This window comes from Ornithorhynchus anatinus, chromosome X1, assembly GCF_004115215.2.
Source record: "Ornithorhynchus anatinus isolate Pmale09 chromosome X1, mOrnAna1.pri.v4, whole genome shotgun sequence".
NCBI classification, from domain to species: domain Eukaryota; kingdom Metazoa; phylum Chordata; class Mammalia; order Monotremata; family Ornithorhynchidae; genus Ornithorhynchus; species Ornithorhynchus anatinus.
Window position 1 is genome coordinate 105,920,640 of NC_041749.1, and position 70,015 is coordinate 105,990,654.

The following is a 70,015-nucleotide window of genomic DNA, read 5'->3' on the forward strand; positions in this document are numbered from 1 at the left end:
AGCCCGGAGGAACTCGTAGTTGGGAGTTCCCCCCTAGATGTCTCCAGGCTTCATGGGCGAGGGACGAGATTCGATGCCTTCCTTCTTTCCATCCATCCCAGGGCGAGAGAATGCTCTGAATCCAATGTCGCCCACATTCTGTAGCTAAACTCACCTCGACGCTGGTATGCTGGTTAGGACGTAACCATAAGCGATCCCCACTTCAGTCTGTACTTCACTCTGCCTCCCGGATTGTCTTTCATTCATTCTTTCAATCATATTTTTTGAGTGCTTTCTGTGTGCAGAGCATTGTACTAAGCGCTTGGGAAGCACAATTCAGCAACAAAGACAATCCCTGCCCACAACGGGCTCACAATCTAGAAGGGCTCACAGTCTGGGCATGTCACCACCCCTCCTCAAAAATCTCCAGTTGTTGCCTATCAACCTCTGTATCAAACAAAAACTCCTCACTGTTGGCTTCAAAGCTCTCCATCACCCTGCCCCTTCTTACCTCACTTCCCTTCTCTCCTTCTATATCCCAACCCGCACACTCTGCTCCTCTGGTAGTAACCTTCTCACTGTGCCTCGTTCTCGCCTGTCCCACCATCGACCCCTGGCCCACGTCCTACCTCTGGCCTGGAATACCGGTCCTCCTCAAATCTGCCAAACAATTACACTTCCCCCCTTTGAAGCCTTACTGAAGGCTCATGTCCTCCAGGAGGCCTTCCCAGACTAAGCCCCCCCTTTTCCTCTGCTCCCCCTCCCCTCCCCATTGCCCGGACTCTCTCTCTTTGCTCCACCTCCCCCCCCCCAGCCCTTGTGTATATATGTACATATTTATAATTCTATTTATTTATATTAGTGATTGTATATATCTATAATTCTATTTATTTATATTGATGCTATTGATGCTTGTCTACTTGTTTCTAGACTGTGAGCCTGTTGTGGGCAGGGAATGTCTCTATTTGTTGCTGAATGGTACTTTCCAAGCACTTAGTACAGTGCTCTGCACACAGTAAGCATTCAATAAATTAGATTGAATGAATGAATGACATGTGAGGAAAATGGATGATAATAAATATAATTGACTTTACTAAGTGCTTACAATGGGCCAAGCACTGTGGTAGATAAAATATAATCAGGTTAGATACAGTCCTTGTGCTACACAGGACTCACAAGCCTAAGAGCAGTAGAGCAGGTTTTTATCTCCATTTTATGGCGAAGCAGCTGAGGCACAGAGAAGCTAAGCGACTTACCCAAGGTTACCCAACAGACAAGTGTCAGGACTAGAATCTGGGTCTTCTGACTTCCGGTCCTGATCTTTTTCCTCTAGACTATTCTGAGAATAGGATACCCCAAACAGCTGCTGTATGTTGAGCAGAAATTAAGAAACCGAAAGCTAGGAGGAGAGAGGAAACATTTTAAGGATGGAGTAAAGCAAAGACTTAAACAATGCTGCATCTAAGCTGATAACTGAGAGACACTACAGCAGACAGTTCAGCATGGTATACTGCAATTAAAGGAAGGCATAGCTCTTTCTGAGCAGATCATGAGACAAGGAGGCGAAAGTGAAAACAGCCCCAGGCGCTGCAAACATAAACCAGGCAGCAAAACAGAGGACGCTCTTTGTGTGTGTAAGGTGTGGGTCCCACATGCATCCAGAAGTGAAGGAAATGGGGTCTTTGAATCTGAAGGATTATATGTAAATATGCAAGTTAGGGAAGAATAAAGAGTGTGAGCTGGGATGTAGAAGAAGAAGAAGGCAGATAGGAAAGAGCTGGTAAAGATACTTAAACCAAGGATTTGGAGTTCTTGTTTTATACAAGATGAAACCTGTAGCCCTGGGAAGTTTGGGAGGAGGGTACTGATGTGTTCCAAACGGCACTTTAAGAACATTCATTTGCATTCAGTGACCACTGTGCAAAGCACTGTCCTAAGCACCCTGTAGACTATACGCTATACCATGCTGCGTCACTGGTGACATGCTGGATGGGGATGAAGGTGGGTGGGTTGCACCCCAAATCTAATAGTCAAGATGACTCTTATACCCAGCCCCTGCTCCTGCCACCAGGTTCCCCACTCACTTGGGAGCCCCTGGCTCCAGGCCTGCCCCTTGCCCTTCACAGGTCCTGAGGGCATTTGACGGGGCCCTCCCCTCGTCGAGGACATCCCTTCCGTAGTGCTCCAGATCGGCGGCAAGCGGGCATTGCTCCAGCCAGGGGCTGATACCCCGGTGCGATACCCGTGCCAGGCTCTGAGCTCCACCCTCCCTGCCGCAGCCTCCTGGCTAAACAGCAGGAGCCAGCTGGCCTGGTGGGGTGAGGTGTGTCCTCGGCTCAAGGTCTCTCAACGGGAGCGTGGCCAGAGAGCCATGGAGTAGGAGGTGATGGACGGAGAAGACGGGCTACCACCTGCTGCATTGCTGCCCCATGGTGGGGGGAAAAGAGGGGAGGGAGTTCCATCTTAGACCCTCGCCACCCCTCACAGAGCCCCCCCCCCCAGAAGTGGGGAGCAGGGAACCCTTCCCATGTGTAGGGACCAAGGTGGGCACATGCTGGCTGGGTTCCTGCCCCGATTATGTCTCTTCTGTGGGCCAGGAGAGGGGGGAAAGGTCATAGGCTGGGGAGGTGGGGGGGAGTGGGGGAAGGGCCAGGATCCCAGGTAAACGATGATACCTCCTCCTGGCTCTCTGGAAAACTGCAGCACCCTGAAGACCTGTTTCCCTCTCAAGCCCCCGCCCCTGCCCCTTCCATCGTAGCAGAGCTGCCAAGACGCATCCCACATGTTCATTTGCCTTACATCTGCTGGCTTCCCCTCCAAAGCTCTGATGCCAAACTCTTGCCCATTGGCCTCAGGGGCACTGGAGGAAACCCTGGCACCACCAGGTCTAAAGTGGGGGGCAAGAGGGAGGATAACATCTTTAATCCCTGCTCCGCCACTTGTCCACTGTGTGGCCTTGGGTTAGTCACTTCACTTCTCTATGCCCCATCTGTGAAATGGGGATCAAGACTGTGAGTCCTATGTGGGACAGGGACTGTGTCCAAACTGATTTGCTCATAATCATCCCAAGCCTTAGTACAGTGCCTGGCACATACTAAGTGCTTAACGGATACCATAATAATAATACTTATTATTAAAGGCACATTAGAACCTGCATCCCTAGTTGGAGGCAGCATCCTCCATTCATTCATTCAATAGTATTTATTGAGCACTTACTATGTGCAGAGCACTGTACTAAGCACTTGGAATGTACAAATCGGTAACAGATAGAGACAGTCCCTGCCCTTTGACCGGCTTATAGTCTAATCGGGGGAGACAGACAGACAAGAACAATAGCAATAAATAGAATCAAGGGGAAGAACATCTCATTAAAACAATAGCAAATAAATAGAATCAAGGTGATGTACATCTCATTAACAAAATAAATAGGGTCCACAGACCCAGAGGATTTGGGGAGGAGCCAGTAGAGGAGTGGGGCAGGCATCTGTGGGGCTCCCACATCTGCCCATGGACCAATCCCAGAAAAAGAGAATATAGTGACCATTTGCCTTGCATTTGTTTCTGCGTCTCTCCATCTCTTTGGGTTGCTCTATTTCTGTGAAAGTGTGGGGGGTGGGGGGGTTGCTATTTATCTGGGGGCATGCCTCTATCTCTGCACTCACCTCTTTATCTCTGCTTTAAATCTCTTTCTTCTGTGAAGAAGGAATGCTGAAAGTCTGGGGGAGGGTAATGAAGGAAGAATAATCCGTAGTCTCCATTTTCCCAGATCCTCCAACTCAAGGTGGAACAGGGTAAGGGAGAGAAGGAAGAGAAGTGGGAACTCACACTCATTCATGTCATTCCTTGTGGGCAGTTCTGGGATAGGGCTAGTAGGGGAGAAGGTTGAAGCGATGGTATATGTTGTGGGATGGAGGGGCTGGGGAGGTGGGAAATTATCCATGGGTTTCCATTATCCGCATGCTCCCCATCCTCAGGAGCATGGATATTTGAGATCCTGCTGGCTATTTAGGGAAGCAGGAAAGGCATGCCGGTGACATTGAAGGTGGAGAGGCATGGGGAGGTGGCTATCTGCCATCCATGGGATCTCTGCTTCTGTATTAGGAGAATGGCTTCCCAACTCCTTAAACCTGCAATCCCTCACCTCCTCCCCAGTCCCTTCTGCCTTCGAAAGGGCTGCAGGGTTGAGCTGCCAGTTCCCAGTTCTCCCACTTCTGGCCTTTGAGAGATTTCTCCCCTCCCCCACATGAGTCTGCTGCTCACTGGGCAATGGGACCCTCTCCTTCCCACCTCCAGAAGACCCCCTCCCTGCCCCCTCCTTGGATCATCCAGAGGAACAGGAGCAGGGAGCAAGCAGAGGTGTGTGTGTGTTATAGTCTGGGGGCATCTGCACATGTGCTTGTGCTTTCATGTGTGTGGGCGTATAACAATGTGTAGCGGGCCGGATGGGGAGGGAAAGATTTTTTTTTTATGAGAAGGGGATCACTGATGGGTAGTACAGTTATAATTCAGAGGACAGGAAGGTCTTGAAGTCTTCTAGGAGTTAGCAAGCCACCTCCTCCAAGAGGACTAATCTGCCACCTTCATGGCTATCCTACCACCATCAGTCACCTTAGCAGTCACATGTATGGCTCTTTACTATTTATTTCATCATTCACTTTTGCTTTTATCATTCGTATCTATGCTTTTGCTAAGGTGGCCAGTCATCCAGTTTTATATTGGACAGCCCATTTTTTCAGCTGGTCTGTTCTCTGCCTAGTATGCGCATTGTGGGCAGGGAATGTGTCTATTATTATATCATAATATAAGCATTTAATACAGCGCTCTGCCCAAAGTAAGTGCTCAATAAATAACAATGATGGGATTTGTTAAGCGCTTACTATGTGCCAAGCACTATTCTAAGCGCTGGCGTAGATACAAGGTAATCAGGTTGTCCCATATGGGGCTCACAGTCTTAATCCCCATTTTACAGATGAGGTAACTGAGGCACAGAGAAGTTAAATGTCTTGCCCAAAGTCACACGGCTGATAAGTGGTGGAGCCAGGATTAGAAACCACAACCTCTGACTCCTGAGCCTGTGCTCTTGCCACTAAATATGACTGACTGGATGACTGATACAGCACCGTAGCCCTTATGTCCATTTTTGTTTGTTTAAATTTTTAGTACCCAGCCTCTCTCCTCCATGGCTTTTGATATCGAGCCCTGTGGCTCAGATGTGGTGCCTGTGTTCACTTGGACTTGGGAGGAGACTGCCATGGAGAGTGTGTGTGTTTCAGGGGGAATGAAGGGTGCCCCCAGAGAAATGCTCTAGGTTTGGGCACAATCAGCATAATCTTGTACAGTGGTGCCTGTGACATCATCCCGCTGTGCTACATGCCGGGCATGATGCACGTGATGTCCCGGGTGTCTCAATGTCCACTATTTTGTCATCATCATCCTCATCAGTGCTTACTGAGGTCCTACTGTGTGTAGAGCACTGTTCTAGGTGCTTGGCCGCCTACAGTAAAAGTAGAATGAATGAATCAATCAGACTGTGGGCAAGTCACTTCACTTCTCTGTGCCTCAGTTACCTCATCTGTAAAATGGGGATGAAGACTGTGAGCCTCACGTGGGACAAGCTGATTATCCTGTATCTACCCCAGCGCTTAGAATAGTGCTCGGCACATAGTAAGCACTTAACAAATACCAACATTAGTAGTAGTAGTAGTAGTAGTAGTTATTGAGGGCTTATTGTGTGCAAGAGTTGGGAGACAGGATCCATGCCCACAAGGAGCTTACAGTCCAGAGGGGGAGGTGGATGTTAAAATAAATTACAGCTAGGGGAAAGGATATGGATGGAAGTGCTGTGCGGCTGAGGTTGGAGTGACTATCAAGTGCTTAAGGAGCACAGCTCCAAGTGCGCAGGTGACGCGGAAGGGAGAAGTAGGGACAATGAGGGCTTAGACAGGGACAGCCTCCTGAAGGAGATGTGATTTTAATAGGGCTTTGAAGATGGGGAGACTGGTGGTCTGTCAGATATCAAGGGAGAAGGAGTTGCAGGCCAGAGGGAAGACACTCCAGAGGTTGCCCATCCACCTAGGCATCAAACAAAAGCTCCTCACCATTGGCTTTAAAGCATTTAATCACCTTGCCCCCTCCTACCTCACCTCGTTACTCTCCTACTCCAACCCAGCCCGCACACTTCATTCCTCTAATGCTAACCTTCTCACTGTACCTCGATCTTGTCTATCTCGCTGCCGACTTCTTACCCGCATCCTGCCTCTGGCCTGGAATGCCCTCCCTCCTCATATCAGACAGATAATTGCTCTCCCCGACTTCAAAGCCTTACTGAAGGCACATCTCCTCCAAGAAGCCTTCCTTGACTAAGCCCTCCTCTCCTCTTCTCCCTCTCCCTTCTGTGCCACTCTTACTTGCTCCTTCATTCATCCTCCCTACCATCTCCACAGCACATGTGTATAATAATAATTTTGGTATTTGTTAAGCGCTTACTATGTGCCAAGCACTGTTCTAAGCGCTGGGTAGATACAAAGTAATTAGGTTGTTCCACGTGGGGCTCACAGTCTTAATCCCCATTTTCCAGATGAGGTAACTGAGGCACAGAGAAGTTAAGTAACTTGCCCAGAGTCACATGGCTGATAAGTGGCAGAGCCGGGATTAGAACTCACGACCTCTGACTCCCAAGCCTGGGCTCTTTCCGCTGAGCCACGCTGCTTCTCCCAAGATGGTTGGGGACATCTAAACTCAGAAGCAGCATGGCCCAGTGGATAGAGCATGTATATAACTGTATATATCTATAATTTATCTCTCTATCTCTCCAGGTCTCCCTCTTTCTCCCACATCACACAGTTTGAGGGGGCATGTCACTCCCCTCCTCAAAAACCTCCAGTGGTTGCCCATCAACCTCCGCATGAAACAAAAACTTCTCACTCTGGGCTTCAGGGCTCTGCATCACTTTGCCCCTTCCTACCTCACCTCCCTTCTCTCTTTCTACTGCCCACCCCACACGCTCCGTTGGAACGGCTTAAATGTGTTTCCTACCTGTGAGACAACGAGATGGACAAACACTTGTCCATCTTGCCTGTGGTGTGACCTTGGGCAAGTCACTTAATTTTTCTGTGCCTCAGTTCCCTCATCTGTAAAATGGGGATTAAGACTGTAAACCCTATGTGGGACAGGGACTGTGTCCAACCTGATTAACTTGTATCTACCGTAGCACTAACATTGCCTGCTACATAGTAAGCACTTAACAAATACCAATAAAAAACCCAACATGAATTCATTTAAAAAAAAGACTTTTCAAGGCCTTTCTCACTCCACCTCCTCTAATCCCTGCCCCTAATTTTGGCCCCCCGAGATTTTTGGATTGAAGGAGATAGAGTCAAGGTCATGGGACTGTGGCTGGAGGAAGATGGTTGGGGACATCTAAACTCAGAAGCAGCATGGCCTAGTGGCTAGAGCATGGGCCTGGGAGTCAGAAGGTCATGGGTTCTAATCCTGACTCCACCCCTTGTCTGTGTGACCTTGGGCAAGTCTCTTCACTTCTCTGTGCCTTAATTATCTCATCTGTAAAAGGGCGATTGAGACTTTGAGCCTGATGTGGGAGAGGGGCTGTATCCAACCCCATTTGCTTGTATTTCCCCCCGTACTTATTATGCCTGGCACATAGTACGCACTTAACAAATATCACAATTATTATTATTATTCTTAGGTCAGGGGAAGCCTGAGGGGGAGGAATTCGAACCCTCTCTTCCTCTGTATCTTCTAAAGCCCGAAGATAGGATCGGGGTGATGGGAGATTGCAGCTGGCAACTCTATACCCCCTTGCCCTAATCCCAGACTAGAGGAATAGCTATAGGCATAGGCAGGAGTGGGGCAGGGTCATTTCAGGGAAAGGGGTTATTTCTCTGTTGGGTGGATGAGAGAGAGAGAGAGAAAGAGAGAGTGAGATTTCTCTTCTCCCTCAGACGGTAGACGGTAAACCCCGCAGCCAGGAAGCGCTCAAAAAATCCGACTGATTGATAGAGTGGGGAAAAGAGTCATTTCAGGAAAAGGGGTTGTTTCTCTGTGGAGTGGCTGGGGGTGTGGGGAACAGGCCTCCCGCTCCCCACCGGTGTTTAATGAGTGCCAGGGTTGGCTAGGGCTCAGCTCTGGGCCCTGTGTAATGGGCATTTGGGAGCCCTGGTGGTATCGCACGACGCTGATTGAAAAGGCGAGATGCCTTCTGATGGCTTGAGCCCCGGCACCTGTTTCGTTTCCACCGCAATCCCGCCCAACCCCTCCCCCGTTGCCCCGACCGCCCTGGCCCGTCGCCCCCCCCCCCATTTCCCAGGGCCGAGGCGGGGCGGGGGCGCGGCCAGCAGGAGGTGCTGTTGCGATGCTCCGGGAGAAACGAGAAAAGGGGAAAAAACATTAGATAAAGGAAAATCCGCCAACCCCCGTCCCCTGTCTCCTCCGCTAGCCCGCCCCCTTCCTCCCTCCCCGCCTCCCGCCCGGACAATAACACAGCTGCGATGCTGCGGAGCCGCCGCCGCCTGCCCGCCGCCTTCCACGCTCCTCTGCGGCCGCGAGATTAGCCCCACGCCGGAGCCCGCCGCTTCCCATCCTTAAAGGCCGCTTTGAGATCCTCCCCTTCCTTCCCTTCCCCGTTCCTCTCCCCCAAACGCGGAGACACCGGCTCGCCCCCCTCCCCGACCCCGCTCCCTTTTCCCCTCCCCTTCCCCCGCCCCCTGGTCCCCGTTCCCTCCTTCCCGATCATTCCCCGCCTCCCCGGCCCGACTCCGCTGCCGGCCGAAGAGACCAGGACCGCGGGGAGATGGAGTGAGTAGCCCGGGGAGGAGGATCTGGGGCGGGGGTGGAGGGGGGGGAGATCTGAGGGTAGTGCGGGCTAGGGAGGCTGAGGGCGCGGATCGCTTGGGTCCGCCCCCAGTTCCTTGGATGTCTCGCCCCGTGCACCTGCTCTTCAGGCCCCAGGCCGTTCAGGGGATGGATCCGCATTGGAAGGGGGGGATATGGGGAGTGTGTGTCAGGGAGATGTCTGGATTAACCTGTTGTATCATCGCCATTCTTATGACGCCCGATGTGTCTGGGCGGCGGGGGGCGGGGGAGCCTGGGTTCCCCCCGTCCCGGCCCCTCGATCCCTCTCCTTCTCATTCTCCCCTGGGACCTGGGGGAGGTGGCAGGTTGGAAGGCTTCCCGGAGGAGCCAGAGGGTGACCTCCTCCCCAGTCCCGACCCCTCACCTATCCACCCTCGAGGCCTGGGCAGCAGAGAGGCGCAGTGGGGAGGGTGGAGAGGTGGGTGACTAGAGAGGGAGGATCTGGGTGACTCAGGGAGCCAGTGTGGGGGGTGGCCCTGGTTAGACTCAACCCACTCTCTTTTCCCCCTGACCTCCCCACGCCCCCCCCCTCCGGTGTTTAGGAAAGGAGGGAGCCGGTACAACGAACAAAAGAGGAATCTGCTTGGGTGGGTTGGGGGGGTGGTAAGAGGTTTACCCAATTAGATGTCCTACCGCCTCCTCGATCTTCTTCCACCCATTCTGAGAGTGGTTTATGACATTCTATGGGGGTTGGAGGGCTTCTTCCACAACGAAGGGACAGTTCCATGGACCCCAGGTGGGGGTGGGGGTTGTGGGGAGTCAGATGTATCCCTACCCCGATATTGACCAGCTGGGAGGAGTGAGCAGTGATTTCACATCTTTTGAACCCTTGCCTCCCCCGCGCCCGCCCCCAGTCACATTTCCCGGTGTTAGTTCCTCCTTGTTATTTACCAGCTGTGGTTCAGTTGGGATTCTCTTCCCGTGCCCCTTCTCATCCCAATTTCTCAGTATTGGGGGGCGGGGAGGGCAGAGGGAGAACTGGTGGGTTGGGGGAGAGCTTTGAGGCCTGTGAAAGTGACTCTGGGCTTGGTGCTCTGGGAACTTTTAGAAAGTGACTGCGTTCAGGAAGTAGCTGATGGCCAGTGTAATGGAGGGGTGTGTGTGTTTTGGACTGGGAAGGCAGTGGGTGAAGTGTGAGCTTCTGGGAGAATGGGGCTTGCTGTCCTTCCCCCTCCTAGTCCCCTTTTCTGCCTGAAGGTGGGAGAGAAGGCTTGGGCTTCCCATAGCTGCTCTGGGAAGGTGCTTTGAGATCTCCATGCTGAGAAGGACCGTGAACCTGTAGGGTGGGAATTGGGGATCGAGTTGGGATTCCCCCTTTTCTTTCTTTTCTGCCCCAACTGGCCCTAGCCAAAGGGTGGCGGGCATCCTGCAGGGCCTCAGGGCGGCAGCTATGAGGAAGGCAGGAGGCTCGGGATTCGGGGATCCAACCGGCTCTGAAATCAGCACGGGTGGATATAGAGAGCGCCGGGCATGGCCCCGACGCTTCTCCAGCCGAGAGAGAGGCGTTGGCTGCTTGGCTGAAGTCTCTGACGGTGCAGGCGGATAGACAAAGCCCCAGTCCCTGAGGAACTCTGTCCTGGATGGGAGAGGCGACTTGGTAGATCTGGGCTTTCATCAGTCAGCTTGTTTACCCCCTGACCTTTTGGGAGGGGAGAGGGCGTGGGGAATGAGGAGCTGCAGGGGGGAAGGGAGACTTTAACACAGGTCCTACCCAAACTCAAGGGCCGGACCCAAGGCCTTTCCGGTGAAGGAGCCTGGTTTGTGGAGAGGATGTGGTCAGGGCCAACGGCAAACCTTTCTGTAAAATCCCCAGGAATCTCAGGGGAAGCAGGGTGATGTTTGTTGTTCCGGAGCGATCGATACCTTGCATGTTCGGGAGAATCTCCGGCCTGGATCTCAAAACGTGAGGTCTGTTTAACAGCGGTGAAGGACCACTCCACTGTCCAGATGTGATTTTTCTCTTTCTCCCCCACCCCGCCTCATGCGGTGTGTTCTGATCTTTGATCTTCATGTTCCCTTCTCTGTGGGCTCTGCTGACCATGTGTAAAATCTGGGACCTTGAGTCCCCTCGGTGGAATTTAGGATGTTTCTCCAAATTCCTGACTCTGGGAGGAGCAGAGGGAAGAAAACTGAATTGGTCAACAAGTTTTTACTGAGCGTTGCCCTGTCCCTGGACCCTGGGGGACATCCCAGCGAACCTTAGGTCAGAAAGGATTCACACTCGAGCAGGGAGGGTGTATGTGTGTGTCTGTCCTGTCTTTCCTTGAGGCAGGGAGCTCCTGGTCTGGGAGGGGAGATAGGACTGACCCACACACAGCCCCCATCCATGTGGAAGACTACAGTTGTGGCTGAAGCGGGAAGGTGGATCCTGGATGGTACCGGGCAGAGTGAATCTGGGAAGGCTTTCTAAAGGAGGAGGCTGGGGCCCAGAGAGGAGGGCGCTTTCGGGATAGCCGGTGGTGCCTCCGTCCCAACAGATGGTGTCAGGGGAAAGGTAAGATGAATCGCTCCTACTTTGCTTGGAGGGGTCCCTGTTGAGGGAAAAAAAGGGGGCAGGTAGATTGAGGCACAGGTGTAAGACGGGGCTGGGGGAGAGTGCAGGGGCATATTCTGGCTCACCGATTGGGTTTGAGGGACACTCTACCACTCCTCCAGGCCCACCAAAAAACTATCAGGCAGCAGAGCCCAACACATAAAATCAAGCAGCAGCGGCAGGGTTCCCCAGAAATGGAGCCGCCTCTGCTTCCCCTTTCTACTTCCTCCCTCGTCAGCTCAAACGAAGCCGGTCTGGTGGCTGGCTGGCGGATGTTTGCGTTCCTACCCCTGTGACCAACAGGCAGAGAGGGTGGGTGTGCACCCAGAGAGGTGTAGAGGGTCTTGGGAAACAATGGGTGGGGCCGGAAGCAATTAACAGTTATGTCTTACTCAGGGTGAGGTGGTGGCTGGAGGCAAAGTGCTGGGAATGGGGGCCTGTGGGCACATTGGCTCCGAAATGGACCCCGTACTAGGTTGGATGCCTGTATTTCATGGTGGTTTGTGGGATGGTAGGTATCTGGGTCTTCCAGCCAAATATTCTCTTCTCTACCAACCTCCCCCCGCCCCGCCAAGCTTAACTCTTCCAGGATGGGTGGTTACTTGTTAGCGCTTACTATGTGTCAAGCACGGTTCTAAGCGCTGGGGCAAACACAAATAAATCAGGTCACACATAGTCCCTGTCCCACAAGGGGCTCCTGCCTCCCAGTCCATGGTTCCTCCTTAAGTAGAAGGAAGAACAGGGGGTAGATAGAGACATGTATGTAGACCCTGTTTGGGGTTTGCTAGATTTTTATCAGAGTAAGGAAACTGGGAGACACTGGGGCAGAGTTGGAAGGGGGTTCTGGGCCCTGGTATGGTGCAGGTCCAGGATTTCTGGGCAGGAGAGACTGTGGGGGAGATGCAGGAAAGGGAGGTGTGTGGGGGTGGGGGAGGCAGTTAGCCAGAAGAGGAGGAAGAGGTACTCTTGTGCCCTTGTGGCTGGTTTTCGAAGACCTGTTTGTTTAGACTGGAAACCAAAGCTGACAGCAGCTTTGACTGCTCCTGAGGGCTAGGAGTTCTAGGTTCTAACTCCAGGACCAGAAATGCCTTCCCCTTTCTCTTCCTTACTTCCTCCTAGGTGATTTAGTGGAAAAAGGATGGATCTGTGAAGCAGGGACCTGGATGCTATTCCCTTCTCTTCCCCTGACTTGCTGTGTGATTTCAGTCAAGTCAGTTAACCTCTCTGGTCCTCAGTTGTTTTGCTTGTCTGCATAATTGCAATAACCACCTCTCCCTCCCTTATAGCGATGCTGGGTGGATAAAGTAAAGTCACTAATGCGGAGGTGCTCTGGAAAAAGAAAAGTGCTATTAAAGGGGGAGGTGCTGAGGCGGCCTGGGCTATCTGGGAGTCCCTTCGATTCCCGGGGGGAAGAAATAGGGAGGAAGAGGTGTGTGGGTGAAGAGTGGGTGCTGACCTCTGCAGTGCCACCCCACCCTGTGACCTGGATTTGCTCCCTCCTATTTCCAGGAGCTACTCCAACCCTCTCCTGGAAAAGATAGGAGAGAATCTTTCTTTTGTTTCTCTTTTAATGGCCAGCTGCGTTCAACTGCTGGAAAGGTCTCCAGGCTTGAGCTCTAGATCAGCTTCTGGGAGGAGAAAACATGATACCTGCCCTAAAGGGGCTAACTAATTAGAGGAGGGAAGACACATGCAAACCATAAACACAGTTACAAATAAACAGGAAACAAGTGATGGAAACTTTAAAAAAGAAAAAAACACCAAACACCTGACATAGCCTGAACCACAGAAACAAATGGTGATGTACCTAATTGACACAGAGCTACACAAGTGCTAAGGGGGGATTCATGACCAGAGTTAGATGGAGTTAATCTGAGAAGGGTTCCTGGAAGAAGGGGGGCTGTTCTTCCCTTTGTTTTTGTTAAAGGAGGAGAAAGCAATCTGAGATCTCATCTTTAATATTCGTGCTAATAAAAAAAATGGCATTACACACTGTGCTAAGCACTGGGCTAGATACACAATAATAAAATTCCATGTCCCACATGGGGCTCACAGTCTGTGGGAGAACAGGTATCGAATCCCCACTTTACAGATGAGGAAAATGAGGCCCAGAAGAGTAAGTGATTTGCCCAAGGTCACACAGCAGGTAAGTGGCAGAGCAGGAGCTAGAATCTAGGTCTTCAGCCTCCCAGTCCATGGTTCTTTCCACTAGGCTATACTGCCTTCCTTTAAAGGCACTTGTGATTTTATTTTTGGACCTCTTGTCCAGAATGCTGACAATTCCTGCCAGACCTGCAGTGGCCCTCTTTCCTCCATTTCACCCCATCACGGGGAGAGGGGAGAGACCCCTGCCCAAAAGGGAGTTTTCCAGAATTAGCGCTATAGTATGGGACTTTTGACTGGTGAGTATGATATCCCTGGTAGTATACTAACTGCACGCTAGGTTGTACCTACTCCCCTTGGGTGTTCGCTGCTATGTTGGTGTGCCTCAGGGAGGGTGAGAGTAGTCTGTTAACTTGCTTGTTGGCTTTAGTCTCCTGTTGGGTCCATTCAGTGCAAAGAGGTTGTTTACAGTTACCCAGAGAACTTGACAAATGGTGTTTTAGTTATCCATTCTGCCTCTATCAGCTGTTTTCCTGCGACTTTCTGCATGGGCCTTTCAGCTGATTTTTTTTTCTTTTTGTGGGGGTGGAGGAGGGAATTGGGGTCACGGGATTTTTCTGGTGGGGACCACATACCCCCTAGAAGGATATTCCACAGAATTCCCAAACAGCCCCTGCTAGAGAAGTCTATGTAGTCCAGTGGCTAGGAGCTAACTCTTTTATCTTGAGGGTGAGGCTTGGGAGAAGCGGACAGACGGCAAAGAGTGAATAAAAGAGCATGGAAGCTCTTGGCTCTTGTTGGAGACCCAAGGTGAATGAGGCTGAGAGTCCAGCCCAGACAGACATGAGGGGCTGACAGCCTAAGCGGCAAAGAGAGTAGGTATTTTTTTTCCCCACTGTACAACTGAGGAAAATGGGTACTAGTAGAAACTTTTACTGAACACCCAATTGGTGCCATGCGCTGTACTAGGCGCTTGGGAAGTACAGAATAAAGAAGTGACGTGTTCTCTGCCCATAAGGAGCTTACACTTGAATGCAGGAGATGAACGCAAGGCCACATAGCAAGTCACTAGTGAGCTGGGGGGCTGGGTTCTATGCCCTTCCACTTAGGCCGCCTTCCATGAAAATACCCCTTCCCTTCCATCCCAATGACTTTTTCTTCTTCCTTCCTCCCTTCCCTATGCCTTGATCAGTTGACCCCAAACTTGGAGGGGAAGGCAGGGTGGTGAGTGTGGAGAGCTGTGGCAGGAGCCTGGGTCCAGACCCCTTTGGTGGGGGGCTGGTCAAGAGGCACTGAAAGGGGATGGTGGAGTAGAAGTGCCATGAACTTGGCAGGTGAGTAAGCTAAACTGCATGGCTAGGTGTGCTAGGTGGCTTTAATTCCTGTGTATGGACTCCACTGCTGAGATGAGTGGTTATTTTAATTTGGGGGGTGGGGTGGGTTGGTGGTGAATGGGGCAGATTAATTCCTCTGACCCTTGTCTTCAAGGCTTGCCACCTGCTGGCTCTTCCCTAATTGCCCTCTTCTCCTGCCCCATTCCAGCTCGCACTCTTCAAACTTTCCAAGATACCTTCCTCAGCGTCCCCATGCCAGCTCACACCTTTTTCCCAACCTGGAACAATTTTTGCCTTTCAGGGGCCAAACCAGGCCCCTCCTCTCCTTAGGTTGCTCTTACCAAGGATGACTTCTGTCAGTGGCTGGAGGAAGCTGGCTTTCTTTTTTGCTAAAAAAAGATGGAGATGAACTTTAGTGAATTTCACTTTGGCCAGCTCAGACTCCAACAAGCCCTTGCTGACGCCTGGGGATGTTCAGAGGTTGCCAGCCCAGAGTCCAAGCAGGATCCAGGAAGAGCTGGGTGTCTGACCAGCATCTCAAGCTCAAAATATTCCAAATTGAACTCTTCATCTTCCCTCCCAAATCCCCTCCTCCTCCTAACTTCCCTATCACTTTTGACCACATCACTATCCTCTCCATCTCTTGGGCCCACAGCCATGGCATTTTTCTCAATTCCTTCCATTTTTTCAATCTTAGTATTCAGGCTGTCACCAAGACCTCTGGATCTTCCTTCACAGCATCTCCAGAATCCACCCCTCCATAATTATAATAGTTATGGTATTTAAGCAGCAAGACACAGTGGGTAGAGTTTGGGTCTGGGAATGAGAGGTCAATGGTCCTAAACCTGGCTCTGCCACTTGTCTGCTGTGACCTTGGGCAAGTCACTTAACCTCTCTGTGCCTCAGTTACCTCATCTGTAAAATGGGGATTGAGACTGTGAGCCTCACTTGGGACAGGGACTGTGTCCATTCCAATTTGCTTGTATCCATCCCAGCGCTTAATACAGTGCCTGGCACATAGTAAGTGCTTAACCAATACTATTATTATTATTATTATTATTATTAAGCGCTTACTATGTGCTAAACATTGTATTAAGTGCTGGGGTAATTACAAGGTATTCAGATTACTCAATCCTTGTCCCACATGGCACTCATAGGCTAAGTAGAGGGATTAGGATTAAATCTTGATTTTTACGGATGAGGAAACGAAAGCACAGAGAAGTGAAGTGATTTGCTCAAGGTCACACAGCAGACAAGTGGCGGAGCTGAGATTAGAACCCAGGGTCTCCAACTCCCAGTCCCATTCTTTTTCCACTAGGCTATGGTGCTTCCTGTGGCCCTTCCTCTCCTTCCAAGCACTTGTCATATCCCACCTTGACTACTGCATCAGCCTCCTTGCTGACCTCTCTGCCTCCAGTCCGTACTTCATTCTGTTGCCCGGATCATTTTTCTAGAACATTGTGTACATCTCCCCACTCCCAGCTTGTAGCAAGACTCCCCAGTTTTCCACTTGTCTAGAAAACCCACTTCTCCCTTTCCAAGTTTAAATGTAGACTGTCAGCAAGAAGTAGAGAGGAAGAGCTGATCATCTTAGGAAGGAAAGCAAATGAGCAAACCACTTTGATAAGCATCTTGTTACCTTGAATTCCTATATTTCCCCGATTAGACTGTAAGCCCGTCAGTGGGCAGGGACTGTGTCTGTTGCCGATTTGTACATTCCAAGCGCTTAGTACAGTGCTCTGCACATAGTAAGTGCTCAATAAATACTATTGAATGAATGAATAAGGCTTTTGCCTTAATTATCTCACTTTATCTTCACAGCATTCCTGTGAAGTAGGAGGGGACAGACGTTATCCCCATTTTACAGATGAGGCCCAGAAAGGCTAAGATTTTGAGACTAAAATCTAGGTCTTCTGAACCCTAGACCACCCGTACTCTTTCCATTGGACCATTCTTCCGGCTTAGTGCTGGAGGCATCTCCCACTGGGATTCTTCACCAAATTAATTCCCTTACCTCTGGACAGAACCTGCCCTTCAGTCATCTCAGACCAATGGGCAGGGTTATCAATCAATCAGTGGTATTTGAGCACTTACTATGTGCAGAGCATTTACTAAGCACTTGGGAGAGTACAACAGAATTAGCAGCCACGTTCTCTGATCATAACGAGCTTACAGTCTAAAGGAGAAGACAGACATTAATATGAATAAATAGATCATCCAGGAGATCAAGAGATCATGACCTACTCTAGGACGTTGCGAATCTCCTAAACAGAAATTCTTTCTTTTCAGTTTAACCCGGCTCCATCCTGCTGCATTTCAAACCTTAGTCTCTGGGATAGGCTCTGGGAGCGAGGAGAAACTTTCACTTCGGTCTTTGGTCTTTCACTTTCCATGTCCTCAATGGAAGAGGTGGATAGAGTTGAGAAGCAGCATGGCCTAAAGGAAAGAGCACAGGCCTGGGAGTCAGAGGACCTGAGTTCTAATTCTGACTCTGCCTCTTGTCTGCTGTGACCTTGGTCAACTCACCTTTTTTATGTTTTTTTCTTTAAGTACTTACTATGTGCCAGACACCGTATTAAACGCTGGGGTAGATGCAAGTTAATCAGGTTGGACACATTCCCTGTCCCACATGGGATGCACAGGCTTAATCCCCATTTTGCAGATGAGGTAACTGAGGCCCAGGGAAGTGAAGTGAGTTGCCCAAGGTCATGCAGCCAAGTGGCAGAGTCAGGATTAGAACCCAACTCCTTCTGACTCCCAGGCCCGTGCTCTATCCATTAGGCCTCGCTGCTTCTCACTTCACTTTCTCAGTTTCTTCATCTACTAAATGACGACTCAACACCTGTTCTCCCTCCTACTGTGAACCCCATGTGGGACCTGATTATCTTGCATCTACCCCAGTGTTTAATACAGTGCTTGGCACATAGTAAGCCCTGTGAGCCCCATGAGGAACAGGGACTGTGTCCACCCTGAGTAACTTGTATCTACCCCATCGCTAAGAACAGTGCTTGACATCTACTAAATGCTTAACAAACACCATTATTATATCTTATTATATTTATATTTATTAATATATCTTATATCGTTATATTATTATTATATCTTATTGATAAATACTACAGTTATTACCCTTCAGAGGAGAGATGTTAGAGTGTACTCATGTGAATTAGCCAAGGGTTGGAGGTCATTTTGAAACCTCCAGGCCCTGACCAAGACAACATGTAAGCCAGCCTTGTACAGAAAGACACCAGTTTACCAACCTGCCCTGTTTGGCAGGAGGGTCATAGTCTGTGTGATTCAGCTAGAGGGTGGGGAGAATTCAAATAAAGCAAAACATTCTTTACCATTAGTCTGGCAGCTGTTTGTACTTGCCATGAGCAAATGACTACAGGCAAGGCTAGACTGCCTTGAGGTCAGGGATCCTGTCCATCTTCTCCGTTGTAGGGTACTCTCCCAAGTGCTTAGTACAGTGCTCTGCACACAATAAGTACTCAAATACCATTGATGAAGGCTGTTCTAATTCATTCTAGGATGCCCAGGCAAGTCGTCCAAGTGACTTGTTCTCAACTAGCCCCATTTCAAGAGAATTGGACTCCCACTGCAGGCACAGCTCTGATATGTGGAGATTATTGGTAGAGAACTGGTGAAGCCCCCAATCTCCAGGAGCCCCTCCTCTGGTGTGGGAGAGTGGGACAGGCACAGGAAGGAATATGGTGGGGAGGAGAGGGGTGGGCCTGGAATGGACTGATAATTGGGAGAAGGCTTACATCAGTGTAACCTTTGTGCATCATGTCAATGTTTCTCAGGCTGGAGTCCAGCCTTGTTTCAGGTGACCTGGATGCTGGGCACATCCACCGCACCCATCTTCGCGTCAGATCATTGGGTTTTTGATGCCTTCTCCCTCCCCAGTCCCTTCCCCCTGCCGGCCAGGGACCTGACCCCAGTTGGCTCCTAAGCATGAATGGAAACCCTCTCCCTGTGCACAGCTTTCTCATGTGGTACCCACCCTTCCCAGCTCTCAGCCCAGCTGGGAGCCTGCAAGGTCTGGAAAGAAAGTCACTCGACAGTCGGATGTGTGAACCTCCTAAACCTCCCAATCCCAGTGGGTATATGGCTCTTCTTTCTCTTGTATTTTTAAATTATTTTATTATTATTTTCTCTTTAGAGAACTCCAGAAGTTTCCAGGAAGTGCTTCTGTCTGGTCAAAATTTCTCCTGCTTCCATCCAAGTCTTGTTTTTTTAGGGTGGAAGGGGACACAGATTCTGCTCCAAGCCCAGTCTTTGCCCTGCAGAATAACAAAAGTTCCTCCAAGGGGAAGGCCCTGGGCTGACCCAGATTGATTTGAACTTCCGGCCGGGCGGCTTCTCACCGAGACCAGACCTTCTGGGAAGCAGCCTGGACTAGTGGAACTCAATCAATCAGTGGTATTTATTAAGCACTTACTATGTGCCCAGCCCAGTATCAAGCATTTGGAAGAGAACAACATCAGAATTAGCAGACATGTTCCCTACCCTTAATGAGTTTGCAGTCCAGAGGGGGAGACTGACATTGATATAAAGAAGTCATTTATAATATATCATTTAAAGATATGTACCTAAGTGCTGTTGGGCTGGGGGTGGGGCAAAATCAAATGTCCAAAGACCGCAGATCCAAGTGTATAGTCCATGCAGAAGGGAGAGCGAGCAGGGGAAAAGAGGACTTAATCGGGGAAGGCCTCTTGGAGGAGATGTGACCTTAATAATGCTTTGAAGGTGGAGAAAGTGGTGGTCTGGCTTATATGGAGGAGGAGGGAGTTCCAGGCTAAGGGGAGGGTGTGGGAGAGGGGTCGGCAGTGGGAGAGGGGGCACAGAAAGTAAGCTGGCGCTCGAAGAGTGGAGTGCGTGGGCCGGGCTCTAGTTGGAAATCGGTGAGGTAGGATGGAGAGAGCTTACTGAGTGCTTTAAAGTCAGTGGTAAAGAGCCCAGGCCTGGGAATCAGAGGACCTGGATTCTAATCCCGGCTCTACCACCTGTCTGCTCTGTGACCTTGGGCAAGCCACTTCACATGTCTGGCCTCAGTTCCCTCATCTGCAAAATGGGGATTAAATTCTACTCCCTCTACTTAGACCGTGAGCCCCAAGTAGGACAGGGACTGTGTCCAATCTGAGTATCTTGTGTCACCCCAGCGTGTAGTACAGTGCTTGGCACATAAGCGATACCATAATTATTCGTATTCCTGGGGAATGTTGAACCCAACCAGCTCTGACCTGAACTCAAAGGCCAGAACTCTGCCTGGTCAAAAGGCAGCCCCTAAGCTGGTTATGAATGATGAGGAGAGGAAGACTGGGAAATTTAGGGGCATAAGGACCAGGCACCCCCACCCACCCTCTGGTTCTTTCACCCATGGATCAGGCCTTCGTTCCCACTCCAAAGACTGTCTGGACTGGGCTTCCCGCCTTACCCAATCATTCCTACCCAGGAATAGTTCCATTCCGTTCCCCTCTGGCAGGGGCCGGGCATCAGGACCTGGATGCTGGGGATTGGGAGGGGACGCCAGGGTGGAACCCCTGGATCACTCCCCAGCTTGAAAAAGGTTGACGGGGGAGGGATCTGGTTTACTTTTGAGATGGGACTCAAAATTGCTGGTGAGTCAGGACAAGTGAAGGCAGAGGTCAGGAAAGCAGGACTCCTGGGTTCTTTCTCTTTATTTTCCAAGCGCCCTCTTCCCCACCCCCAGCCAAGAGGTCAGGAAGGGTCGTGCTGGCTGGTTCCTTTCCATTAACACAGGAATGTTCCCTAATTCCAGAATTTGCCTGCTGCCTGCCCTAGTAGGGCTGGCTGGGAGCTCAGCTTTCTGCGGCCCACATCCGCCTCATCTGTTCTCTTGCCCCACCCCCGAAGGGGAAGGGCAGCTCCCTCTCCTGATCAGGACTCCTGGGCCAGAGATGTGGCAGCCGGGCACCTTCCTACCCTGGTGTACCCAGCGGGCCGAGGTTAAGAGGAAGTGGGAAACGTGGACTGATGGCTCCGCCCGGGAGGGAGTCTGTGGTTCCAGTGGTTACTCCCTATGTGACCTTGGGCAACTGCTTCTTTCTGGCCCTTGGTTTCTTCCCTCTGAGATATAGACTTGACCATGTACCTTGTCTCTCAGGAGGTGGCAAAACAGATTGGGCAATATAGATGCAGGAGGCTGTACCCTGGTTGAGGCTAGAAAGTGACCCTCTGGAGGTCCTGGTTCCTTTTCGAGGGACACCCCTTTTCCATTCCATCTTGGCTTTGTGCCCCACTCTATCCTCCCTACTTACCCAGCTGAGGTTCCTCCTCCCCCCTTTAGCCCCTTCCACCCCCCCAATTCTCCCAGGTCTAGGAGATTGTGAGTTTGTCAGGAAGAAAGGGAGCTGAGATTTCTGCTCATCTAAGGGAAAGGCCAATAGCTGTTGGGTCGTGAGAAATGGGGAAACTTGGAAAGATGAGTGGGTAGTGTTAGGAAGGGGAGTTGGCATGTGTGTTCCTGAGTATGGCCAGGTGCATGTGTGTGTATACCTGTGCACGCTGTAAAATATGTCTGCTGGGCTGGAGGTTTGATGGGGTGGAGGTAGGGCTGGAGCTAGGGCGTTTTATTTTCAACGTGGCTAGCTTCTATCTCCCTGCAGGGAGAGATTATTCTTGGCAACTGCAGGGCCGTGGGTGGGTGCAGGTGGGGCGTGGCCTAGGCTGCGGGGATAGCCGTCGCCGAGTGCGTGTGTGGGTGCGTGTGTGTGGAGCGGGCGAGGGGGGGAGCGGGGGGAGAAGGACGACAAGCTCCAAATTCAGCCATCTCGCCTCCCCTTCCCGCGCATCTGCCAGCTCCCTGGATGCCTGGCTAATCTCTGTTGCCATGGTGATGTTGCCACGGCACCCGCCTCCCAGCGGTGCCTGCTATAAATCACCAATAAGAGCCTTCCAAATGGGGCCCGGGCTAGCCCAGAAAGGGAGGTGGGAAAGGGGACACTGGAGATGCTGGACAGTTGGCTCAGTTGCCTGAGGTCTAGGATTTAGCTACTGGGGGGTTGGGGGGAGAGGGGGTGGGGATGGTCTGGGTCCCCGCCCAGAATCATGTTCTAAGAGATGTAACCACTCTAAGATTTATATGGAGGTGGGGAAAGGAACTGGGATGGGTCATCTCTGGCTCTTATAATAATAATAATAATGGAATTAAACACTTACTATATGCCATACGCAGGGGTAGAGACAAGTTAATCAGGTTGGCCACAGTCCCTGTCCCACACAGTGTTCACAGTCAAAGGAAGAGGGAGAACAGGCATCTACCCCTATTTTACAGGTGAGGAAACTGAAGGACAGAAGGTATGTGACTTGTCCAAGGTCACATAGCAGGCAAGTGGGAGAGCCAGTATTAGAGCCCAAGTCCTGACTCTCAGGCCTGGGCTCTTTCCACTAGTCCATGCTGCTTCTCTCCTCCTTGCCTTTCTCCTTCCTCATTGCTGCTGCTCTGCTGCTATAGAAATGGGACAAGGCTCCCTTCAGAATACCAAATGTCCCAGACTCTTCTTGCCTTTTGCAGGGGGCACACCTTTACTGATTTTAAAGAGAGGTTGTCATTTATCACCAGTCAGAATCGAGAGGTCACTGGGCGTGGAAGCTTGTACTGTGTGTCGGTAGAAAGGGCAGAGGGAAGAGAAGATACAGTTCTTCCTCCTCAATGGGCTGGTAGTCTGGTGAGAAGACAGCACAGATATACATACACACACCCCCATTTATGGATCTTCTGCCTGAGACTCATTCATTCGTTGTCGTATTTATTGAGCACTTACTGTGTGCAGAGCACTGTCTACCTAAAGCTCCCTCAGTTTTGTTTTTTAAATGATATTTAAGCGCTTACTATGTGCCAGGCTCTGTATTAAGCACCGGGGTTGATACAAGCTAATCGAGTTAGACATAGTCCCTGTCCCACACTGGATGAAGCAGCATGGCGTACTAGATGGAGCCCGGGCTGGGAATCAGAAGGTCATGGGTTCTAATCCCATTCTCGGCCACATGTCTGCTGTGTGACCTTGGGCTTCTCTGTGCCTCAGTTTCCTCATCTGTAAATTGGGGATTGAGACTGTGAGCCCCACATGGGATAGGGACTTTGTCCAACCCTATTTGCTTGTATCCCCAGTGCTTATTACAGTGGCTAGCATATAGTAAACACTTAACAAATACCACAATTTATTTTACAGATGAGGTAACTGAGGCACAAAAGTTAAGTGACTTGCCCTAGGTCACACAGACAAGTGGCGGGGCCAGGATTGGAACCCAGGTCCCTCTGACTCCCAGGCCTGTGCTCTATCCACTAGGCCACACTGCTTCCCAGTTACCGAGTTCTAGTTTTTCCTTTCCTCTGTAATTACCACCAAGTAATTCTTCCTTAGCATTAAGGAAGCAATGTGTTCTAGCAGAAAGAGTACAGGCCTGGGAGCAGAGAGGACTGGGTCCTAATCCTGGCTCCACCCCTTGCCTGCTCTGTGACCTTGGACAAATCACTTCACTTATCTGTGCTTTGGTTTCCTTTTTTATGGCATGTAAACATTTACTATGTGCCAGGCATTGTACTAAGTGTTGGGTCAGGTACAAGGCAATCAGGTTGGACACAGTCCATATCCTACATGGGGCTCACAGTCTTAAACCCCATTTTACAGATGAGGAAATGGAGGCACAGAGAAGTTAAATGACTTTCACAGGGTCACACAGCAAGCAAGTGGTGGAGCCAGGATTAGACTCACAAGCCTGTACTCTTCCCACTAGGGTACACTGCTCTTTTACAGATGTTTCCTCATCTGTAAAATGGGGATTCAATGTCTGTTCTTCCTCCTATTTAGACTGTGAGCCCCATGAGGGACAAGGACTGTGTCCAACCTGGTTATATCATATCTACCCCAATGCTTAGTAAAGTGTTTGGCACATAGTAAGCACTTAACATTGTTATCATTGTTATTATTAATAATGATAAATCTTAATCCAACTCTCTCCTGCTTCCATTGAAAGCTAGTGAAGATTTCACCTTTTCTGTGGCTTACATCCCCAGCTATAAGAGATACCCATACAAATAACCATAAAGGACTGATGATAATCTAGGAAGACTTTTTGGAAGAGGTAGGTTTAGGGCATGGGGCCCTAGCAAGGCCAATCCTGTGTGCTGGTCTGGATTGGGCAAGTTCTGAGGTTGGAGGGAAAGGGGTGGTTTTGAGGTGGGGGGGTGGATGGGCAGGGTTGGACAGCGATGTAAAGTGCTGCCCCTCCCCAACCTCCAGATCTCCATTTGGAAGAGCCTGCGAAGTCCTGAGGTGGCTGGGTAGAGAGGGGCAGAGCAGAATCCTTTCTCCTCACCCTCCATCCCTCTCTTCCCCCACCTGTTTATCTTTCTCTTCTTAGACCTATTGTTGTGCTTTGGGGCAAAAAAGCCATCAGTGGCCTTGCACATACACACTTCTAATTCCACAGTCTTTTGCCCTTCGGTTCCACTTCCTCTGGTCAGGCAGCAAACAAGTGGCTTCAGAGCAAAGACATTGGCAATGTTGTCTTGCGGCAGGGGGCCGGGGCCTGAAACAGCTGCCTCTGTGTTTGGAGGCTGTGAAAGGCAAGGTCAGCCGGGGGAGACTGGGGACAAGCTGAGGCAGGAGAGAGAGAGAGGCAGTGGAGGGGATGGAGCCACATCCCATCTCTTTTCAAAAGTCATATTTCTGGCTTCCCCCATTCCAGAGTAGTGCTAGAACAATCTTTGGAGTTGACTACCTCAGGACTTTGATACATGAGGGCTTTGGGGGGGGGGGGGAGGGTGGAGGTGAAGGGGCACCTAGGCCAAGCATTCCTTCTCCTCCCTGCCCAAACAAAAAGGACTATGGTTGGGGCCTTTACCATGAAGAATTATCCAGTACAATGCCAGCAGCTTCCTGGTTTGGGGGCTTGGAGCATGTGTATTGTGTGATTAGGAAGCCACCTCAAGACTCTGAGTCTTGGAAGTGCCTGAGGCCTTATTTGTTTTGCCCACTCTCTCTCTTGTATGTTCCTGAGGCTGATGTTCCTTGTATGTTCCTTGCCCCAGAGCCAGGTGGTGCTCTGTTCTACTGCTGCTCAGGGAAACCAGTGGGATTGGGCAGTGGGCTGGCCTCTATTCTTCTCCCTTGCTGTCAGTATTGATATTGCCTTCTCTCAAACAAGGAAACATAGCTGTTTATCACAGGAAAGAGGAAGCCCACATAAGTGAAATCCATGGGTAATCTAAAATACTCCTGTTCACCAATGATTTACACCTCTTTCCTTCCCTTCTCCTTCCTCCCTATCCCCAGCATTTTTTTTAGCTCTCTTGATGAATAGGGGAAGGGAGGAGGAAAGAAAACAGGGCGGGGATCGTGTCTACCAACTTTACTGTATTTAACTCAAGTGCTTAGTACAGTGCTTTGCACACAATAAACACTAAAATACCATTGATTAAAAGAAAAAAATAGTTAACGGGAGGAGGACTTGGGCAATCCATAAACTGGGAAGCCAACCCCTGAGCCTCAGGGAGATGCAAGAGGGTGAGGGGGCTCTTCTGTCTAGGAAGAGGCTGGAGCTGCTAGGAGCCCCCACCTCCTTATTTTCTAAAAGTGCTGCTTTGCCCCAGAATGGATCCTTTACTTTTGACATGGATTTCCCGAAATGGGTTCTGCGCCATGGAGAGGGAGGGAGGGAATGGTCTGCCTCCCACATTACTGACCTCGGTCCCTGTGCTGGGCAGGACAGAAGCCTTTAGGGAGAGGAAATTTGAGCCAAGTCGCTCCTGACTCCTTTGCTCTGATATAATGGCCAAACTCCACCTGGAAGGGGGAGGAGGGTGGGGGTGAGAGAGAGAGCCCCTTATTGTGCCCTTTTACACACAAACACACACACACTCTCTCTCTCTCTCCACTCCTCCCCAGCTGCAGATTTTGGCTGTGCTTGGCCTCGGAGGTTTTGCAAAATGATCCCCACCCATGAGCTCAGGCGCCCGGCGTTGAGCAGAAACAATTGGAAAGGGGACGGGAAGGGGAATGTGGTCCAGCGAGGCGCGGCGGGTCTGGGTTGTTTGCGTCGCTCAGTAAGGGGGTGGGGGGAAGCCAGCTTGCCAAGCGAGACGAACGGGAGAGGCCGGCCTGGTGAGGGGCAGGCAGCGGCGGGAGCCAGGGTGTGGGCACCGGGGCGGGGGGCTCGCAGAGCCGGCTGCCGGTATCCTACCCTACCCCCAAACGGCGTCATACACCTCAGGAGGGAGGGCAATGCAGAGGCCCAAGAAGGGTGCTTCACCTGCCCAAGGTCACTCGGCCTATTCGAGCTGCAGCTAGAACCCAGGTCTTCTGACTCTCAGCCCTTTCTCTTCCCTCCCACCCCATTTTCTGTGCTCTATCTTCTGGCCTCTTTGGAATCTGTTAGCCAGGGGGCTGGGAATTGAGGTGGGGGAATAGGAGAACAAGTATACTGTTTTAATTTATTTCTCCTTACTTGGCTTTATAATTCAGAGGGATAAAGCCTCAGGCAAACGGCTGGAGGGTCCTCTTTATCTTAGCTGCAGACAGCTTGTTCCGTCCTGGCCTGGTCAGGTGATGTCATTGCCAATCTCACCTACACCCTGCTCACTTCTCCTCCCACACAGGCTTGCTTGGGATTGGACTAAGGTGCCTGGGGTCAGGGGAGAGGACTCCGAGTCCTGGGTGGCCATGGGGTGGTAGGGAGCTGGAGAGGGGAACAAACCTTCACAAGTTGGCACAGGTACAGCTAGGTTCTCATATGTTTTCTCTCCCTCTCTCCTCCCCGCCCCCCCCCAACCAGATTCCCAGTCTGAGCCCCAAATCATGAATAATAATACTGTTGGTATTAGTTAAGCGCTTACTATGTGCAGAGCACTGTTCTAAGCGCTGGGGGAGATAGAGGGTCATCAGGCTGTCCCACATGAGGATCACAGTCTTAATCCCCATTTAACAGATGAGGGAATTGAGGCACAGAGAAGTGAAGTGACTTGCCCACAGTCACACAGCTGACACGTGGCAGAGCCGGGATTCAAACTCATGACCCCTGACTCCCAAGCCCGGGCTCTTTCCACTGAGCCACGCTGCTTCTGTAGCTGCTTCCTCACTCTCTCTCCTCTCCTATACCATATGCACACACAGGTACCCATTTTGGCCTGTCTGGGGAGGTGGGGGGGGGGGCTGGGCCAGATGACCACTTATCTTTGGTAGATGGGAGCTGGTTATTCAGCCCCCAGGTCATGGGGGGAAGGGTGTCCCTCCAAATGATCCCTGATGACTCAGTGTTCTGAGAGGTAAATGAAGGCCTGGTCTCAGCTTGGCAGTCACTCCTGACCCACAATCAATCAGTGAATGGGATTTATTGAGGACCTGCTGAGTACAGAGCCCTGTACTATAGAATTGGGAGAATACAAACAGAAGCCAAAGACAAGGTTCCTGCCCTTAAGGAGCCAACAATCTAATGGGGGAAGACTAATACACAGTTATTTACAAATAATGATAGCGTGAGAGAGCATGCATATAATAGGTAGACAAGCATCAGAATTAAATAGCTGAATGAAAAATTGAATATATAAATATATATGTGCTGAAGATAAGAATAAACTACATAAGGTTAATGGCTGGGTTGGTATGATTTATGATAATTAGGGAAGGCTTCTTGGAGGGAAGGAAGCAGGAAAAGAAACCATAAGCTTTTTTTAGGTAGGGAACAAGCCCCGGCCTGACTCCCACCCATAGGAGTGTGGAGATCGAAAGGGGACAAGGGAACCAATGGAATTGGACTAACAGGTCAGAGAAACTCAATTTGGGGCTTTCTTGCAGCTCCATTCGGAAGCTCTGGGGTCTTGTTGGGGGAGTGAGGCCAGGAGTCGGGTCCAGATAGCTAGAAACACGGTCGGGGTGGGAACAGCACCTTTACCCCTGGCTAGAAACCCGGCGAGGGGTGGGGAGGCAGCATGGCTCACACTTCCCCTCCATCACACTGAGCAGAGCTGTTACTGCCACCCTTACCCTTCCACCTAATGGAAAGAGTGTCCTGGTGGCAAGAGCACCAGCCTGGGAGTCAGAGGACCTGGGTTCTAATTCCTGCTCTGCCTCTTGCCTGCTGTGTGATCTTGGGCAAGTCACTTCTCTGGGCCTCAGTTTCCTGTAAATCTCTCCCTTAATCTGTGAGCCCTATGTGGTACAGGGGCCTGATTATCTTATATCTACCCCAGTGTTTAGTACAGTGCTTGGCACATACCACTATTATTTTTATTACCTCCCTCTGGCCTAATCTGTAGTCTGAAAGAGACCTTGTGAGGTAATCTCGCAATTAAAAGTGCATATGTCTCCCCCTAACTCTTCCTCCCCTCTTCAGAGACTTCTCTGCAAAAACTACCAGCTCTGTTTTAGGTGCCTCTCCAGGGTTCAGAGTGGGGCCAAAAGGCCAGCGTGATGCCCAGATCCAACTCACAGCTAAAGTTGTGAGATCTTGAGGACTTGTGTTTGCCCCTTCTCCCTCCCTCCCTTACCTAGGAAATTGGTACTGCCCTGAATCAGAGGGCAGGCTTTCAATAAATATTATTGATCAGAGGGCAGGAAACTCAAAGCTTGGAGGGGGCAAGCATAGAGAGTATGTGTGTGTGTGTGTGTGTGTGTGTTTTGGGGGGGAGGTGTTGCATCACCAAGTGCTGGGTATAGTGCTCTGCACATAGTAAGCGCTCAATAAATACTATTGAATGAATGAAAGTCAACTACTGGAGGGAGCCTAGGAGCTCTTGGTTCCCAAACCTCTCCCTACCCTTTGGGCCCACCCTTGCCTCAGAGGCATCAGTTCTTTGGTGGCCAGTGGACTCCCTGACTCTTTGGTTGCCCTCCATTTCACCTTCTATAAAATGGGACAGGAGGTATCCTGTCTGCTAAGAACTTTAATCTTAGGAGACCTAAAATAAATTTCTTCTGGCCTGAAAGAAATCAAGCTACAGGTGAAGAAACACTGGCCCTGGCAGGGGGTTACTCACTCCTCTCTCTTTCCCAGATGGTTGGGGGCAGAGATGGTGACAGGGAGTGTTGACCAGTGTCTGTTGTTCCCTGTAGCCCCCTCCCTTATACCTCCAGGTGAGCAGCCTTGGAGGGGAGGGAGGAAGGGAGTGAGAGGGTGGGTGTGTGTTGCTTCTGGCATTGCGTTCCATCCCTTTTTCCCAAACGCCAACAACCATGAGAACAGCCCTCAGCCAACCATAATAATAATAATGATGGTATTAAAGCATTTCCCATGTGCCAATCACTGTTTTAACCATAGCCACTATTGCCATATCCTTTCCCTCCCTTCCCCCTCCTCCCCCCCAGCTGTTACAGCCATCAGCCAGGCTTGCTCTTTTTTTCAGTGTCCATTTCAGGAAAGAGCTGGAGTTTCCTGGTTATTTGAATTTTGAAATAGGCAATGGGAACCAAAGGAAAGAAAAATGATAGGACTCTCAAAAGAACTGGGATTCCCCTCCTCCTCCCCCTCCGCCCCAGGGTGGGAACGGGATGAGAACTGGTGTTTGTGCTGATTTTTCCGAGTTTCTGGGTGTTGCTATCAGTCATCCCCTGTCCAAACTTTTCCACCCTCTCCCCTGGGGGGCCTGGGCTCTTGTCCATATCACAGCCCCTTCACCGCCTCTGGAGTGTCTCTGGGTGACCAAATTCAGGGAGGGAATACAGATCTGACTGGGAGCGGGATTTCTGGGTTCTAATCCCAGTTCCACCCAACGCTGCCCGCAAGGGATTTACAGAACCCAAGATCCCTACCATCATTGGCTGGACTTGAATCGGGGGTGAGTTTTAAAGACTCCTCTTTAGCATTGCAGGTTTGAGCTGTACTAGGGGGTGTGGCATCTGCCAGGAGTGCCTTTTTTTTTTTTCCAGGGGCATGCAGAAACTTTGTTGCTGTGAAGAGTGGGATTATGGGTGCGGGTTCTTGCTACCCTGGCTCAGCAGGGAGATGTGGTGGAGTAGGGGTCTTGTGGTCATCTAAAGGAGTGCAGGTGGCCCCTTTCCATCAGCCCCTTATCTGTGCCCACATCCAGCCCCCACCGATGGAGACAAGGGAGAGCAACCAATATGGAGGAGGATTCAGAGGAATGGCAGAGGGTAGGGAGTGGGGAAACATGGCCTTAGCTTTTAGAAGTGGTACTGCCTGGAGGCAGGAGGCTGCTGCACTGATCACCCCATACCCTCCTCTGCTCCCTGGGGCTTGGGGCTGTTTTGGGAGCCAACAGTCTCCTAAAAGGGACAGGGGATGGGATGATCTCATTGGCAGCGGCTGTAATTTCAACCTTGCGGCTAGGGAGAGAGATAACTGGTTTTGCAGTGAAGTTTAGTTGGGTGGAACCTGGGGGGAGGGGGGAGGCCCACAGTTTCCCGCCTCCCCCTTCCCTTTGCTGAGCTGGCTAGCAATACCTGTGAGTGACCCTGGGGCCCAGTCATATCTGGCAGCCCCTAAACCGGAATGCTGCCACCTATTTTGGGTCCCATTACCTGACCCGTACCCCAGGGGGTTAGGGACTTTTGAAACCTTTCCGTGGAGCTAGGAGGGTCTCAGAATAAACCTTGGCCCCCAGAGTTTAAAAGCAGTCCCTTCTGCCACCCCCAACCAATAACCGCTCGGCTCTTACTCCCTGCGTTACCTGTTGTCGCATCGGGGAGGATTGAAATGAGGATTAATGTGGGATCTCTGAGGAGATAAAAGGTTGTGGGGAGATGGCTGCAGAGAGTGTAGTGGATTGGTTTGAGGGGCAGAGCCATGGGACCCGAAATTCTTTCTTCTCACCCATTATTTATTTGTGGGGTGCCACTTCCAGGGGGAGAGGAGAGATGGGGCAGTATTTTCCCAAACGCTTAGTATTGCACTCGGTGTGTGCTCAAAAACGACTAGTACCACTACATGGCTCTCACTCTCAGGGTGGGGCGGGAAGGGGAGGAGAACAGCTGACGACATCAGATCAGAGAACCAAAAACAACACAGGGTCAGGGCAAACTCTTAACTGGTCACAACCTCTTTAAATCCAAGAAACGAATCCCAACCACTGCCTACGGGATTACTTTCTTCTTCTTTGGGTAAACCAGACCCCACCCGCCCCGGGGGAGAGGGTTAACAGCCCCTTAGGGGGCTAGCATGAGCGGGACTGGGTAGAATGGACAGGTTCCAGGGAACGTCCTGGGGGTTTCTAACTGTCCCGCAGGGAGTCCACATTTATGCCTGGCAGGTGGAAGACGCTCAGCCGAGGACGCCGGGCTCTCTCGGGTGGGGGAGGAGGATGGTCGCTCTCAGGCCTCCAAATTCTGACTTTTATTTCCAAACTCTTGGCTCCGGCAGCCCCCAAGGACACTCGCCGCCGGAGGCGATGGACTCGAACGCGCCTCCCCCACACCGATCTGGGAGCGGCTGCTCCGAGCCGGTGCCCGCCGGGTGGTCCGCGGTCGTGTCCCGCTCCCTGACCTGCCGCAGGGCCTGGCGGGGGAAGGAAAAGGAAACAGAGTTTTCCCGCCCGTTCAGTTTACGGGTGGAACAATCTAGTGAGGTGGGGAAGGCGGGGGGGGGCTGAGTCTCTGGCCCTCCCTTCCCCGCTCCCCGGCCCCCAGGCCAGCCTGGTCAGCAGAGCCCGACAGGAGAGAGGGAGAGAGGGAAATCCAGGGTGATTGGTGGGGGCCGGTGGAGGAGCTGTGTGGGGCTGATCATGCGGGACTAATCGAATTGACACAGCATTAGGAGCAACAATGGGTCTCTAATCTGGTCCCGGCCTCACGGGGTCTGGCTAGTATCAGGGGTGGGGAGGGGCCCCCAGGGCTGGGTTCCACCCTAATGGATTTGCACTTAACCGGCAAACGTTGTGCCCCGTCCCGTCCCCCTCCCCCCAACACCCTGCGGGGCATCTATCAACCGAAGAGATATTCTCAGCCCCGTTTCCCCTCCACCCTGGACTTACCTTTCACCCAGACTGCAAACGAAGGCTCATTTTCTACCATTCCCAAACCCCCACCCCCGCGATTAGAAGTTTCGGGGCCCCGCAGGATTCTGATGGGAAAATGGGGCCTCCACCCACCCGTCAAAGGGACTCTGTTCCCCTGGCCTTCCCCCACTCTGTCACCCGAATCTTCCCCTCACTCGCTCTTCCCTCCCCCCACCCACCACGCGCCAAGAATGGGGATGTCCCCTCTGTCCCGTGGGGGGGGGGGGGGAGGGAAATGGGGGATGGAGGGGGTCCCTTCACCTCCAACCGGAGACAGGGTCTCTGCCCCTGCGTCCACCCCCTTGAAGAAGGGGGGGGCACCGCTGAGGCCCTGGCAGAGAGGATAGGAGGGGTTTGTTCAGGATTAATCCCCCACCCCTAACCTTCCCACCATACTCACCAACTCCTTGGCCTTCCTCTGTTTAGTTGGTCTATTCTCTCAATTTAAACTCTAGAATTTGTCTGTGCACCTGCCATCTCCCCCATTAGTCCGTAAACTCCTTGAGCATGGGGACTGTACCTTTTACTTACCTGGATATAATCCCAAATCCCTAGTTCAGGTCTCTGCCATAGGTGCCAACTTCCTGGCAACTGTCTGATGTGGGCTCCCCCGGGGTATCCAACAAGACCCCAGAGCTTATTTTGAGTGGGGCTGAAAAGATTCCAAATGGGATCTCTCCTACTTAATTTACCTGCCCAAACTGCCCAGACCCATCCCTGTGGGCGGCTTGCTAAAATTTCCATCCCCATACTCCCAGCGAGAAGGTAGCCCCCATATCCACATCCAGTAGGAGCTCAGTTAATCTTAGAAATTGATTTGCTCCCCACCCCAAGTCTGTCTGTGTGCCTGCCTTTTAAGAGCCACACTCTCCCATTTTCCTCCCTTCAATTTCACTCTCCTCTTTCTCCCCTCTCCGCAGGATCCCTGAGGCCACCATGCAGCAGGAGCGCCTCCAGGCTATCGCAGTGAGTATACCAGGCCCCTCTCTCCCTCTCTCCTGTCGGGCTCTGCTGACCAGGCTGGCCTGGGGGCCGGGGAGCGGGGAAGGGAGGGCCAGAGATCGGTGTTGACCGATTAGAGTGGGGCATAGGTGAAGACAGCCACAGGCTAAATGTGCTACGGGAGGGAGGCACAAAGTGAGGGCAGGGGTTGGTGAGCAGTGGAGAGGAGAGGCCTGAAAAATACGACCTAGCCTCAGGCTCTGGAAAATCCAGGCCTGTCTTTACTTTCTCCCCCACCATCTTTTCCCTCCAGTCTCTTTCCCAGTCTTCTCTGCTTGCTGGTTGCTTCCCTCCCCCACCTGAGGAAAACCAGCCCTAGTGGTGGAATCTCTGGGGCCGATTATAGTCATTAGAGCCCGGGAGCCTGAAAGCAGCATCCGAGCCTAATGAGTTTTGTGTGTCAATCTAGACTATGTCTACCTCCCTGTTGGGTGTAGGGGGAGGTGACCGTGTGTGTCCCTGCTGTCTGTGCCTGGTGCTGTGTATGTATCAGGGGTGAGGCTGTGGGTTTGTGAGAGTCTGGAAGCGGACGGGGAGGGTCTGTCTGGGAGGCTCTGGGGGTTTGTGTTTGTGCATTACCGGGAAGACTCCAAGGCGGCTGCTTAATTAGCATGATTTACTGACCGAGTGCTAATTACCATTCCCAAATCCCAAAGGCCCGGGCCTTTCCGTGCCTTCCCCCCCACCAGTGGCGTTTGGCTGTCGTATGTAGCTGCTCATTCATATGTGTATGTATCTGTGTCTCTGTCTCCCATCTCCGTCCCTCCCAAGCACAACATACCAGGCTAAGATTACCCAAACAAGGTCAATAGGGGGGAAAAAAAGGCCAGTTTATGCCCATCTCCTTCCCTGATCCTGGCGTAACATGCTAGTCTAATATTACAGGAGACGAAACTTGTTTTTGCCTATCTGTGTGTCTAAAGAGGCCTCCCCAGAAGATGAAATTTACATGGGAAATCACATATTCCTGAACCCCTATTTCCTTTTTCCCCAATTGGATTATCATTGATTTTTTTTTCCTCCCCCTTCCCTCATCATCCTCTTTGGAACTGGAGGGAGGCCAATTTCACTTTGTTTTGGAGACCACGCTGGGCCCAGCATTTAAGGATCCTACCTGGCTATGCCACCCCCTCTTTCCCAGTCTCTTTCTCCTTTCCCATCTCTGCTCCCTCCCTTTTCTTCTGTTCTTCTCTGGGGTCTTCCTCTGGCAGGAGGCAAGGAGATTGGAGGGCATGGGTATGGGTGTGTGTGTGTGTGTGTATGCACACTACAAGATTAGAGCCAGTGGCCCCTTCTCCCTCCTAGCTCCTGACTGTGGAGAAAGCCATTGTTTTCCTCACCGCACCCCACCCCCTACCCCTGGACTGCAGTCTGGGCTAGGCTCCCAGCCTCACTCACCTCTGTCTCTATCTTAGACAAGCCTCAGAAACTTCTCCTGAGCTGGGCTAACTCACCCAGATCCAGTGAATGGCCCACAGGTGATCCGTAAAAAAAAAAAAAAAAAAATTCAGACCGTGGATTAAGGCATTGGTTGTGATGGTACTGCAGCCACAGAAAGCTCTCCCCTCCCCCTCATCCTTACCCCCAGAAATAGTCATACCTGCTGTTGGAGAAATTGTTTTAATAGTCATGATTAATAGTCATTCCTAGTCCAAGTAGTGCCTTCTGTTCTTCCTGTTTCTTTCTCTGAGAAGGCCTCATACCCTTTCCCAAAATGATTTCCTCCATTCTCTCTGCTGCTCTTCTCTCTCACTTAACATCTCTGGACCTCAGTTTTCTCATTGATTTGTTTGCCTTAGCTCACAGCAAGGAGGTGGGTCCAGGATGAGGACCTAAGGTCTCCTTAGTCTATGTGAGGTTGTCCCTGACAGTTACTGGGACTTGCAATCCATGGGATCAACTGAGAAGCAGCATGGCTTAGTTGAAAGAGCACAGGCTTGGGAGTCAGAGGACGTGGGTTCTAATCCCGTCTCTGCCACTCGTCTGCTGTGTGACCTTGGACGAGCGACTTTGCTTCTCTGGGCCTCAGTTACCTTATATGTAAAATGGGGATTAAGACTGTGAGCTCCACGTGGGACAACCTGATTACTTTGTATCTACCCCAGAGCTTCCAACAGTGCTCGGCACATAGTAAGCGCTTAACAAATACTATAATTATTATTACCTGCATGAATCCATGGCGGCTGCCCTCCCTGCCCCTTCTCTCTCCCTCTCTCTCCCTGAGACTTCAGTACCTCTCTCCCCACCCCAACCTGGAAAATGGAAGTCTTGATCCCCACCCCTTACCAGAGGTGGGAGGAGCTGGGGGGGGGGGTGTAGAAAAGTCCTTCAGGAGGAGGAGGAGAAAGCAGCAGCAGCTAGTGAGGGTTTTAGGCTGGTTTAAGGTCCCCGACACATCTCAGAGCACTCCCTGTGGGCAGCTCTGAGTCTCTTCTCCATCCCCACCCCCTTGGTTTCAGGAGAAAAGGAAACGGCAGACGGAGATTGAGAACAAAAGGCGACAGCTGGAAGATGACCGGAGGCAACTCCAGCATCTAAAGGTATCAACACTTGGGGATGGGCAGATCTGGGGTGGTGGGAAGAGAAGAAGCTTGGAATTCTTTGAATCCAGAGCTGTTGGAGCAGGAGGCAGAGGTGGGAGTGGAGAGAGTGCCGGGAAGTGCGGGTGGGGCCTGGGCACATGTTGAAGGCCCAAGGGATTTGGTTTTTTTTTCCCCAAAAGTCTATCTGCAAGACTGATCTGAACAGATCTTCAGGAAAGAGGAAGAGGGTAGGGATGGGGGAGAAAAAGAGATGATCTGATCCATCCTGGAGGGATTTGATGCCTCTACTCTTCATTCCCTGGCAGTCCAAGGCCCTGAGGGAGCGATGGCTACTAGAGGGTGCCCCATCTTCTGCTTCCCAAGAGGATGAGGCCATGAAGAAGCAGATGCAGGAAGATGAGCAGAAGACCAAGCTCCTGGAAGATACCATCCTGAGGTAATGGCAGTGCGGATGAGGCCAAGGAGGGGAAGGGGGAATGGGAAGTGGGAAGCATGTAGTGAGAGGGTAGGCATTGGCTTGGGGGACCCCCAGGCCCCCACTGGCCCAGAGGGAAGGAGGTGGGGAGCCAGTGGATGGGAGAAGAAATCAATTAATCATATTTATTGAGCATTTACCATGTGCAGAGCACTGTACTAAGCACTTGGGAGATTACAATATAAGAGGGTTGGTAGACATGTTCCCTCCCTCAACAAGCTTACAGTCTAGAGGGGAAGACAACTCAGTTTAGCTTGAGTTTTGATAGAAAGTGCTCTTGGTGGCTGGGGCGGGGGGCAATTTGTGTCCCTCACCCAGCAGCAGCAGCCGTGACCATGTGCTAAGTGCCAAGGGGCAAGGCTTTTTTAGTGGGGACAGAGCAAGCAAGATGGGAGGGGGGCAGGCAGACTGCACAGAGCTACGAAGGTAGAGACTCAATTTGAGTCTTTCCGGCCCCACTTGGAAGCTCCACATTGTGGTCAGGACCCCCGAGGAAGGGAATCCAGCCCAGACGGCCCCGGGGGCAGGAACAGCAGCTTCACCCTTGGCTAGGAATCCGGCATGAGGATTGGAGGGTGGGGGTAGCCCTGGTCTCTATCCACCCCCCCCCCCCCTTTAGAGCTAGAGGTTCTATCTGGGATTGGAAAATTGGGGGATTTAGCTGGGAGCAGCTTCCCCCAACCAGCTCAAGCCTAGAGCTCCACTGATGCCCTCTCTCCCTGTGAGTGAGCTTTCAAACACTTTTGCAGGGGCCTGAGACAGGCGGAAGAGAGGTCTCCTGCAAAACAAGGGGTCACTGCCTTCCCAGCAGGCAGGATGGTAATGAGAGAGGCTGCCGGATAGGGGAGACAATGTCTTTGGTCTGTCTGCATCTTCCCCAGGAGCAGACTGGAGCAAAGTCTCCTAAGGGTTATTCAGGGTCAGACAGGGTGGGTGGTGTCAGAAGGATGGGAGGGGCTGGGAATACAGACCCCTGGAGATTCCCTCCGGTTTGGCCTCCAGCCGGCTCCTCAAAAACCTCCTGTGGTTATCCATTCCGCTCTGCCTCACGCAGAAACTCCTGAGCATTGGCCTTAAGGCACTTGATCTGCTCTCTCTTCCCCAGTATTTATCCTCTCCCACTGCACCCCAGCTTGCACACTTTGCTTCTCTCAAGCCAGCCTACTTACTGTGCCTTGATCTTGCCTCTCCCACCTCTGACTTCTTGCTCACACCCTGCATCCTGGCTTGGAATTCCCTCCCGCTTGGAATTCACCAACCCACAACTCTCCCCATCTTCAGAGACCTTGCAAAATTATATGTCCGCCTGGAGGCCTTCCCCAACTACTATCTCATCCTCCTTCCCCCTGCCATTTCAGCACCAGCTACGCACAGGGACCATTCGTAGCACTTGTAGCACTTCTGCACATATTGACTTACATGCCTTGTTATTGAAGCAGTGACTCATGTGCCTAGCCACTTCTCCTTCCTCCTATCTGTAAATAATTTGAGCATCTCCCCTGCTAGACTGTAAGCTCCTTAGGGCAGGGATCATGGCTACTGATCTTATTGTTATTCTCCAAAGTGCTTTGCACATAGTAAGTGCTATCGATTGGACTGAGCTATAGAGGAAGGGGAGAGAGGAAAGCCACCCCTGGGGTCTAGGACTTGGCTAAGGAGTTCATTCATTCATTCATTCAATAGTATTTATTGAGCGCTTACTATGTGCAGAGCACTGTACTAAGCGCTTGGGATGAACAAGTCAGCAACAGATAGAGACAGTCCCTGCCGTTTGACGGGCTTACAGCCTAATCGGGGGAGACGGACAGACAAGAACAATGGCACTAAACAGCATCAAGGGGAAGAACATCTCGTAAAAACCGATGGCAACTAAATAGAATCGAGGCGATGTACAATTCATTAACAAAATAAATAGGGTAACGAAAATATATACAGTTGAGCGGACGGGTACAGTGCTGTGGGGATGGGAAGGGAGAGGTGGAGGAGCAGAGGGAAAAGGGGAAAATGAGGCTTTAGCTGCGGAGAGGTAAAGGGGGGATAGCAGAGGGAGTAGAGGGGGAAGAGGAGCTCAGTCTGGGAACGCCTCTTGGAGGAGGTGATTTTTAAGTAAGGTTTTGAAGAGGGAAAGAGAATCAGTTTGGCGGAGGTGAGGAGGGAGGGCGTTCCAGGACCGCGGGAGGACGTGACCCAGGGGTCGACGGCGGGATAGGCGAGACCGAGGGACGGCGAGGAGGTGGGCGGCAGAGGAGCGGAGCGTGCGGGGTGGGCGGTAGAAAGAGAGAAGGGAGGAGAGGTAGGAAGGGGCAAGGTGATGGAGAGCCTTGAAGCCTAGAGTGAGGAGTTTTTGTTTGGAGCGGAGGTCGATAGGCAACCACTGGAGTTGTTTAAGAAGGGGAGTGACATGCCCAGATCGTTTCTGCAGGAAGATGAGCCGGGCAGCGGAGTGAAGAATAGACCGGAGCGGGGCGAGAGAGGAGGAAGGGAAGGAGTTCAAAGTCCCTCTTCTGCCGTTAGCTCTCAGCAGGCCAGGGAGAGCATCCTCTGGGATTTCCTTGCCCCTTTTTGCTCCTTTTGGTCTTCCTTCCTGCTCCCCGCTGTATGACCCATTGCTCCCAAGCACACCCAAAACAGATAGCAGGGGCAGGTGCTAAAAGAAAGACGTAACTCCAACTTGTCTAGTGGTCTGGCAAGGAAGCAGGGTGGAACAAATAATCTGATGGAGAGGTTTGGATTCATTACCCAGGCTTCTGTGGTCCCCAGGACCATGGATGATAAAAAATGGGTGGTAGAATCCTCATAAGGGCCTTGGTTGGGAGAAGAAAGGGGATGAAGTGGGATAGTCTGAGATTCTCCCTGCTATTACAGACTAGGGGGAACCAAGGCCCTGACATGCTCTTTTCCTCCTTCCAACCCATTGGGAAGTGGAGGACAGAACTGGGATTCAAACCCAAGCTTCCCAACTCCAAGCCTGGTGTCTTTTCTCTTCCTGAAACCTGCAGTCTCCCCTAGGAAAAAAAAATTCTATAACTATCATGGGAAAAAGAATCTACAAAATCTCAACCAGAATTTTCTGTTAGAAAGGGAAGGGGTTGAGGGAGGGAAGTGATATGTGGTCCTGTCAAGAGGCAGGGGATTGGACAAGATGACCTTTGGAGCAGTCTGCAATTCTATCCCAGGGTACTCTGCTCATGAACTTCTTGGCTTGATGCTCCAGCCCTGCTGGTTTGGAGAAACCAGGGCAAAGGAAATGTCATGCTGCTGGTTTTTCCATCTGGATTTGTTGTGGAAGGGAAGACAGGGTCCCTATCCCGGAAAAAGGAGTGGGTGGGTACTCCAGATTGGTGTGTGGAAGGAGAGGGCCATTTAAAGGGGAAGGGCTGAATTAATGGGCTGAGATTTAGCACAGCTCCCTACCCCTCACTCTCAGCCCCAGGATAGGCTGTTGTGCCCCAGGGGAGAAGGACAGCACTGATGCTCTTGCAAGCCAATCTCAGTCCTCCCTCCCTCCCTGTAGATCTCCAAGCACTTTATAAGCCTACTTCAGCCCCCCTACTTAAGCATTATAAGGCAAAGACAGCTGGGAGAGTGCCATGGAGAGCATGGGACAGAAATGGAAATCTAAGCCAGGCGTCCCTGGTCTCCAGCTGCTTGTGGGCTAATGCTTTCATTCTCATTCTGGGGAGAAGAAAAAAGACTATAGAGATAAGTCCGAAATGTTGGATGTTCTGTCACTAACAATGAGGACAGGTGCCCGGGTGGGCAGCGCTTAGAACAGTGCCAGGCACATAGTAAGTGCTTAACAAATGCCATAATTATTAACTCTGATCACAATTCTCCAAGTGTCCCAGTGCCATTGTGAGAGATGGAGTCCTGGGCTGGACTGTCTGACTGCTGTCTGACCTGGGATGATGATGATGATGAACATAACATTCTCATTCCTGTTGTAGTGCTCTCTCACCTGCTTGGGGTTCTTCTGCCCTCCTCTGCCCCACCTCCCACCAGAGCAATGGGGGAAGGCATGTCACAATCCAGGACCCAGCCTCCTCTTTCCAGCTCTGTTAGTGGTTTTGAAGTCTCAGATCTGACCCCACCTCCTACCCCTACAATATATCTGGGAGCCTCTTCTTGGAGCCGGAGCCTGTTGGGGAAAGAGGCATAAATCAGAGATAATAGGGGTAAATCAATCAATTGTATTTGAGAAGTTACCGTGTGCAGAGCATTGTACTAAGCACTTGGGAGAGTATAAGAGTTGGAAGACATAGTCCCTACCCACAATGTACTTACAGTCTAGAGGAGTGAATCTTCGAAGGTTTTCTGGAAGAGGTGACCTCATATAGAAGGGGAGGGCACACAGGTGTAGGGAGGCTGGTCCATACCCCAGGACTGGTGGGGCGGAGGGAGGAGTTCTGGGTTCCTTGTATTGAAATTCCTGGCTTTGTGTAGTCCTCAAAGGGTCATCTGATCCATTCCCCCACCCACTCTGGGTGTCTCTGCTCCCTACAGACTGGAGAAAGAGCTGGACGTGCTGGAGAATGGAGACTCTGCCACCTCCACCCAGGACAGCCTGGCTGAGGTGGTGGCCACAGTGACTGTCAGAGAAGAGGTGAAGGAAGAGAAGGTTGTCAACGTCCAGAAGGTTAGGTGTGGGGAAGCCTCAGGCTGGCTGAGCCCCATCTAATGCCAAGGGGAAGAGCACTGGGGGAGTAAGTGAGAGAGGGGATAGCCAGCCCCTCGGGTCCCAGCCCTTCACGGAAATAGAGCCAAACTGTCAGTTACCCACGGCCTGGTGATCAAGTGGAGTGAATTATCCAGTGTCCTCCTTGCTTCTTTCTCTGCCTTGGCACCTCTGCTTGGAAGAAGGAGCTGGGCCAGAGTGGAGAAAGGAGGTGGAACTGTCCTCTGTTTCTTCCCCTCATCCTGCGGGGGGGTGGGGGGAAGGCAAGGCTTGGGGGGAAGAGGATGGATTGGATGACTCAAATGAGGGATTTGGATTATCCACACTCCCCTAGGATGATAGATCACTGAGACTTGGCTCAGATCCTGGTTTTCCACTTGGACCAAAATCCAGTGGCATCTGAGGCTAAACTAAGACCAACAATTAGTCTATTATATTTCTAGAGTGGATATTCTATTATATGCAGGTATTATATTGCTGTATTGGATTTCTCTCACACCATTTTCCAAAGGACTCAGAGTTCCTTACCTGTCCATGAGCTCACTCGTCCTCCTATGCGGTCCCCTTGAACCAAGGAGGGACCTGGATTACTCTCGCCCTATGAGGAAACTGAGGCCAAGAGATTAAATGATCTGCCCAGAGTCACACAGCACCCTGGGAAGGAGCTGCCATTGGCCTATTTGCTGTCTTCTGTGACCTCCACCCCAGACTCTATTCTTGACATACGCCTTGCCCAGACAGAAGACCCCTGCTTATCCCTCCCCGTCTCAGGCTCGCTTCACCCCCGCGTGTCCCGTGGCGTCCCCCCCCCATCCCCCACCCTTGGGCTTCTCCCTTACCCTCCATCCCTGCAGGGGAAATGTAGACACTCCTCATATGTAGTGTCTGTTCCTGGTCTTTTTGGCAACACCCCCCCCACCGCAAAACTCCAAACCGGAGACTGCAGCAGCTGTCTGATCTCACCAGCCTAGTTCCTCTACTTGTGACCCCAGCCCAGGGAGGGGAAAGGGAGGGGTCAGGAGACACCTGGTCCTTAGTCTTTGGCAAAAGCGGACCCCTCCCCCCCCCCCCCGCCTTCCTTCCTTTCTGCTTGGACATTCCTGTCCCGTGTTCCTGTCCTGCCTCTTACTAGGTCAGACAAGGGTATGTGTCTTTCCACCAGTGTCTGGCCCCCCTCCCTTGCTGCCATTTGGAGCATACACGGATCTGTTTGTTCTCCAGCTCTCGGGCTCCCGTAGACACTGGGGTAGCAGATCAGAGCTCCAAGGTACCCTGTTGAAGTGGGTGAAGGGGGAGACTGGCCCATGCTTCCAGGACAGAAGTCATTAGAGAGAATCCTAGTATCCTGTTTGCCCAGTTCCTCTAGCCCTAGCCATCGCTCCACTAACTCCAGAGCCACCATCCTCCCTGCTCTGTTTCCTCCTCCCCGACTGGCCGGGTATTTCGTTTCAGTATGGCCCCGGCGGTCATCGGCCGAGATGGGGCAGTGAAGGAAAGGGCTAATGGATGGCTTAACAGATACCATCATCATCATCTGCTTTGCAGTTTGCCTAGCCGTGGTGGTTTTGCCCCTTGCCGTCGGGTAATTGCAAGATTGGGTTAAGTCCCGGACCCCTAGTGGGCGATGGAGGGTGTCAGTGTGAGCCCAATTTTGTCCCCTGGAACGGCGGTGGATTTGTGCCAATTTTTTCATTTCTTTTAACCTCTTTTGTCTTGTGTCTTGCAGACTCCTGTGGGCACGCCCAAAGGTAGGTCCTGCCTTGGGGTGTGGCGCCCTCTGGTGGGCAGGAGGTGGGTGATCCCGGAGTTGCCGAGCTCTCGCCCCACCTTGGCCCTTTTAATAATGTGGGTATTTGTTAAGCGCTTACTACGTGCCGAGCACTGTTCTGAGCGCTGGGGTAGATACAGGGTCGTCAGGTTGTCCCACGGGAGGCTCACAGTCTTCATCCCCCTTTTCCAGATGAGGTCACTGAGGCCCAGAGAAGTGAAGTGACTTGCCCACAGTCAGCTGCCAAGTGGCAGAGCCCGGGATTCGAACCCACGATCTGACTCCCAAGCCCGTGTTCTTTCCACTGAGCTACGTTGCTCCTCTTGAATGCCTCCGCGCCTCCAGCCCTCTTCCCCGCGCGCGCGGGGGCGCAAGGAGCCGGGGCGGCGCACTGCGGCCGGGGCCGGGTGCAGGCAGTGGAGCTGGGGACGGTCCAGATGCACCCTTCAGAGAGCTACAAGCAGCTTGAGGCTACCTTTCTCCCGCCCCCAGTTCAACATCTCGAGCGAGGGTCCCCTAGAAAGGTTTTTAGGGTTGCCCTTCTCTGCCTCCCTGCCCCAGGATGAATGGCAGAGCGAGGGTAATAATAGGTAGGTGATGATGATGATGATGATGATGGCATACGTTAAGGGCTTACTATGTGCAGAGCACTGTTCTAAGCGCTGGGGAGGATACAAGGTGATCGAGTTGTCCCAAATGGGGCCCACGGTCTTAATCCCCGTTTTACAGGTGGGGTTAACCGAGGCCCAGTGAAGTGACTTGCCCAAAGTCACACAGCTGACAAGCGGCTGAGCCGGGATTTGAACCCACTGACCTCTGACTCCCAAGCCCGTGCTCTTTCAACTGAGCCACGCTGCTTCCCTAAGTCTCTGTCCTTGCAGATTTTTGACAGCCAGGAGAGTTGTCAGTCTGTTTAGGGTGGGTTTAGGGCTTTCCCCCAGCTGAGGGGGAGCTACAGAAGAAGTGAGAGCCAAGGGGCCAGAGGAAGCCTGGAGCTCTTGAACCCTCAGCCAGATAGTTGTAGTAATTGTGGTGTTTTTTAAGTGTTTACTATGTGCCTGACAAGTTAGGTTTGTGATTCTTGGTAGGGTGGAAGAGCTGTGTTCTTTTTCTCTGTATATCAAATTATAATAATACTTGCGGTATTTGTTAAGCATGTACTGTGTGCCAGGCACTGTGCTAAGTAGATACAAGATAATTGAGTAGGACACAGTTCGTGTCTCACACAGGGCTCACAGTCTTAATCCCCATTTTACAGATGAGGTAACTGAGACCCAGAGAAGTTGTGACTTGCCCAAGGTCACACAGCAGACAAGTGGTGGAGAGGGATTAGAACCCAGGTCCTCTGACACCCAGACCTGTGCTCTTTCCACTAGGCCATGCTGCTTATCCATTCTGTTGTTCATTTTCCCCCCTACCCTCCATGCAGAAAAGAAGGTGACTAACAGTCCCATGAAGGTGGTGGATGGTTCCAGTCTAATGAAAGCTGGTAAGTGAGCCCCCCTCGCCCCCACCCCTCCCATCCCAATCTTGTTTTCTACCCCCTTTCCAGGACTGCCCCAAGATCTGTGTCTCAGGAAGGCAAGTCACAGCAGATTTCAGAGTTACCAATCAATCAGTGGTATTTATTGAGTGCTTATTAGGTGCAGAAAACTACTAAGCACTTGGGAGAGTACAGAAGAGTTGGTAAACATGATCCCTGCCCACAAGGAGTTTACCAAGATGCTTCCGTCTTCCACCTTCCTCCTCCCCCTTCCTCCATGTACCCATCCCAATCAGAAGCTTTTGACTTGTCAATCACCTCTCCACCATTTAAATGATAATTAATAATTCTGGGATTAAGCACTTACTCTGTTCCAAGCACTGTACTAAGAACTGGGATAAGTCCAAGATAATTAGGTTGGACACAGACCCCCATCCCACATTGGGCTCACAGTCTAGGAGGGAGAACTGGTGGTAATAATAATAATAAATAGTGGTTTTTGTTAAGTGCTTACTCTGTCCCAGGCACTATAATAAGTGCTGGGGTGGGTACAAGCAGATCAGGTTGGGCACAGTCCATGTCCCCCATGGGGCTCTCAATCCTAATCCCCATTTTACAGATAAGGTAACCGAGGCACAGAGAAGTGAAGTGACTTGGCCAAGGTCACACAGCAGACAGGCGGTGGATCGGGATTAGAACCCAGGCCCATAATAAGAGTGGTATTCGTTAAGTGCTTACTCTGTGCCAGGCACTGAACTAAGTGCTGGGGTAGAAACAAGGTAATTGGGTTGGACACAGTCCCTGTCCCACATTGGGTTTACAGTCTTCATCCCCATTTTACAGATGAGGTATCTGAGGTACAGAGAAGTGAAGTGGCTTGCGCAGGGTCAAATAGCAGACAAGTGGCGGAGCTGGGATTAGAACCCAGAACGTTCTGACCTCCCAGGCCTGTGATCTGTCCATTAGGCCACACTGCTTCTCTGTCTTGAATCCCTATTGTTCGGATGAGAAAACAGAGGCACAGAGAAATTGTGACTTGCCCAAGGTCACATAACAGGCAAGTGGCAGAGCTAGAATTAGAGCCCAGGTCCTCTGACTCCTAGACCTGTGCTCTTTCCACTAGGCCATGCTGCTTGTACCCTGGCCTACCCATGGAGCGAAGGGGGAACACCAAGGATGGGGGAAGATGGGGAGACACCTCCTAGCTCTGTGCTGTGACTTTCTTTCTCTTGGGCTGGGAAAGTGGGAGGGAGAACTTGATCTGAAATTGACCCCTGGACTTCTTGGGGGAGGGTGGGGGCTGAGCAGGCCTTCTTCCTCCTGCCCACCAAGGGAATGGAGACTTCTTTCTTTTTTCTTTTTTTTTCTTATAGTAAGTGCTTACTATATGCCAGCCACTGTACTAAGCGCTTTGCTTTCTTAGCAGCAGTTGCCCATAGAGGCAGGGGGGCTAGTCCAAATGACTTGGCTTCCGGGAACCACCACCCACAGGGGATGGGGGGAATAGGGGGAAGGTTAGTGTGCTTCTGCATTCTCTAACACTAAAATGTGGCTTTCAGCAAGATCCTGGATGGACTGCTTTGGGACTGTGTGGGCCAAGCAGCTTTCCTACTTTTGGCCCACTGGAAATAGTCCAACCCCTGTGCATCTCCCCAGCCTGTGGCTTCCTCGCTTAACTGGCTGCTGCTGGTGAGTGGGGGAGGCAAGTACCAGGGCCCAAACTGGCAAGCCAGAGCATCCTTCCTGGCTAATGCGTATTTTTCCCTGACTTGCACTCCCTCCTCCCTAATCCTGCTCCAGCTCCAAGATAGGGCCAACACCTCAACCCATTTTGCATTCCCTGCTTCTGCCTCCGAGAGGGTCTGGTGGGAGGGAGAGGCAGAGGGGTTCCAAGGCCGGAGCACGGAGTGAGAAAGGGAGCGGAGAAGCCCTAGCCCGGTCCCCACCAGACTTCTGGTGGGGTGAATCCAGGAGGGCAGGGGCACCCCACCACCTTCAGGAGCCGAGTGGGATGTAACTCTCCGGAGCTCAGGCCGGGGACATCTGCCTGGCGCACCAGCACTTCTCGGCTGCTGCCCCAGCCTCTGACATCCTCCTCTCCACCCAACTCTGTCTCCATCTTTGCCCAGTCCCCTCCCCGCCACCCCCCACTCCCGACCCTGCTGCCTGCCTTGTTTCTGCTTATGAGCACACGCTCCTGCTGAGAGGCTGCACGGGCAGACGGTGCACAGGGTGGGAAGGAAGAGGAGTCAGGTCTCTTAACCACTGTCCCGTTTACGTCCCAGCCATGTACTCCGTGGAGATCACGGTGGAGAAGGACAAAATCACTGGGGAGACCAAAGTGCTTTCCAGCACCACCCTCCTCCCCAAGGACCTCTCTCTGCAGGGGGTCAAGGTGTACGAGGATGAGATGAAAGGTAGGGCCCTCCCCCCTTGTGGGGGCGGGGGAGGAGGAGGAGGAGCAGAGCTTCCCGGCCTCAGTCCCCTCCTTCCCCTCCCCGTCTCCCTGTCCAGCCCCCCCCCCCCCCAGGGGGCAGATGCCAGAAATCACTCAGCCAGGAGATGGGGTTGAGAAGTGCCAAAGTTGGTCCTCGGAGTGAGAAGCTAATCTCTACTGTCCCCATCCTGTGCTGGTGATGGGGAGGGGCCTGAGGAGTGGGGCCACCTGACCGACATCTGGACTGCAGCTCTGAGCCGGTAGCACTGTGGGGGTGAAGTCGTTGTTCCCTCCTCCGCAGCCGCCTGGGTCAGACTCCTGGCCTTGGCCCGCACGCCCCTCCTTGCCCCCCGCGCCTCCTGCCAGACCCCAGAACTTCCAAGCGGGGCTGAAGAGAACCCAGATCAGGGTTTGCTGATCCTTTGGTTCCACCACCCCTGCCCACCCTACACCCCCATTCACAACGCAAAGCTGATACCTGTGTATGAGTCGGAAGTTACCAGGTGACTGGGGACATCTTGCTGATGTCCAGAGTTGAGTGCAAGAATTCTCCAGCCAGGGTCAGCACAGGTTCCAACAGCCAATGCCAACTGGACTCGAATAAAGCCCCGCCACTCTCTATGAGAATCAGAGGGGATGGGTGAGTCTCCGTAGGTGGGGGCCAGTCCCCATCCCAGCATAGGGGCTGGCCCCCACTTCCCCCGACACCCTCTTACGCTATGCTTCTGTGTCTAGGCATGTCTTTCACAGTTGCTATGGGGGGCAATTCCCCGCCCCCTAGCCACACACATGGAAAACTCCAGCCTTCGGGAGGATCCAGAGCCCTTCTCCCATACCCCTTAACCGCCCCTGTCCCCAGCCCACCATTTCTGGCCTTCCAGTTTGGTTCCGGCCGTGGGCAAGACCATTGGAATGGCCCCTTGGCCACGATCATGTTTTCCCATCAATATCCCAGTGCGGGGATTAGTCATGCTCACAATTTTTCTGATGAATGCAACCAGAAAGGTTGCTGGGTCCTATATCACAGCAAGAGGAGGTGCGTTGAATCAAAGTTTGAATCCCACCCCCCCGAATTCTCAATCCAGCTAGGAACACTGAGTGAATCAGCCCAAGGGCAGAGCAGAGAGAGGGTTGAGCCGGGACGGGAGAGAAGAGTCTTGTCTGTTGATGTCCATATATCCTGCAGCATCGTGGGATGTATGTAGCGGCATGCTGTCCAGGAAAGGATTCATGCAAAGGAAGTTTTCTTGTCTTTTGCCCCGACCAGGTCTCATGGCCTTTGTCCCCTGGTTGTGACCAATGAATGGGCCTTGGTTCTGAAGAGGTCATGGTATGGGGGAGGGGAGGAATCCTGCTGGAGAGATAAGCAGGAGTAAACCCCCCTCCCCCTGCCCCCCACCCCCCAAGGAGCCTCCCTTCCCCATTCCCCTCCCAACTTCTGTTCTAGCTCGCTCTTCAGCCCCGTGGTGCAAAATCAAGAGTCTAGAGTTCTGGAGGCACTGGGCTACGTGTGACTTCCAGGTGGCTGGCCTTACGTCGACTCGTGACATGGGCAGTCTCGGGATCGAGGCTGCGCTGTGGGGATGGGGGCGAGACTCTCCTGCCCTCGCTTCTCTGCCTCCCCGGTTCTCATGTTCGTCTCTCTTGTGTCTCCCGCCCCCCCTCGCCCCCCGACAGTCGTGCACGCGGTGCGCACAGAGGACGGGGCCGTGGAAAACGGGATTCAGCTACTCAGCTCCTCAGAGGTGGACGAGCTGATCCACAAGGCCGACGAGATGACTCAGAGTGAAGCCTCGGAGCAGGAGCCCCCCGGCCGCGGTCCTGGCCAGTCGGCCACCCCCCGCAAGGAGATCGTGGGCGTGCGAGCGCAGCCAGGAGAGAACCCTGCAGTGACGGGGGTTGTGGCAGCGGCAGGAGGGGAGGGGGTGGCTGAGCCCAGCCAAGAACAGCCAGTGACCATGATTTTTATGGGCTACCAGAACGTGGAGGATGAGGATGAAACCAAGAAGGTGCTGGGCCTGCAGGACACCATCAAAGCAGAGCTAGTGATGATTGGGGACCCACCAGCGGTGGCCAAGCCCGAGACCCCCCCACCCAACGGCAGGGCAGCGGAGTCCCCCACGCCGGCCCCGGCAGAAGAAGCCCAGGCTGCGGCCCAGCCGGCTGAGCCCGCGGGGGCCGAGCAAGACCTGGACATGAAGAAACAACGTTGCAAGTGCTGCACCGTGATGTGAGCCCGGCCCCAACCCACCACTCTCCACCTTCTGATGTACAATCCAGACCAACCCTCCCCTTGCTCCCTCTCCCACAAACTGCAGATACACAGTATTTTATTTACTTATTAAAAGGAAAATCCCTCCCCTCCCTTCTCTCCCTCCTCCACTCCCCATCCCCACGGTTTTCTTAGAGATGGGAGAGTCCCAATTTCCTGTTTGTAATGTGTTCACGCTCCATCACGAGCTTGGGAGGAGCCGCATCTGGGGCCGCGGGCACCGCTGTACAGCCGACCCCTCTTGGCCCCTTGCCGCGTAGCTGGGGGGGGGGAAGGGGAAGACGGCGTGGGGGTGGGCCAGGGTTGCCGATGACGATCCAGCTCCAGGGCGAGGAGCGCACAGTCAGCTCACCATCTCGGCAACCCATCTCGCTGCTGGAAGCCGTTCGCCTGAACCACTGCTGCTAGCTGGATGTGGCCCATGGAGCAACTTTAACTGGAGTTGGAGGGCAACTGATCCCAGAACTGATCTACCACCCGGAATGGAGTCCAGGACTGTTGCGAAGTGGGGAGGCGGGGGCAGCAGGAGGACGGAGGGGGCGGCGTGGCAGCACTCCAAGCTGTGCCCACTGTGATCGGGATGCGGTCCGGGAGGAGCCGGGGGCTGATGCCAGCAGTAGGAGGCTCAGCTGCCACTTCTGGAAGAGAAGGGGAAGGGAATTGAGAGTACCTGCCCCAGACAAAATCAGTGTTAGGAGTGTGGGTTGTCTCCTCTCCCTTCCCTCTGCCCTCTCTGCCTAGAGCCCGGATCTGCAGGGCAGAGGAAGGAGCTGGCTTGTCTGGGGTAAAGTACCAGCCCCATCCCCTTTCCCTCCTCCCCCTTCCCCCAACACATACACACACTCTTCTGAGCCATGTCTCCTAACCCTTGAAGGCCTGTGCCAAGACTAGTGTCTGTTCCTGGAAGGCTGGATGTCTCACTGCTGTTCTCGCTCTGGTCTATGCTGCTTTTAAAGCGAGGCTAGTTGCCCAGCCGAGAACCAGTTTGATGCCGGAGTCTTGGAGGAGCTTGCTCCCCTCCCCAGTTGTGGGGTTTGGAGTGGGGATCACCCTCAACTGCCCCATTCTAGCTTCTCTTCCTGCTTTCCCTACTGGGGCCCAATCACTTGGTGCTTTTCTGATTTTTGGCTGAGCCAGGCCCCAGGAGGGAGCACACTAGACTTCTCGCTTCAGGCATCTATTTCTTGGTTACTACCCCCTCCATAAGTCTCCCACCTCTGCTGAGCCTGGCCTATTACACCACCATAAGGTGCAGAGTGGCCCGAGGGTATCGCTTCCCTCTGACCTTTCTGGCCCTGCCTCTCCTGTAAGCCAGAAGGACCAGGGGATGACTGAAAGGGTGGCTCTCACCCCCAAAGGAATAGGCTGGGGGGGGCTGACTGCTTGGCAGCCTTGTTTCTGGGGGCCGTGGTAGGGGGTGAGGGGGGAGGTGTGAGTGGGGTGATCTCCCTCCAATCTGTGCCGTTAGAGATGCCAGGCTCCAGGGGTAGGCTCTCAAAGGGTGTGTGTGTATGGTGGAGGAGGTGGGGATGAGGGCCCCCAAAGCAGTGGTGCTAGCCTGCTTTGGTGGAACCGATGTTGAGGGACTATTGCCTTTTCTTAGAGAGGGCCCTCCCAGCTACTGGGCATTGGCTCCAGGAGACCTAGTACCCTTCAAAATAACCAGCTAAAAGAAAATCAACCCATTCAGTCCCTGCACACTTTCTCTCCGGCCCTCCTTGAGAAGTGGAACGTTTTGTGGGTCAGAACTGTCTCATTTGGTTCTCAGCTGGGCTAGTGAGTCAGCTGCTGCCACCAACCCCAGGTGGGGGCATTAGTGGGATGATTGGGCCCCAGTCGGACCCTGAGACAGAGGGGAAAGGGGCAAGGCAAAAGCAAGAACGTTGACCCTCTTTTCTCTGTGCCCAATTCTTGTTTCTGTGGCTACCTTTAGCAGTGGGATCCCCTCTTGAGGCCTTGGCTGAGGGAGAGGTGATTTAGGGGGGCCAGGGTTGGCCCCCCCATTTGTTTCCTGCAGGGGTACTCAAGTAGGATGGCTTAAACGGGCTGACCCAAGAAGCGGCCCTTCCCGTTCTCCAGCGGTGCCAGAGTCTTCATCTCGCCCACCCCCTCCCCGCAGCTCCTCGGCGAGTTCGCCCCCATTCCCTCCCTTGCTGCGTGATGACGCTGAAGTGCCCTTCGCCCTACCGTGCTTTTTACTCGTGACGAGGCCGTTTGAAGTTTCCTGCGTTGTTTGTACTCTACCTGGAGAAGCCAATAAACGGTGTGAATGACCCTGACCTTCCCCCCCTTTAGCCCTTCCTCGTCTTCTGACTCCATTTTTTTTTGGTGGATGGTGTCGGGGGGAGAGCCCCTTCCCAGAAGGACCGGCATTAAACCCGAGCTGGCCGACACCGAGTTACAGCAGAAGAAAAGCCAAGGAATGGGAGGGCCGTGCCCCAGCCCACGTGGGGCTGTTTGGCCTCACCCCGACCTCCCTCTGCTACCGTTCTCCAGGCAGTAATGATGACTCTCCAACCCAGGTTGCCACACAAGGCTTGTTAAGCTGCCTGCTCGTGGGACGGATGAAGCCGATCACCCAAGGAGCCCATTTCCACTCACGCCGTCCGCCGTTCACTCCTGCATCCACCCAGCCACCCAAAGCTGGGATCCAAGGGAGTCCTGGAACAATAACTACAATTATGGTATTGAAGTGCTTACTGTGTGCCAAACGCCGTTCCAAGCGCTGGGGTAGATACAAGGTTATCGGATTGAGCACAGTCCCTGTCCCGCACGGGGCTTGCAATCTAGATAGGAGGGAGTAGGATTTAATACTCATTTGACAGAGAAGGAAACTGAGGCACAGAGAAGTGAAGTGACTTGACCAAGGTCACTTAGCAGACAAGTGGCAGATCTGGGCTTAGGACCCAGGTCCTTTGATTCCCAGGCCTGTGTTCTCTCAAATGGGCCACACTGCTTCTGAAAACCCCACCTCACCCATTTATTTCTATCTGGGCCAGCCCCCGGGCCAGCTAGCCGAACCCCTTCCTGGATACCCCAGAGGTGTGCCTGGGCCAGGTAAATCATGCCCAGCCATTCATTCACTCACTCATTCAATCGTTTGTGAGTGTTTCCTGCGTGTGGAGTACTGTACTAAGCGCTTGGGAGAGTACAGTACAATAATAGACACGATCCCTGCCCACAGTGAGTTTATAGTCTAGAGAAGGGGAGACAACTCATGGGGACTCTTAACGAGGACTAAACTTGTGCCAGGGCTCAGCAGTTTATAGTGTTGGCACCTCTGGGGTTTCCATTTCACTTGTAAAATTTAAAAAAGCCTAGATTTTGGATCTGTAAACATCTTAAATGTTGTAAGCACCTACCGCTTGAACAGTATTTTACTAGTCGACTGCTCTTTCAATTAAACTTGTTATAACTGCCTTTGGGGCAGTATCGTCCTTGGCAATAATGATAATACCCCTGCAGATTCAAAGTCATTAGAAATTTCAAATGTAAAAATGATGTAATCGTCTGAACCCTGGCGCCTCTTTCCTTCACAACTCTCGGCATTGCCCTAGGGCAGGGGCAGCCCAAACAGGATTTTTTTTCCAGGTCGAACCAGCCTTATTTGACGGAGCAGTGACTGGAAAGCTCTGGGACAGGGGACAAGGTGAGGTGATGTCCAAATGGATTCCTGTACCTGATGGCATTCACCAAAAGCCATGACCACAGGAAATAATTCCTTAAGCATGTCATCTTAGTGCTGCCTCAACATCTTGGGGCTGAGCCAACAGCCCTAACTCTGATTCTGGAGAAGGTAGGGGAACTGAGCCCTCCTGGGTTTGTATGGTTTGAGAAGCAGCATGGCTTAGCGGAAAGAGCACGGGCTTGGGAGTCAGAAAGTCGTGGGTTCTAATCCCGGCTCTGCCACTTGTCAGCTGTGTGTCTTTGGGCAAGTCACTTAACTTCTCTGTGCCTCAGTTACCTCATCTGTAAAATGGGGGTGAAGACTGTGAGCCCCACGTGGGACAACCTGATTATCCTGTATCTACCCCAACGCTTAGAATAGTGCTTGGCACATAGCACTTAACAAATACCAGCATTATCATTATTAGTTATTATGGTGCAGAAGGACCCCAAGAACTGGAGCCCTGGCACCCAGGCATCCTGGCCATGGGCAGATGTTTGGGGGATGGGGTGGAGAAGAAGGTGATGGGGGCCTGGTTCTCACCTGGGGATTGGGGGGGGGGGGTAAGCAACTGTTCCCATCCCTGTGACTGACTCCCAGCCTTGCTCTCCTCCAGGGCACCAATATAAGACCTGACAGCTTCAAGTCCCTTCCTGCTTGGGGGACTCAGTTTCCCCCTCTGAAGAATAGGACAATGTGTGCCCACTACCTGATGTGCTGTGTTACTCCAAGTCAGCCACACTACCTCTCTGGGCCCCTCCACTAAAATGATCTCTTCTCCCTCCCCACCCCCGACCCCCACCCCCTCAACCAGGGGCCTGGTGAGATTAAAAAAACACAGGGGGAACGTGGAGATGTACTCATGAGTTCCTTCTCATTATGTTTATTCTAGATAGTAATAATAATAATGGATAATTATGGTATTTGTTAAGCACTTACTATGTGCCAGGCACTCTACTAAGCACTGATAATCTCTTGGGTCAAGCATCTCTTCAGAGCCCTATGTGGCAGACAGGCATAAGGGAGTGGGGAACCCCTGTCTCCACTGCACGAGGTCACACAGCAGGCAAAGTGCTGCTTTTTTCCTTCACCCTGTAGAGCACCAGAAGGCCTCTGCTGAGCTAAACCCCTCCCAATTCCCTCTCCAGCAGGCCAGGGTCAGAGGGCAGGGGTTGTCAGCTATCAGTTTCACTCTGGCTCCCTGAGTTCCTGAAACTATTCCCCCTCCCTCTTCCCCCACTGCCCCTCACCTGTTCTTCCTGATGAGCAGAGTCTCCTGGGCATCCTGCGATATCTGATGAGAGAAGGAGAGACAGAGAGACAGACACAATTACTACTACACAGAGAGAAGAGGAGAGAGAAACAGGGAGAGCATCAGAGACAAGCATTTGGAGCAAATCGGACAGAGAGAGAGACAAGCAGTAAGAGAGACACAGAAAGAGAGACACTGAGAGACTAAGAAATAGTCAAAGAAAGAGACACACTCACACACAGAAACAGATGCACAGAGATTACAGAAGGAACAAGTTGGCACCAGCAGCTGTCAGGTGGCAGATTATATCTCCACTGATGCTGCTTCACAGGGCCTGGGCACAGGGACCCTGGATGGGGGGGAGGAGGGGGTCTGCCAAGGCTTGGCCTATGGAATTTGCCTCCAGGTGAGGGCAGAGATGAAACAGTGGCTTTGGCTCCACACAGAATATGGTGTGGGAGCAGTCCCTATCCCAACACAGTGGGCCCAGCCTATTCTGTTGAGCTCCTGGTTGGATGGGGGGTGAAGGGGAACAGTGAATTTTGCTTCTGTTGTACTTTCCCAAGTGCTTAGTACAATATGTGGCACTCAGTAGGGGCCCAATACATAGGATTGCTGAAGGACACCCCTGGCTTGACTCTTCCAACTTCTCGACCCAGCCCCAGGGAGAATCACTTAGGAAAGAAAAGCATACACTGAGTGTCAGGATTCAGTCGGGAGACCTGTCAGCACAAGATGGGTCTTGAGTCTGTGGGGTGGGGATGGGGGGAACTGCTGTCCATGTTAGAGAACAGACAGAGCCTCTGCCTTCAGAGAGTCCCCAGACTGGAGGGGGAGATAGGTCCTTGACCTGGGGGAGGAGATGGGATGGACACACCGACAGCCCCCACACATATGGAGAGGCTGGCACCATTAGGGCAGGATGGTGCATTTTGGTAGGGAGTTTGTGTGGAGACAATCCAGGAGGGCTTCCTGAAGGAGACAAATCTGAGCTGTACTCAAGGATTCAGGGGATCAACTGGAGGAAAATTTCAGACCTGGATGAGAGCAAGCCCTAGGAGAAGACAGAGTCAAGCTGGTGTCCTGGAGGAAGAGAAAACACTTGAAGAGTTGGAAATAGTGGGGAGGGAAGGAAGCACACTGACTAGGCTATGGAGATGGTGGTCAAAAAAAATACCAGTGCCAGAGCGGATCCCAAGCCCTCTCTGTGTCAGACTCAAGAGGGATGGGAAGAGGGAAGGGATGGGCAGGGGGCCTGGGGCAAGCCATATGGGGGAGGAAAGGGTTTGGGAAAGAATCTGGGTGGGCAAAGGGCTACTCTCTGTCCCATCTCTGCCATCTCCCCCTCCCTCCCATCAAAGTTGAGGACCCCTCCTGGGGGAGGGGAGTGGAAACTATGCAAACTATGATTGCACCTAATCAGTCTGATGATTCAGCTCATTTGGGGGCAAAAAAATCCACCCTGTCCCTCATGATCTAGAGATTTGAAATAGGCAGATTTGATAGCCTGAAAGAACCAAAGAACTTGGGCCAAAATTGATTTTTTGGAGGCTGGGGGCTGAGGTGTGAGAGTACACCACAGTGATCTGGATAATTTCCCCTAGTTAGACCTCTGCCTAGAAAGCTGGAGTTTCTAGATAAAAAAATGAGCTGTGAGACTAGGGTCTTAGAGATGGGGATCCATAGAAAAACAGCAACTTCAGTTTCTCTTCTCCCGTCTCTCCCGGCTTTCAACTCCCAATCAATCAATCAATCCTATTTATTGAGTGCGTACTGTGTGCAGATCTCTGAACAAAATGCTTAGGAGAGTACAATACAATGGATTTGGTAGATATGATCTCTGCCCTCAAGGAGCAGGGGGAGACAGACATTAAAATAAATTACAGATAGGAGAAATTGCAGAGTATAAAGATGTGTTGGTAAATCCTGTGGGGCTGGGGGTGGGATGAATAACATATGTTTAAGGGATACAGACTCAAGTGCATAGGCTACGCAGAAGGGAGAGGAAGTAGGGGAAATGAAGGCTTAGTCAGGGAAGGGCTCTAGGAGGAGATGCAATTTTATAAGGGTTTTGAAGGTGGGGTGAGTGGTGGTCTGTTGAATATGAAGGGGGAAGGAGTTCCAGGTGAGAGGGAGGATGTGGACAACAGGTCAGGGGAGAGAAAGATGAGATGGAGGTACACTGATAAGGTTGGGGTTAGAGGAGCAAAGTATGTGTGGGCTGGGCTGTAGTAGGAAATCAGCTAGGTGAAGTAGGAGGGGGAGAGCTGAGGGCTGATCATGGAGGAGGCCTGCCTGCTCTGAGGGGGTGGGAGACAGAAGGGAAGGGGAGGCTTGGAACCCACCAGGAGAGAGGCAGAGCTTTAGGCTGGGAGTTGTGGGGGAAGGGGGAGGGAAAAGGGAAGAGGGGGAGACCATGGGCAACGAGGAAATCTGAGCTAGAGGGAGACTGAGAGAGCCAGTGGGGAGGAGAGAGAGAGGGAGAAAAAGAGAGAGAGGAGGAAAGAAAAAGAGAGAGAGCTATGGTGGGAGCTTTCAGGCTCTATTCCGGGTTTGGAGGGGGAGGTGGCAGAGTTGCCCAGCTAATTAAAGGGGCAGGGACAGAACAAACCACATTGTTCCTGTGGCCACAGCTGTCTGTGCTGAGGCTGTGCAGGACCGGAGAGCGTCCACAAGGGGCTGGAAAGACCCCAGATTGCGTCTCTATAACCCAATAGGTCTGCACAGCCTGGCCGCTCCTCCTCAGTCCCGTCCTGCTGGCTTCCCCCACCCTCTTTCCACCCCTGCTCTCACGATGAGAAATTGGCATCTGTGCCCTCTGCCTCTCCCTGACCCAAGGGTGCCACCCATAGGTGTGTCCATGCCAGGATTCTGCCTCAGAGGCTTTTCTGCAGAGCACAGGGGACTTCATTATCTTCGATGTACTGGGGCCTCAAAGGTTCCCACCCTGCGGCCTGGAAAGCATTCCAGTTTTACTGGAATCTTTGGTAGGGTAGGTGGCATGCCCTCTGGACTGTAAGTTCACTGGGGGCAGGGAATGTGTCTGCTTATTGTTATACTGTACTCTCCCAAGAGCTCACTACAGTGTTCTGCACACAGTAAGCGCTCAATAAATCTGACAGAATGAATGAATGAATTGCCATGGGGAGATCCAGGTAAGACCGAAGGAAGGGGTTCCCAAGCACAGAGGTTGTTGAGGCCCCAAATGACAAAATATGTCATCCCTCTTTTCCTCTTCCCTCCCGTGTGCCCTCTCCCCTGGTTTTGGCCTGAAGGCAGGGGCCTAGACGGGTCGACCTTGGAAGAGGGGTTCGGGTAGCTGTCCCTCCAGTCGGAGGACCCCCGCCTCCTGTCCGGTCTGCCAGCAGCTCTGCCGTAGCAACAGGTGTGGGCCAGCAGCAGCAGGTAAGCGGTTAAGCAGAGACCAGACGCCCTCCTTCCCCTTCCTTCACCGTGTAAGAGGAGCCCCCCTTCCCCTTCCCTCCTACCTTCCCTCTCCCCCACCCGCCTGCCTGCCAGGAAGCTGTGGACTTTGTTTCCAGTGGAGAAAGCCGCAGGCTATGGCCCCGCCTCCGCCCCCAGCTCTGCCACTCCCGCCCCACCTGCCTGGAGGGCCCAGCAGGAGTTAACTGTGCTCCCCAGGAAGGGGCAGGGCAGGCGGGGGCGGTCCCAGGCTGGTGCTACCTGTCCAGCTTCTGCAGTGGGGGACGGCACCGCTGCCAAGACTCAGGAGAGCGAGGACCCCCTCACCAACAGGAGGCTGGGGCCGCACAGCAGAGAGCCGGTGAGTGGCTTTCTGCCTTGGGAGGGCATGTTGGGGGGAGGCGAGCAGGGGGCCCAGGGATGGCGAGGGGAGGACTCCCGCTGTCTTCTGTGCCCCCAGACTCTGCCCCCACCCCAACCAGGCCTCTGCACAGAATAGACCGGTTCAAGGCCCCCACCCCCATAAAACCATTCTCTGAGTTTGAAGTGGGCAAGGGGCACCCAAAGGATGCCCAACTGGTGGAGACATGAAAAGCGCCAAACTGGCTGTCTCTGCATGGTGGGTGGCACAGGGTGGGGCACCCCCCCACACACACCCCAGGACGGGGAGTTGGGAGAGATAGCGTCGAGCCCCAGATTTGGCAGACTAGGTTCGGCCGAGGGCTTGAGAGAGTCCCACGAGACCCCTCCCGGTTCCTCCGCCCCTCGGTGTCCCTTCTCCCGCTTCCTTCCCTGTTGGCTGCCCGGGAGATACTGACCCCGCACCAGGAGCCCGAAGTCTCGAGCAAACAAGACGAGGAGGAGACGCCCTCGCCCGCGGGGAGTGTGGGCATCCCGGGTGCCGAGGGCGCGGCGGGGTCCCCGGCTGGCCAGGCTTCGCTCCACAGCTCAGCCAAGGCCCTTCCAGGCTGGCTTTGAGCCCGGGATTCCTGCCCGGATTTGCTAGGCAGAAACCCTCCCTCTTCCCCTTTCCTTCTCCTTCTCCGACCGCCCCATCCCAGCCCGGCTGTGGCTGCCGGCTCCGTGGGGGCAGTGATGGGGGCCGATGTCCCCCCGGGGGTCCCAGCAGCAGGGAGCTGAAACAGCTGTTCCCACCCCCGCTGCCGTCTGGGCCCTACTCCCAGCCTTGCTTCCCCCAGGGCTCCGACGAGACCCCAGAGCTTCTGAGAGGAACTGGAGAGACCCCCCCAGATTGTGGGCCACAAGCCTACCCCTCCCCAGTCAAGTCCCATCTGCTTCCGCTTCCCCTCCCCACGCTCGCAATGCAAAGGCCCTTCTGCTTCCCATAGGAGGGACTGCACAGGTGGCCCAGGAAGCTCTTGTCTGGCTGCCTGACTCTCTCCCCAGAGAGTCTCTCATTTCTCCTGCCCTGAAGGTCCCGGTTCCTGCCCTACTCTCTGGGTCCCCTCCATTTTGGGTGGTGAGAGATCTGGGTGTGGGGACGGTCCTGTCAAAACAAGCCACTGTTGCCCAGCCCCTGGCATGAGGCCAGGGGAAAGGGACAACAGAATGGTAGACTCCTGTCCCATCTGTTGCCATCAGGGCAGGTGGGTTATAGGGAGAGCAGGGTGAGGGTGGAGGTGGTGACGCCTGAGTGGAGGAGAGAGATTCTCCAAATTCCTCCTGGGACTCGGCTTATCAGGAGGGCCCAGGCCTTCCTCCATTCCCCTCACCCCACTTCTGACAACAGACTTGTATAGCTGCACCAGTGCCCGCAGCCCCCCCCCACCCCCACCCTTTGCAGTCTCCCTATTCATCCAGCCTTTGGCAGGTCCAGGCCCCCAGATAGGGCTGCCCTGTTTGTCACTGAAGGTATGGAGGCAGGGGAGGACAATGATGATTTCATAATTGACTGCACAGGAACAGGGGTTGGGAGAGCCAGGGCCCCCTTCCCTATTACCACACCTCTTCCCCATCTCATTCTCATCCCCCCTCACTGTCCCCCTCTCTCTCTGTGAATTCTTCTCCCTCCTCAATGTCCCCTGACCATTCACCTCCCTTTCCTTCCCTCCTCTCTCTAAACCATCCCGCTTCCCTTCCCTTCCCTCTCCCTCACGACTGCCCTCTTCCCCCCCTTCACCCCGGCTCTGGGATAGATGGGCTGGGCCGGTGGGGTTGTAGATGTGACAAAGGCATAGGAGGGAAAAATCCCCACCCGATAATCTGAAGGGAGAACATGAGTGACATTTTAACTTGGCAAGCACCTAAACCAACCAGACCCTATGAGCTCTCCACCCAGGAATGACCAATATCCGGAACCGGGAGTTCTGCAGGGCGGTGCCAAGGGCGCGGCCACAGCAGCAACAGCCACCGGTGGCCTTGGCTAAGGGCTGCAGGGAAGGGAGCGGAGAGGGAAAACACTTCTCTCTCTTCAGTTGCATGGGTTGTGTGAGACGGGAGCTTGGCTGGGGGGGACGGGGTGGGGGGGGAGGGTGTCAGGGGAGAGCAGGCTAGCAGAGAGGCAGCAGGCCTGAAGGATGAGATGGATAATGTGGAAAGGGTTGGACCCTCAAAGAGACCTTGCCAGGGGGAGTCTGGGACAGAGAACCGGTCCTGGTTCCGCCCGAGCCAGTGTTGGGGCCGTTCTGCGTGGAGGCAGGGGAACCGGGAGTACCTCCAATTCCCTGGCCCCTTGGCCCCAGGTGGTGAAAACCGGAGGGGACAGAAGATCTGTAAGGTGCTCTGAGATCCTCGAGCTAGTTCAGAGGGCAGGGTGGAGACGCTGTCTTTGGGAAGGGGAACCTGGGCACCCCCTACCCCAGTGCCAAGCCTCTGTCCTACCCCAGGATATGACTCAGGCTCTGCTTGGAGGAAGTTTGAACAGTGGCTCTCTGGCCACTCACCAGGCACCAATTCGTGTTCCTCCTGGGGGTGGCTTTTTGCTCCCATTCCCCCCCCCCCCCCCGACACACACTTTCCCCTCCCAGGCGCCAGAGGCCAGTTTCAGGAATGTGATAAGGAGTTCACTCAGTATGTGGTCTCAGGGACCATAAACTCTCATTCACTCTTGTTTCACCTGGAGCAGACTCAACACTGAGTTAGGACAGCCTTGGGGGTTCAGTAAAATCCTTTCCCTCTTTCTGCTCCACCCCACAGGGTGGGGAATGTCCCAGAGTCTCTGAGGACAAATATTTGGGAGACTCCACCCCTCCCCAACCCCACCAGCCTCTCTAGGGCAGGAAAGCTGGGGCAGCCCATTGTCTCGGTCACCAAGGGTGCAGCAAATGTGGAATTTGGTGCAGGTGCACACCCTAGGGGTGGAGAGGGTGGTTTTGCACCCCAGGCCTGCTCTTGTGATGGAGGGGATTGATGGGTTAGTGCCTGGGCCAGGTGTGCCCACCCTCCCCGACACCCTGTCCACCTCCCCGATACCCCACAAGTCCACTTTTCCTATCAGTGCCTGGTGGAAAATTCCAAATCTAATATGAGGCCAGGTACTGGAGGGGTGGGAGCTAAGGCAATGGGCCGGGCTGAACACGGGTCAGGCCCTACAAGAACTACTCCTCATTTCTACCCGTTCTTCTTCTAGCCTCTTAGTTGGTTCTACAGAGAGAAGTGAGAGGAGTGTGAAGTGTGGCCCAGGCCTTTTGGGCCTGCAGACCCTTATCCACCTGTTCTTATCCTACAAAGTCACCCTACCTGGATGGGGATATGGAAATCTGGAGGATTGATGCTCAGCCCACATCCCTCCTCCTCTTCCTGACCCACTCCCTGCCTGCCCAGGTTTAATTTGGCTGAACCTTCTCACTCCAACGAAGCCCAGGAGCTGGGTTGGGGGATTGGAGGGGAAGGGGAAAGATCTCCAGCAGCTCTAGCTAGTTGACCGAAGCTGGGGTCGGGGGAGGAGGGGTACGGGCACTCCCCACCCCAGTTTGGGGAGAGGGAGCCAATTTCCAAAAAGGCAAGAGCTGAAACTGCACAAGAACAGGCACCCGGCATCTTGTTCGTTCATTCATTCATTCAATCATATTTATTGAGCGCTTATTTGTATGCTGAGCACTGTACTAAGTGCTTGGAAAGTACAATTTGGCAACAGATAGAGAGAATCCCTACCCAACAATGGGCTCACAGTCTAGAAGGGGGAAGACAGACAACAAAACAAGTAGACTGGTATCAATAGCATCAAAATACATAAATAGAATTATAGATATACACACATCATTAATAAATAGAATAATAAATATGTACATATATGCACAAGTGCTGTGGGGCGGGGAGGGGGGGTAGAGTGGAGGGAGGGAGTCGGGGCAATGGGGAGGGGAGGAGGAGCAGAGGAAAAGGGGGGTTCAGTCTGGGAAGGCCTCCCGGAAGAGGTGAGCTTTCAGTAGGGCAAGATTCGTATCTTGTTTAATACGAATACTAATAATAACACAGCCGATTCTCTATAACATGAGGGTCGTGTTCTCCCACATGCACACAAGCAGCTTCTTCCAATAAGGGGGGAGGCCAAGTCCAAACAGGCTCACATAGTGAAGCAAACATCCCCTAATTCCCTCCCGGCATTCTAGGCGAAACTCAGAGTAGAAACCTAAATGTTCTACCTGCCCACTGGCCTGGGGTAAAGAGTAGTTTGGGCCCGAGGGGGAGGGGATGCGGGAACCATTGGAGTGGGCTGGTAAATGTGTTGCCCTTACTGGTAAGGCTGATTATTTTAAGCCCAGCTGCTTCTCCGGTGACATCTGGTTGATCTCATGTCCCTTCCTGATGACCCCCAAGAGACCTGTTGGGGGCAATTCTCCCCAGGTCCAACTTCATTCAGCGGGGGTCTGGGCTTAGAGTCTTATCTCCCAGCTGGCTCTGCTGCCCATTCTCCCTCCCAACTGGGAAAGGTTGGGCTGACCCAACTTGAAGATACCTTTGGTGGGAAGTCTTCTGTAGGTCCCAGGCTCTTGGTTTACAATCTCCCCTTTGTCTACGGCCCCTATGGGGCCTCAGCTCCGAGGCCCTCCAGTTGGGTTAATGTTCATGGACTTTTATGAGCCCCACGCCCATCTTTATGGCCTCTGCGGGCCAGGAAGTCCAGGAGAAGGAGAGGAAGCCAAGGTTGATTCCCATCTCAGGGCCATATTGGGAAGGGTTTTTTGGCTGAAGGGTTTTCTGGCTCCTGGATTTCCATGTGTGGCTTTCTCCCTTTCCCCTTCCCCCACCCACTCTCGAATCTGGAGTTCAATAGGGTGATAATCCTCGGAAATATTCTCCCACCTTTGATCTGAGTCCACGGCATGGTATGGCTAATCCTGAAAGGTGAGGGCTGAGAACACTCTCCTGCAGAGATGCCAACTGGGAGAGAGTGATGGAGAACTGGGGAATGGTACCCTGCCAGTTCCCAGCTGGAGGCGAAGCCACCATTCCTGCCTCCGTGTCCATCTGGGCCAGATTCCCAGCCTCGCTTTCCTTGGGGTTCCAACCAGATCTGAGAGACTCTGAGGCTGGAAAGTCCTCAAACTGGGTCTCTCAGAACCTGTTAGCACAAAGCAGCCTGGCCCAGCCCTCCCTCCCCAGGCCAGTCCCAGGGGCTCCCCCTTTCCATCTCCCGCCCTCTCAAGGAAATGTTGACACCTCTGCCAGTCTGTGTTTTACTTACCTGCTGATCTGGGCCCCTGCTGCCAGAACGGGCTGGCCTGCCTGCAGCTGGTTTGGGTTTGTATTTTTTTGCTCTGGACTCAGGCAGGGCAGGGATGACTGACCCAGGTGGAAGTTTGAAGCGGGAGGTCTGGGATCAAATACTACTACTACTAATAATGATGGTATTTGTTAAGTGCTTACTATGTGCCAAGCACTGTTCTAAACGCTGGAGTAGATACAGGGCAATCAGGTTGTCCTGTGTGAGGCTCATAGTCTTAATCCCCATTTTACAAATGAGGTTACTGAGGCACAGAGAAGTTAAGTGACTTGCCCAAGTTACACAGCTGATAAGTGACGGAGCCGGGATTAGAACCTCTGACTCCCAAGCCCGTGTTCTTTCCACTAAGCCACGCTGCTTCCCTCCTTCTGCACCAGAACCCAACTTAATAATTATGGGATTTGTTAAGCGTTTACTATGTGCCAAGCACTGTTCTAAGCACTGGGGTACACACAAGGTAAGCAGGTTGGTCACAGACCCTGTCCCACAACATGGGGTTCACAGTCTTAATCCCCATTTACAGCTGCGGTAACTGAGGCAGAGTGAAGTTGAGTGACTTGCCCAAGGTCATACAGCAGATAAGTGGCGGATCGAGGAGTAGAACCCACATCCTCTGACTCCCAAACCCGTGCTCTTGCCTCTAGGCCATGCTACCTCTCATCCCTTCCCGAAATCACAGGAGAAAGCGGTGATGGGGGTGGGGATGTTCCCTAGCACACCCAGGGTAATTGACTCACTTAACAGCTAGGGTCTTATCTCCTTACCTGGGTCCTTCAGTCCCTCCTGCAGCCTCTGAGGATGACACTTCTGCTGTTTGTGCTCTTATTACATCTTCTCTTCTTACCTTTTCCTATCCCTGCTGGCCTTCCCAAGAGCATCCGTTGTGTGCGTATGTGTTTGTGTAAGTATATGTGTCCGAGTAGGTGTCTGAATGTGCGTGACGGTGTGCAGCTGACCAAGTAGGCGAATGCAAATATGCTCTGCACACAGTAAGCACTCAGTAAACACGATTGAATGAATGAACGAATGAATATATGTGACTGAGTGTTTGGGTCTCTGTCACTCTGAATCTCTCTCTCTTCCCACTTTCAGTTTTTTCTCCCCACTTCCCACCCATTACTTGGATTACTTACCCTGCTCCTGGAAGTTTCATAACCTGTGTCAATTGTAAAATAGGTGGTATAGAACCTAGCTTTTATGAGGAATTGCTGCATATGTTTTTATGTTTCTTCTGGGGGCAGTGTGTCTTCTCCTTGCTCTGCCTCTCTCCTGAGTACCCCGTATTAGTGCACCCAATGGGGGTTCAGCCCTGACAGCGGGCTAACGGACAGTGACGGATTTGGAGCCCAGCCCCCTCTAACTGACCTTGCAGATAAAACCAAAAAATTCATCAGCCCCCCAAAATCCCTGTCCAGCCTGCTCCACAACCCTGCCCTGCTGCCTGCCCCACCCCCGACCCCCACCCTGGCTCTCAAACCTGGCCTCCACCGAAAGCCAAAATGTTAAATCAAACTATTGGCCTTTCCCAGGGCCTCCCCACTCCCATCCTTGGTCCCTGGTCCCTGGCACATTACCCTGGGAAAGTGCTGGGGTAGATGCAGCATAGCCTAGTGGGAAGAGCATGGGCCTGGGAGTCTGAGGGCCTGGATTCTAATCCTGACTCCACCACTTGCCTACTGTGTGTGGCCTTGGGTAAGTCACTTTACTTCTCTGGGCCTCACTTTCCCGATCTGTAAAATGGGAGTTCAATACCTCTTCTCCCTCCTATTAAGACTGTGAACCCTGTGAGGGACAGGGACTGTGTCCAATCTGCATTTACTATGTCTCCCACTGTGCTTGGCACTTAATAAGTGCTTACAAACACCATTATTATTATTATTACTCTCTCTCCCCAGTTACTGACCTTGCGACCTTTGCCCTTTTAATGCTGCTCCCGTTCCTCTTTTGCTCCCACAGTGAGCTGACTGTATCCCAAAGCCCACGGCCCAGGCTGAGCCCTCCCCAACCTCAAGTTTGGGAAGAGGCGCCTCCTGGAAAAATGGACCGAGTGACCAGGTATCAGATCTTCAGCATCCCCCACTCACCTGGGGCTGGAGGCTTTCAGGTGGAGGAAGAGAGCCGCTACAGCTTTGAGGCGGCGGGGCTGAGGCCGGAGAGTTCCTGGGGGGGCCCCAGCTGGAACCGCTCTGACTCGGTGCTTAGCCCCGATGGGGAATCCAGCTCAGGTTTTGGGGGGTCCTGGGAGGAGACCCCGGGCCTGAGGGTGGTGACCGTGACCCAGGAGGGCTTCAGTGGCCCCGGGGAGACCCTGGAAGCCACATATGTGCTGACCGACGAGGCGAGTCACGGCCGGCCCCTGTGGAGCCCCGGCACCGTCCAAGAGTCTAAGCAGCAGGTGCTGGAGACCGTCCCAGCCTGCAACCTGCGGGCCAATCCGATGGAGCACATCACGGTGGAGGAGAACTGGGAGTACCGGGCGGGTCCTGGAGATGGTGTTCCCCAGGGGAGGGGGGCCCTGGAGAGGGAGCGCCAGGAAGTCATTCAGAGCCAGGTGGTCAAGCGCAACACCACCATTGTCCGGCGCTGGAGCTCCCAGGAGGAGCTGGAGAAGATCAACGGTGTCGACCCGGAGAAGGTGGACACGGGGCAGATCGACTTTCTGTCCGCCCGGCGGCAGTTCATGACCCTGGAGAAGGCGAGCGCGAGCACGGGCCCCTTGTCGAGCGGGGGGGCGGTGAAGCCTGTCCAAGGGGGCGCCGATGGGGGTTGGCAGAGCCCACAGGGCTCCTGCGTCAGCAGCGCCCACAAGACCGAAGTCCGCTCTGCCCCCAGTGGGGTTGGCTGGCCCCCGCAGCCACCAGGCTGGGGGGCTCCCCAGGAGCCTGTGCAGGCGTCCTACTCCCCCAAAGGGAGTACCCCCGGCCATAGGGTTGGAGTGCCCCCAGGCCTAAAGGAGCTGGCCCCTGAGCCCCCACAGGGGTCGTCCAGCGGGAAGGGCCACCCAGGGCAGGAGACGCCCATCGAGAGGGAAATCCGGCTGGCTCAAGAGCGGGAGGAGGAGTTGCGCCAGGCCCGGGGGCTGCAGAAGCCCAGCAGCCGGGATGAGCTGGTGGAGATCCCCAGCCGGCCCCTGTTGAGCGGGTTGGCCCTCTCCTCGATGAGCCCCGGCCGGGGCCGGAACCGGGACCGGGGCCGCCTGTCACTCTTTGTCCAGCGGGAGATGGTGCAGGAGACCCAGCGGGAGGAGGAGCACCGCCGGGGGGCCCAGCGGGAGGAGTCTCCGGAGTCCCCCACCCCATCGGGGCCCTCGAGGCGGCGGACCACGTGGAAGAACTGCCAGATGCGCCGGGCTCTGAGCTCTGACTCCATCCTGCACTCGGAGCCCTTCCAGGCCTCCAACACCTCGCCGGAGGCCAGCCCGGGCAGGAAAGTCAACCGCCTCCACGCTGAGGCCTACCAGCCCTACCTCTATCCTGCTGACCCGGTCTGGGTGACCGGGGTCACTCCACGGGAGACCCGGGGTGACTCCTGTCCCAAGGAGCGGGAAGACCTGGGTGGACCCCAAGGCTGGAGCCCAGCAAAAAAGCCCGGGGTCACTGGGGAGAAGGAAATCTTGCCCCTTGCCCGGAAGCAGCAGGAAGTACAGCGCCGCTGGTCCACCTGGGAGTCGTGGGAGCCCCAGGCCGGGGTGCCGGGGCAGCCGAGGGGGGTGGATCCCCTTCCCCGAGGCACCGTGGTACGCAAGGAGTACTTCGCCCTGCAGCCCCTGAAGATAAAATTTGCCTTCAACCCGGGGCCAGGGGAGCCTCCCCGCAGAGAGTTTTTCCAGGGGAGGCCCCTGAGGCCCCAAGGATCTGGCCTGTTGGAAAAAGAGATCCAGAGTGTCCTGCAGAGGGAGCGGGAGCTGGCAGAGCAGAGGAGGAGCACACTGTTCCCTGAGGTGTTCTCCCCAGCCAGCGAGGCAGAGGAACAGATCCTGAGAGAAAGCTCTTGGTCCCGGGGCTCATCAGAGGCCTCAGGTAAGGAGGTAGATCAATCAGTCGATCGATCAATCAGTCATATTTACCGAGTACCTGCTGTGGGCACTGTACTAAGCATTTGGGAGAATAGGAGAGATGTAGAGGAGACACAATACCCACTCTCAAGAAGTTTACCATCTAGCTGGGGAGACAGACCCATGATCATTTACGGACAAGAGGAGGAAGTGCTTCAGTAAGAAAATATGGAAATCGATAGGGTCAAAATGAAATGAGGGACTTGTGAGTGCCAAAGATCGGAGGAGACAGTTGGGAGGATGTGAAGAAGAATTAATCTGGGAAGCCTCTTGGAGGAGGTGGGATTTTAGAAGGGCTCTGCAGATGGAGAGAGCTGAGGGGTAATGGATAATAATAATAATAGTACTTATCAAGTACTTGCTATGGGCCAAGCACTGTTCTAAGCACTGGGGTAGATACAAGTTAATCAGGTTGCACACAGAGCCTGTCCTACGTAGGGCTCCCACGCTTAATCTCCATTTTACAGATGAGGCAACTGAGGTCCAGAAGTTCAGTGACATGCCCAAGGTCACACAGCAGACATGTGGCAGAGCCGGGATTAGAACCCAGGTCCTACTGACTCCCAGGCTCACGCTCTATCCACTAAGCTACGCTGCTTCTCCAACCAGGGGATCCAACCCTATCCCTCAAAAGCCCCGGTTTGAAGAACCGGACGATAGATGTGAAGGGGAAAGGGGTGAGCCACGGATCCGAGGTGGGAGAGCAAAGAATGAGACAGTAAGAAGGGGAGCTTGGGAGGAATTCAGAGTGCAGATTGAAATGAGGTGGGAGAAGCAGCGTGGCCTAGTGGAAAGACCCCCAGGCCTGGGAGTCAGAGGACCTGAGTTCTAATCCCGGCTCCACCACTTGCCTGCCATTCGGTCTTGGTCAAGTCACCTAACTTCTGTGTGCCTCAGTTTCCTCATCTCTAAAATAGGGATTCAATACCCGTTTTTTCCTCCTACTTAGTCTGTGAACCCTGTGTGGGATAGGGACTGTGTCCGACCTGATTCTCTTTTGTCTATCCCAGCATTTAAAACAGTGCTTGGCACACGTAGTAAGCACTTGACAAATACCATCATCACTGTCATCGTGATCATCATCATCATCAAGAGAGTGCTTCAAGGGTGCAGATCCAAGTGCGTAGGTGATGTGGAAGGGAGAGAGACAGTAAGGGAAATGAGGACTTCGCTGAGGAAGGCCTCTTGGAGGAGATAGGATTTTAGTAAGGCTTTGAAGGAGGAGGGGTGATGTGGGCAAGGGTCAGCGATGGAATAAATGAGTTTGAGGTACAGTGAGTAGGTAAGTAAGTAAGGACTGGAGAAAGGTAGGAGACAGGGAGGTTAGCAAGGAAGCAGATGCAGTAGTCAAGGCAGGAAACGATAAGTGCTTGGATCAGCATAGTAGCAGTTTGGATGGAGAGGAAAGGAAAGATTTTAGGGATGCTGTGGAGATAGAACTGACAGGATTTGGCGAATATACAGTTTGAAAGAGAGATGGGTCAGGGATGATGCCAAAGTGATGGGCTTGTGAAACATGGAGGATGGTGGTGGTGTTTACAGTGATGGGATATTCAGAGGAAGACAGGGTTTAGGAGGGAAGATGAGGAATTCTACTTTGGCTTCACTGACATCATCCTCTCCTGGTTCTCCTCCTATCTCTCTGACCTGGCCTTCCCAGTGTCTTTCATAAACTCCTCCTCTGCCTCCCAACCACTAACTGTAGGAGTCCCTCAGAGCTCAGTCCTGTGTCCCCTTCTATTCTCCCCATAGACTGTCAACACCTTGTGAATAGAGATTGTGTCTACCAACTCTATCAATCAATCAGTGGCATTTATTGAGCACTGTCTGTGTGCAGAGCACTGTACTAAGCACTTGGGAGAGTACAACAGACAGGATCCCCGCCCTCAAGGCACTTGAAATCTACAGGAGGATCTTACAGTCTACAGGGTTTAGCCTCAGTTTTCTCCTCTGTAAAATGGGGATGACCTCACACTGATCTTCCTCCTGCTGAGATATGAGCCTCATATGGAACCATATCTGATCTGCTTACCCTGTATCTTCCCCGCTGTTTAGCTCAGTGTAAGTGCTTAACAAATACAACAATTATTATTATCATTATCATCATTATCAGGTCTTTGAGAACAGATGAGGAAGGGAGAGGAGGAGAAATTGACACAGAGACTTCCCATGCCGATTCCTCCTCCTCCTCCTCACAACCCTATCTTTTCCTTGAGCTTTGATTTCAAGACAGGCACTCCCTACAGTAGGAAGGAGTTAGGATAGAGGTCAGGGAGAACTTATTAATGGTGGTAAAAATCCTGGAGCACATCCCTCAAGGTCTTTGAAAGAAGGCAAGATCTCCTTCTGCTTACTTGAGGGGAAGGTGGGGAGGTCGGGGGGCGATGTTAGGTGGGGGGGCGGGGTACCTAGATGAGATGACTTCTCAGAGGCCCACTGAGCCCATGGGCTGATTTAGGGGAGGAAGTAGAGGCCCCAGGCCCTGGGGCAAACTTTCCACTAAAGGAAGGGCAGGCATCCTGCCTCCTGCTTAAACATTCCCTCTGCGGGCTGGGCAAATTCCTGGAATGCCAGGCCACTAAACAGAGTTTCCAAGGGCTGGGCCTTTGGGGATTGGTGACCTCGATCAGGGGGTAGGGTGTCAGAGCTAGGGGAAGGCTAGAGGTACTGCTCTGCTCTTCTTTTCTTCCCCCTCCCTGCAAGTCACCATGCAAGTCATCTGGCCAATGCTTTAATGCCTGCTGAAGTCAACCCTGGACCCAGATTTTCTGACTTCTAGACCAGAACTTTCTCTGCAAAATCACTGTGTTCAGTGATGAAACACTAGAGCTTTTTTTGTGGAGAGCCAAGCAAGTCACAGGAGGACCAGGCATGGCTCTAGTCCTTTTCCAGATCATCTTGGCTTACTCCTGGTTTCCCAGCTGTCCATTTTTCAACTCAGTCAATCATATTTATTGAGCACTTACTGTGTGCAGAGCACTGTTCTAAGCACTTGGGAAAGTACAATATAGCAAACACATTCCCTGCCCACGAGCTTACTGTCACCTAAGTGCATTTTCTCTCCTTGGCCCTCTGAGGATAAGAAGATTTCCTCAACCAGATCCAACTTTTAAGGATCCACAGGCTCGGTTGGGTCTGAATGACAGGACCCGGTGGTGACCAGGAAAGCCTTGGGAAGATTAGACAGGATTGCCCAGCACCCTCAAAAGCACAACTCCCCATCTCCTCTGCCCTCAGAGAATTCCCCAGAGAACCTGCAGGAAGCCGCTACATTCAGAAGCACGGGCTGGGGCCGGGGGGACCGGTGCGACTGCAGGGGTGCCTCCCCGGGGAGGTTGGCAGCCAACAAAAGCAGAGGAAACCTTTCTTTGCTTCTGCCCTTTGTAGAAGATTTCACAGAGAGGTGACTGCAGCGACCCCAGCCAAAGTCCCTGTGTCCTCTTCTTACCTTTGTTCAACCCCTTGGAGAAAAGGAAATGCTGGACA

General features: G+C 52.9%; 2 protein-coding genes across 7 annotated transcripts in view; both read left to right on the forward strand.

The window, feature by feature from the left end:
- Window positions 1-8,689: 8,689 nt before the first annotated feature.
- On the forward strand, window positions 8,690-50,750 carry PALM (paralemmin). Of its 5 annotated transcripts, none has more exons than XM_029051303.2 (9): window positions 8,690-8,793; window positions 32,716-32,761; window positions 35,257-35,337; window positions 35,646-35,776; window positions 40,319-40,451; window positions 42,217-42,238; window positions 43,688-43,747; window positions 46,027-46,158; window positions 47,856-50,750. In XM_029051303.2, the coding sequence occupies exons 1-9, from the start codon at window positions 8,789-8,791 to the stop codon at window positions 48,410-48,412; spliced, it is 1,167 nt and encodes a 388-aa protein (XP_028907136.1). In that variant the 5' UTR covers window positions 8,690-8,788; the 3' UTR covers window positions 48,413-50,750. The 5 variants fall into 5 exon arrangements, with proteins under 5 accessions (XP_028907136.1, XP_028907139.1, XP_028907135.1 ...); XM_029051306.1 differs by lacking the exon at window positions 8,690-8,793 and adding an exon at window positions 11,088-11,344 and having other exon boundaries at window positions 40,319-40,418; XM_029051302.2 differs by lacking the exon at window positions 8,690-8,793 and adding an exon at window positions 11,090-11,344.
- Window positions 50,751-64,436: 13,686 nt separating this feature from the next.
- The window catches only part of LOC107547390 (mitotic spindle positioning), a 9,585-nt gene continuing 4,006 nt past the window's right edge, over window positions 64,437-70,015 (forward strand). For both annotated transcript variants that reach the window (XM_029051532.2, XM_039910297.1), the window contains exon 1: window positions 64,437-66,494. In XM_029051532.2, the coding sequence (XP_028907365.1) occupies window positions 64,514-66,494 (1,981 nt within the window). In that variant the 5' untranslated portion in view covers window positions 64,437-64,513. The remainder of the gene's footprint in view (window positions 66,495-70,015) is intronic.

Excerpts from the sequence above, each read along its gene's own strand:
- PALM (XM_029051302.2), top strand. Across the intron at positions 35,338-35,645 it reads GGCAACTCCAGCATCTAAAG|TCCAAGGCCCTGAGGGAGCG; the intron begins GTATCAACACTT and ends ATTCCCTGGCAG. Across the intron at positions 46,159-47,855 it reads GTACGAGGATGAGATGAAAG|TCGTGCACGCGGTGCGCACA; the intron begins GTAGGGCCCTCC and ends GCCCCCCGACAG.